This window comes from Nymphalis io, chromosome 28 (genome assembly GCF_905147045.1).
Source record: "Nymphalis io chromosome 28, ilAglIoxx1.1, whole genome shotgun sequence".
Lineage (NCBI taxonomy): Eukaryota > Metazoa > Arthropoda > Insecta > Lepidoptera > Nymphalidae > Nymphalis > Nymphalis io.
In genome coordinates, this window is record NC_065915.1 from 2,109,942 (window position 1) to 2,182,030 (window position 72,089).

The 72,089-nt window shown below is 34.1% G+C and overlaps 1 protein-coding gene across 1 annotated transcript; it reads left to right on the forward strand.

Moving 5' to 3' along the window:
- Window positions 1-30,490: 30,490 nt before the first annotated feature.
- Window positions 30,491-50,394, forward strand: LOC126779107 (segmentation polarity homeobox protein engrailed-like). Its single transcript, XM_050502949.1, has 3 exons — window positions 30,491-31,429; window positions 49,306-49,397; window positions 50,069-50,394. Exons 1-3 carry the CDS (start codon window positions 30,661-30,663, stop codon window positions 50,297-50,299), a joined length of 1,092 nt encoding a protein of 363 aa, XP_050358906.1. The 5' UTR covers window positions 30,491-30,660; the 3' UTR covers window positions 50,300-50,394.
- The last annotated feature ends 21,695 nt before the right edge of the window (window positions 50,395-72,089 follow it).

A 72,089-nucleotide genomic window follows, 5' to 3' on the forward strand; every position in this document is an offset into this window, starting at 1 on the left:
CAAAACCAATTGATACCATTAAATAATATAAACTTTGTCCTTTGTCCTTTCTAAATGCTGTTACACTGGTTTGCTCACCCTTCCGGAAACAATACTGAATATTGCTATTTGGTAGAACATCTGATAAGTGGGTGGTACCTACCGATCAAGACGGGCTTTCACAAAGTCCTACCACTATGTAGTACAGGACGGCTTAAAGACTGTTATATTTTAATGTCCACCTGTGGGTGAAGAGCTTTATGCATGCCCAGAAATCTATTAACACAGACGGTAGCAGCCGTCGAACATGACACTTTTGCCATATACATATGGTATTAAACCTCCTAATATCCTATAGGTTACCATTATTTATTAATTCATATAATATAATATAACGACAAAGTTCCCATATTTATTATTTATGGTTCAATAAGTTTTTTTTTATATTCGCCGGGAGGGCAAATGACTCTACTCCACCTGATGGTAAGTGGTAGTAGAGTCCAAACCTGACGACGGCCAGTGCAGTCGGGAAGAATGTTCTGCACTAGCCGCCTTCGCCTTGCCGGTCCGCAAGATGCCTCTTCACGCCTCGTTTGTAGGAACCCGGGTTGTAAGAGGAGGGGAACACATGAGCTGGTGAGGAATTCCATTTCTTGGAAGTGCGACAAAGAAAGGAGTTGCCAAATTTCTTTGTGCGCGATGGAATTGATGTCACAGTTAGGCGGTGACATCGAGAGCCAGCTCGCGTAGACTTATGAAGGAAGGGGGAAGCATGAATTAGAGAAATAATTCCTCAGAGCACTCGCCGTGATACAGTCGATTGAAAGCGCTCAGCGCTGCTATCTCTCGACGCAATTGTAAAGGTTCAAGGGTGTTTGTGACCTTTACGTCGCCAATAATGCGGACCGAACGTCGCTGCAACCGGTCCAAGGCCTCCAGTAGGTACTTAGCGGAGCTATCCCAAAGGTGCGAGCAATATTCCACGCAAGACCGTACCTGTGTTTTGTTTAACAGGCACAATTGTTATGGCGTGAAAAAACGCCGTACCTTGTTCAGAACTCCGAGTTTCCGTGAAGCTGTTTTTATAACAGCCTGATGTAATCCCTTGGACTACGGTCGAAGCGAACGTCAATCCCTAGCATGGCGATTTTGCTTTGTATCAGCAGCGGAGTACCACAGAGGGAGGGAAGAGGGGAAAATGTTGACTTTTTCGCTGTGAGAGCGCATACCTGTGTTTTCTTGGCATTAAACTCAACAAGATTATCAGAGCCCCATTTGGCGTTAAGTTCTAACGTCCTATCGAGTTCAATGACAAGATCCTTCCGCCTCTCCTCAATTTTCGCTCGCCCAGCCACTGCGCGTCCGTGGTATCCACCATGCACTGTACTATCGTCTGTATAGCAATGCATGTTCCCAAGAGAGAGCATATCATTGATAAAGTATTTTTTAAGATTAAGTATTTTATGCTTAAGGAAAAAAAAAATAAGATCATAAAACCTTAGAACGTAGGACCTACATGGTGCATCAAATTTTAACAAGAATATTGAAATAAAAAAAAAACCAAGTCACGATCGTATATCAACCTTTTACGAAAACGACAAAGCAATTTCATACTCACCACGAAGTAACCAAATATTTCCGAGATGAACACTAACAATACAACAAACACGCTAACGGTCACACTGCGAACCCACCTGATAATCAATTTGCCGCAAAAATTCAAACTAAAACCAAACAAAATTATATTTACATTAAAACAGGCAAAATTCAACCTTAAACATGGCAACATTTGTAAATTTTATTTTTCTTGAATGAATATTGTTTGACGAAATGTTCTAAGAACACGTTCAGTTTAAATCCGATTCATTAACTTCAAGCGTAGCATATTAGGCATCTGAGCATTTTCAAAATATATCCTTAATGCTTTAAAATATCGGCTTAAACCTTATTTCTACCCAAAAAGGTTGTTTTTTAAACAAATACCTTATACCTTAAAGTTACACCCACTGCGTCTCGAATCGCGCCAAAATATTGACATTAACTTTGACAGCTCGCAACAATATACACTTTTTTTAATGTCACCTGGGCATAGACAATGCCGTGTTTACGCCGTTGCAAATTGCCCTTTTTTGCTAAGGTGAGTTTCTTTTGTTCCTTTGTTTGTTTGTCTGTTTTCATTTCATTGTTAGTTTTACTCTACTGTTTTACGCGTGCCACGGATAATTTTATTGTCTTTGCCAATTGATGAAATTAAATCAAATGAAAAGAAAACTTTTATTAATAAGGCGTATTATTCAATAAAGTATTACATATATAGATAAATAATAATTTAGTTGTATTTAATTACATATATATATATAACTTGATTGTCGAAATATAATAAATATTGAGTTTCTTTCCGGGTTTTCTCGGTAGAATCTACTTTACTTTTTTACTTTAAATTTAATTTCATCTTGTAAAATGTCTAATCAAAAGTACTCACAAGAGCCTACATGAATAAGGTATATATATAATATTACTTATATTTGGTATTAACAAAAATACAGTTAATAAATTACCAAATAACGTCAGCGTTATTCTGTAAGAGCTCACTTTTTATCTCATTCGTGAAACGTTAAAAATCGATACGATGACACGCTATTTTGATCCGTGTATCATTTAAATGTTATAATCATAATAGTGAATGTCGTATATCACTTACTAATATTTTAAGACTGTGTGCTGCGATAAGTTACGGGGTGGATCTTAATACCTTTATTGATCAAGTAATTGATAATTGCGAGCATTTTAAAAATATGTATAATATTCTGTTGACAGCTAATTAGTTGAAATTATAAATTGTTGTAAAGTATTTTTAAGTGATTTTATTTATTTAACACAGATAATAAAATATCTAGATAATTTATGGGGTAAAACGGCTTTATCGAGATTTTAATAAAGTCTCATGAATTTTTAACTATTATTGTAAACTGAATTATTTCTACCCTTACCTACACAGTAACTGGACAAAATGAAAGATTCATTACAGGATAAACAAAAATTTAGCTTTTTTAAATCTACGCGTTCTATACCTGAGCCATTTCATAAGTAATTATTTAAAAAAAATGTGCAAGGCAAGTATCTATACATACAACTTCTTAATGCCTTTATAATATGAATAATAATACAAATTCTAATAATGAGTTTAATTAGCCAATCAACAAATACATAACCTCAAATGTGTAAAAACTATACAATTTCGCGCCATAAAACATAATTTATTTCTCAATTCCACGTTTAAAACCATTAATGTATAATAACACGTTCTTTAAAGGGTTATTTATATTCTTACTGTACTTCTTTATATCGCGACTATACTTGTGAACATTTTTAAATCCATTTTTATTTTAAACATCGTTAATTATTTTAGAATATTATAATTTTTAATTAATTTAATAGTACGTGAGAAATGTTTTTTTATTATTATTTTTAAATTTACTCGTACAATGTCAAATACATTATTAGAGGTGGATCAAATTTATTTTATGACAACCATTCCTTATAATACTTTTCCTAATCAAACATTTAAGTAATTATAAACAATTTTTTTATTGTATCGTTTATTAAAATCTTATCTATACTTGGCCATCTTGAATTTCTTATACTTGCTTATAACATTTTGAATCCATTTCTATTTCAGACATCATAAATTATTTTGGAATAGTTTGTTTATTAATCAATTTATTATTGTGTAAGACATTTTAATTAGTAATTATTTTGATTTGATGTGGCGCTGTTCAATTTGTAACACTTTCAAATATTGAGAAATCAAAATTGATTTCTTACAGGAAATAAGTTAATTACATTCGACTTTTAAAATTTAAAATTGTATAACACAATAGTAATCGTAATTTTGTTTAAATTTTAAACACCATTATCATAGTGAAATCTATCATTGTATATTATATACATTCTATATTTAAATTTACCTGACAGTATATAAAAATGTTTTGTATGGCTTTTCTGTGACTTTTTTTTCTTTATTTAATGCTTTTGATACTACGGTTTCAGCCCACAATGTAAATGCTTATCTGCTGTATACAGATAGGTAATTGACAACTACAAATGTCAATATATGTTTTTATAAGTTCTTTATGTAGTAATGAAGTCAAGTGTTATATTTATAAAAGTTTGTTAGTTATAACACCATTAAATATTTATAACGTATTGTGTGTGTAGACGACCTAAATAATATGTAAATAATATATTTAAAAAAGTTTTGTGTACGAATAATTTTTTCAATATTTTTTTTTTTTTCTGATATGATAATTAAAAACATGACTGTGGTCCAACTTGGAGGGTCTACGAGTCAGTGTCACAAGGGTTATAACGTCTTAGGCCTAAGTTGGTACATAGGCCTTGTATGATGAGTTCTATATTTACTTTCAATGCCTTTGTATATTTTCAAAGCTAATCTAGGAGCAGAGATAAGCATTACCGATGGCCGATATGTATCCGCTATCTTAATGTTATTTAAATAAAATCAGCTTCCCAACATAACTTCGTGCGGGTTAAATTCATATAAAGTTACCCCCACTACACCCCCTCTTAAAGTTTAAATTTCGAAAACCCCTATATCATGCTGTTGTTATAAAATAAACCTATATTCCAAATAACAGCTTTTTAGACTTACTAGTTTGACTGTGTTGATAGTAAGACAGGACAAAGGATTATATCAATATCAGTAACAGCCTGTTAATGTCCCACTGCTGGGCTAAGGCCTCCTCTCCCTTTTTGGGGAGAAGGTTTGGAGCTTATTCTACCACGCTGCTCCAATGCGGGTTGGTAGAGTACACAATTGGCAAAATTTCAATGAAATTAGACACATGCAGGTATCCTCACGATGTTTTCCTTCACCGTCAAGCACGAGATGAATTAATTATAAACAATTATAAACACAAATTAAGCACATAAAAATTCAGTGGTGCTTACCCGGGTTTGAACCCACAATCATTGGATAAGATTCACGTGTTCTAACGACTAGGCCATCTCGGCTTTTTAAGGATTATATATATTATTTTAAGGATTATATATATGTATATATAATGGTAAAGACAGTTGTAGCCTTATTTAATAATATATTCCTTTATGTAACAAACAAACATACAAGCATACCAATTACATATGAATAGACTTAAAAATACAATAAGGCTAACAATGTGCAGCTGTTTTAAAATGGCCGAACGAATTATTTACAATTATCACGGAATTCAACTCTGCACTTTTATAAGCTTGTTGGTTTTTTTTTTATATTTTAATGATAACGTTGATCGACTTGATATAATGACACAGACAAATATAATTTTAAAAATGTTCTAATTATAACGATCGTAAATATTTATTATTACATTTAATATTACAATTAATATTTATGTATTCAATATTCAAGTTATTATTTATCATAGCGTACTAATGAGTATTCGCTTTTTTTTTTAAATTATAAATGCGACTGCATGTCTCTTTATTATGCTTAATGTAGTGGCTTGATGTAAGGCCGCAGACCCGGAGGTCCTGGGTTCAATTCCCAGGTCGGACCAATAAAAAGTTATCGGGTTTTTCTGTTCTCAGTAGCAGCCCGGAGTCTGGAAGTTGGAAGTGTGTACACTCCGTGCCCCGGAAAGCACGTAAAGCCGTTGGTCCTGCGCCTGAACTCTTTCCGGTCGTGTCGGATTGCCGTCCCATCGAATTATGAGAGTTAGGGAATAGAGAGTGCACCCGTGTTTGCGCACACACTTGTGCACTATAATATCTCCTGCGCAGTTGACTAATCTCTCTTGAGATTTGCCGCCGTGGCCGAAATCGGTCTGGAGGACGTTATTAATGTATAAATAAAGAAATAACTATGACATTGAACTAACTTTTTTAATGCCACCGGACAATGTTCGAGACGGCGTGTTTTTGTACAAATTTGTAATGCTTATTTTTTTTTTTTTTATTTTACTTGACATTGGTCGAGATCTTAATAATCTGTAGCTCTTTGAATTTCTAAAAAATAATAATTTGTAATGTCGGTGATGTTGTTTTTGGCAATTTAGAAGTAATATTATATATATATATATTAATCAAGAACTGTTTATAGTGTAATACAGAAGAGCAAATCACATGGAATAATTAAACCCAAGGTTTGTTTGCCGTTACCGCTCTTACTATTCGAACTAGGTATACCAAACCATAGGTCACCACCGTCTTTGGACATTAGCGCTGTATGTAATATTAAACATCACCAATGCGCTACAAACCTTGGAAACTAAAATGTTATATCCTCTCAACCCTTAAACTGCAAATAAAACATCACTAAGGATTGCCGCTTGGTGGTAGAACATAATGAGTGGTACCACAAGGCCAAGAACCAAATGAATACGTACCGCTTTAATTAAAATATATTTAAAGTAACGACTCAAAATCGCTTGAGGCTACTTAAATGAAGTTGCCCTAACTGCCATACCGGAAAGCTGCACACTCCTGGGTTAATTTGGTTAATCCTTGAGTCAGGTCAATGTTTTTTTTTTTTTTTTTTATAGAATAGGAAGGTGGACGAGCATATGGGCCACCTGATGATAAGTGGTCACCAAACGCCCTTAGACATTGGCATTGTAAGAAATGTCAACCATCGCTTATAGCCAATGCGCCACCAACCTTGGGAACTAAGATTTTATGTCCCTTGTGCCTGTAATTACACTGGCTCACTCACCCTTCAAACCGGAACACAACAATATCAAGTATTGCTGTTTTGCGGTAGAATATCTGATGAGTGGGTGGTACCTACCCAGACGAGCTTGCACAAAGCCCTACCACCAGTAAATGTGAACAATCATTATAGTTTTTCTATAAAGAAATACCTATTCAGTATAATCTGGGTGTTTGGATGTAGTGTGTACATTCCCATGCCCCGGAAAGCATGTAGAGCTGTTAATCCTGCGCCTGAACTCGTCGTTCGTGTTGGGCTTGCAGTTCCATTAGATAAGGAGCCATGGACATATATCATTATCATTTAGATTTTCAAGAACATAAAAGGCATTAATTAATTTTAAATACCCCAAGAAATATTAAAATAACATTAGATTGTCAATTAAGATATCAAATATTTAATAAAAAAGCTATTAACTAATTAATTAATCTATAAAAGTCATAAACAAATACACTATTGATTTATATGCATGTATGTACCTAAACCTTTGCCTTATAATTATTAAAAAAAAAACCATAAAAAAATTGTTTATGGTATATTTTTGATGTTGTTTATAATAAGACGGGTTGTAATTTTTGAGGCTATCTCAGCTAGCTTACGATATAAGAATTTATAAATTTCTTCTTTATCGTAAATATAATTTCACATTTAAAACTGAAATGCATTTAATCGTATCAAAACAATAAAGTCTCAACTATTAAAACAATTCCTGAACGCAAAACAATCAATAATTTCTAATCTACGCAATAAAATTAAAACAAAACACAGTAATAAAAAGCATCCATAAAACCCCCAATAACCGTAGGTATTTAAACAGTACTAAAAATATCTTCAGGTATAAACGGGCCTGAAATATGGCCGCGGATACTGGCGAACAGTTTAATTACGGACCACACACGTAGTTCATTAAAACTGGATTCATACACAGGGCTTATAATTTCGCGCTCACCGAGAGAAAAAAAATTATTAAAACATAACCTTTTCTTATTAATCTGTCAACAACTCAATTTATGGCGGGAAGTCGACGGTGACGCCCTCTGCGACGCCACTATCGACCAATCGCATTCGTTTATCGGACCCTCTGGTATTGAAGCATGGAAATACACCTAGCTATCTCTGTTTAGTTCGTTTGTTATCATATTTCGCTTAGATATCTGTCTCCTTCTCTCGTTTATAAGAAAGTCCGCTTGTTATCTGGTGGGTGCGTAGCTAAATTGATTTAGTTAATTGGTTATTTTTAATTGCGTTGACATTTTTTTTGATTGCATTTTAATAAGACGTGCTTACACCATGGAAGGGCCGATATTGTCTTTATTAAATATTTATCAATCAATTTCTTGTAAGTATTTTTATCCAAACTATTAATATTATATATAATATTATTTATTGAGATTTTATTAATTGTTATGATTTGTCACTGAATAATATCTAAGATTACAAATACACAGAGCTGTAAGTAATATGTATCAGACATTTTTTTTAAATTTAAGTAATTATATAATATTTTGTTACATATTAAATAAATAAAGTATATTCTTATTAGTTACTTTTGATGTCAAGTCACAGAATTAAATCGCGTGTAAAGTTATCATCGGAATTTAGACTCTATTTATAAAAGCTCAATGACTATTTTTCAAAAACAAAACATAACTACTATTTCAAGCCTTTAACATATCGCATTTACATACTGCCTTGTTGATCTAGTGGCTGGATAAATTATATCCCGAGGTCCTTGGTTCAAATCCCAGGTCGGTCCGATAAAAAGTTATTGCGGTTTTATGTCTAAGATGTTGCAAAGTATGGAAGTTGGAAGAGTACACTGTGTCTTGAAAAGCACGTAAAGCCATTAGTCCTTATCCTGAACTCTTTCCGGTCATGTTGAATTGCCGTCCCATCGGATTATGAGAGTAAGAGAGAGAGAGAGTCCACCTTTTATGAGATACTTGGTGGTTTGTTTTCTTAGGATATACTTCGTGACTAATTTTGAGAGCTACGACCCCCTTCAGGAGACTAATTGCAATTTAATAGTGAAAAAGTGTGTGTGCAAACAAATGCACTCTATTCTCTCACTCTCATAATACAATGAGACAAACCGATAGGATAAGAGAGAATTGGTATAGGACTATCTTTATGAGCTTATCCAGGTTAAGCAGTGCACCTTAATCTTAGGGTTCTACTGTTCTGTTTGGCATAAACCTTCATTATCATCGCACCGAACCCGGGTCTTATCTGCAAAACCGGTTACCAACTACATCATCTTACTCATCCCCACGAAATCATCAGATATTTTGCCGCTAAATAGAAATATTCAGTAATGTTGTGCTCCAGTTTGAAGGTGAGACAGTTTAACTACAAGCATAAGGTTCCCAAGGTCGGAAACGAATTGGCGATCTAAGGAATTGTTGATATTTCTTACATGGCCAATGTCTATGGGTGGGGACCACATATCATCAGGTGGCCCATTTGCAAGTCCTATAACATAAAAATCAAGCTGCTGGGAAGGCTTACGTCTATCTGTTAATTACTTTATCGCGACAAAACCACTAAACGAATCGTTACTAATATTAAAATAGATCTGAGAACTGGATTATTTAACAGCAGTACTTAGTATTGTGCGGCGGTTTGAAGGGTGACAGCGTAAATACACGAGGGTCATCATAATTCCCAAGGTGAGTTGCGCATTGGAACATTCTCCAATTGGTTGTTAATATTTCTCACAGCGATATTGTCTATGAGCAATAGTTACCACATACCATCTGGTGACGTTTGCCAGTGTGCCTCGTTATTAATATGTTATATATAGGTATAATGTTGTCTTAAGAAGGGGTATAAGGCAACCAGTAATAATAATAAATCTTTATTTATAATAGAGATATTGAAGTAGTTATTACAAATTGTAAAATTGAATTACATTCAAGTGGGTGTAGTAATTTGTACTGCTCGATAAATTTCTTGTTATCATATATTTTTGCACAAGCAAATCCAGTTCAAAATTAAAAATGAAGTATTGTATGTATTACATTATATATTCAAAGATGGTGTCCAATCAAAGAAATAAATATATAATGATGATGTTCTAGATAGAACAAAAATCACGAAAGGTCTTCAAATCTTTACATTTCTTTGACCGAGACAAAAACTGGATAATTAATTATATTTAAAAACCTCAAAGGCCTCGGGATTTTTTAAAATCCTTTCGTTTTATTCATATAACAATAAAACGCTTTTGGCGCTTACTACATTTTCTTTTCGTGAAAAACATCTATCGCAATTCACCTATATTTCAAACATATATTTGTATCATTTATTGGTATTAGGGCTATATGCAAGTTCATCTGGGAAGCTACCACCCACTCATCAGAGATTCTACCGCAAAACAGCCGTACTTGCTATTGTTGCGTTTCGGTTTGAAGGGTATGTGAGCCAGTGTAATTACGGACATAAGATACATAACATCTTAGTTCCCAAAGTTGGTGGCACATTGGCGATGTAAGCGATGGTTTACATTTCTTACAATGTAAATGTCTAAAGGCGTTGGTGACCATTGAGCATCAGGTGGCCCATATGCTCGTCCGCCTACTTTGTTATTGTTTTTTAATTCTGAAAGATTGTGATGCTGCTTAGTACACATTCAGACACATTAACGCATTAATAGGGGGTAACCTCTCCTCCGTTGATATTTATTGAGCTATTTACCATAAATTTATCACTAAACACTTAAAGTTAACAAATTAATCATATACTTTTACGAAGTGATACCTACGTCTTTAAGGGTGTAAATTACATATACAGAAAAAAAAATATATAAGCCAAACTAACCTATCAATAATTGCTACTAATATATTATTATTATTTATGATATCCTACCGCATAACAGCAGTACTTGTTACTGTTCTGTTCCGGTTTGAAGGGTGAGTGAGCCAGTGTAATTACAGGCACAAGGGATATAACATCTTAGTTCCCAAGGTTGGTCGCGCATTGGCTATGTAAGCGATGGTTGACATTTCTTACAATGCCGTTGTCTAAGGGCGTTTGTCGACCACTTACCATCAGGTGGCCCATATGCTCGTCCGCCTTCCTATTCTATAATAAAACAAAATTAGTCAAACTGATTAATGACAGGGTCAAAATTTGATTAAATGTCATTATATCTATGATAAACAAATAGTAAGCTTAGTTTATGGTATTTTTAAAATCTCGAGAAATTCCTTAACATCAAATACTTTTAAACACCTCTCTATTAAACCTCACTCAAGGTATTAAAAAAACAAAACAACAACAGCTACCAGAGACAACCTCATTACTTTTTAAAAAGTTAAAACTTTTCAGAATCGATTTTAAATTTCCAAATCACTCCCATCCGTGCCTTTCCCGCCTTAACGTGTAATTATCGCGGTGAAAAAATGTAGCGGCCATTTTGTTCTGGCACGTTGGTTTCGTTTTAAAAACTTAATTTTATTCGTCGTTAGCGAAGATCATTATGGGATATAGTAATCAGAATTGACTAGTTGTTCCTCGTGTGTTTGTCTGCTTTATTTATAATGACATGATATTTTATTAGATATCTATATTGTATTTATCTTGTATGTCGTTTAAAATTAAATATTTGTTTAGAATTAGGTAATACTAAAATGTTGGAACGATAAAGTCGTTTTTAAAATAATAAACAGGTAAAAAACTAAAAACTATGCATAATTCAACAATTAAAAAAAAGTAGAATTCATTTCTTAAAAATTATAAATAATTAATTATATATTGAAACTAAAAAAGATGCCTAACGGGAAATGGCAAACGGGACGTGAGTTCAGAAATATGTTATTAAACCAAAAAGTTTTTATATTTAAAAAAAAAAAGTTATATACGAAGAACCCCACGATCCCTAAAATATAATTTACCTCAGCATAAACAACATATTCAACAAAATTACGACCCGATTAATACATTTATAATATACCTATCTCTTTCAAACACACGCATACAATTATCTATCCTCCTCTAATGTCATTTTGAAAATGGAACACTGCGTGAGTGCATGAAATTAGTCCCGCTTTTTCATCTCCAGCCGCGCCCGATTTGAATTTGGAAGCTTTTTATTTTTTATCGATGCCGAAGGACGTTGAAAGCGACGGCCATGTTGTCGGATTTTTTTTTTAATTATCAATGTTTCGAAGCGAACATACTTAATGCGGCTGCCTAATTTTTTTTTCTGAGAGAAATTTATATTTTTCGGTAGAATGTCATTTGGGTAAATTGCGTCTTCTGATGGGCTGGCTTATATACAGGCCGTTATTATATAGTAAATTATGTAAATGAATTTTTCCCATAATGACTGAAATTTTCGATACTTGCTATTATACATTATTATAAATAATTGATAAATATGAGTCTTATATATAACTTTGTAAAGATTTTTTTTTAATTTTAATAGGCCAGCGTTTAACCGTTGTCTTGCCTGATGTTAAGCATCGACACGGTCTAGGTTGTAGCACTCTTGTAGAACCTATTTACTCTGGATTTGAAGATTTAGCTAAACTAAGTTATTTAATAAAATATATTTGAAATGGTGTTTTCAGTTTTCAACGCTCCAAATCGGATGAAATAATTTGACTTTAATCCTTAAACAGCCATTCGTTGGCCGCCGATGACGTCATATTCGACCAATGAGCGCTCAGAGCTTTTTAATCAGCTTAATAAATATAACATTATTTATGATTTCAGAAATTACTACTTAATCGTACACCCATATATACGTACATTTTGCAACACTTTAAAGCTTTATAATGTTTTTTGAACACGCTGTATAATATATTTTGTGGTTAAGTCTCTCTTTTTATCTATCTCCGTTCAGATTATTACGTTTTGTTTATGTGGACTGACAGATGATTGTATTTATTATAATTTTGTACATAGTTATATGAAGTATATAAAAAATGCTATTCAGCTTAAATTTATAAAAAAAAAAAACAAATTTATATAAATATTATATATATATATGAGAGTTAGTTAAAAGTTAACATGTATATGCCTAAACTGATTCTGATAAAATTGTCATAAATAAAAGTGCGATTTCGATTTAGAAAACGATAATTAAAATAAAATGATTTTTACTAATAACTTACGGCCTTACTTATAAGCGTAAGCGGGTGATAAGTTAAACAATGCTGCGTCTTCTTCTTTCGAATGTCAAAACAATAATGACAAAAAGAGAGGAATCAGTGTTTAACTAAACAATCTCTAAGCAAAATTTATAATCCATCTATCCATTTTGCGAAGGTTGTCGATTCCCACCCAGGACAGGCATTTGTGTGCATGAACATGTCTGTTTGTCCCGAGTCTGGATGTAATTATCTATATAAGTATGTATTTAAAAAAGAAAAGTAGTATATGTAGTATATCAGTTGTCTGGTTTCCATAGTACGAGGTGTGCTTAGAGCGGGATCAGATGGCCGTGTGTGAATAATGTCCCAGGACATTATTATTATAATCAAGGCCGTTAGTTATTTTAACGTTATTATATAAAATAATTGTGTTAATTATTACCAGAGTTTTTTGTCTCATATTTTATGGATTCTACATTCCGAACCGTCGATAGTTAACGCCCTTATAAGTTACTTATAAGGGCTTAGCGGCTGTGTAGTTAAACAGTTAAATACAAAATTTCGCTGTTTCTCTCATTATTCATTCGACATTCAAAAGAAGGAGACACGACATTGTTTGACACGACTAATTACCCATGAAACAATGTTTTTAAATTTATTTTTTTGTACAATAGGTGGTCGGGCGAGCATTTGGTCTACCTGGTGGTAAGTGGTCACCAACGCCCATAGACATCGGCATTATAAGAAATGTTAACAATCGCTTACATCGCTTATGCGCCACCAACCTTGGGAATAAAGATGTTATGTCCCTTGTGCCTGTAATTACACTGGTTCACTCAATCCTCAAGCCGGAACACAACAATACCGAGTACTGCTGCTTCGCGGTAGAATATTTCATGAGTGGGTGGTACCTACCCAGACGAGCTTGCACAAAGCCCCACCAGTTAAGTAATAAGGCCGTATATGCTTAATTTAGTTATCAAAATTAATTGCAAGAAACCGCTCAACAATCACACTTCGTACTTTATTATAAATCGATTGTTATTAATAAAACAAAATTACTATAACAGTGTAATTGTAAAACTTGTATATTAAATATTAAACATAATATAAACCTTATAAACGATTGGGTAAAACAAGTAGGTAAGTAGATTTTAATTCGATTTTTAAACTATTTTTTTTACGTCTACGCTTCGCTATTTGAGCGCAAAATATTCTGCCAATGTCACGTATAAAACATATGACATATATGATATGAGATTCTTCGGTTTCAAATTTTGAATCGTTTAATGATGAGTTAAAAATAAATTATTCTACGGTAGATGTCTCGAAAAATATTACAATTAATTTGAAACTACTTTAGTATCATGGTTTGTTGTAATACAAAATGGCCGACGGCTGTTAAAATGTTGTAAAAAGGTTACCGTCCCTTATATAAATATGTATTTTTGAATAATATATAAATTTTATTGAAATAAATTATATAGTTCTCATAAAATAAAATCAATTAGTATTTTTAAACGAAATACGAGCAATTTTCTGATCATTACGTACTTATTCTTATGTAAATTAAATACAAAGTAAAAAAAAAATACTTACATACTATTTTGTTTTTTTTTTAAATATTGAGTTATTCGAAAGTGCGTGTAGACGCCTGAATTACTTTTTAATTGTAATTTCATTAAATAATTTAAATGTCAAGCTACCACCCTACCGGCTAACAATGTCGTTTAATCTAGCCACTACCGAGTTATATGTTATACTTTAACAAACAAATAAACATCAAATGTAACATTATGAAATGTTAGAAAAGTAGACGCTTACGGATAATGTAAACAGAGTATAAATAAAAGAGAGATACATAAAATCATATCTACTAAACGTTGCGTTACATTAGTCGGCCATTGTGATCACACCTGGCCTCTCCCAGGGTGGGGTGACCACGCGATATACACAATCATAAATTGATTATTTTAATCTAAATGATTTTCTACTTTTTTATCATATATTTATTCGGTGGTAGGGTTTTGTGCGAAGCCGTTTATGTACCATCCACTCATCATATATTAGTACGATAAACGACAACGGTGAGTGAGCCAGTGTGTACAGGCACGAGGTATATGACATATTCCTGTCCAACATTAAGATAGGTGTCCTATTATATATTTAGTTTATAGTGTCCTATTATATATGTAGAGAATGCATTGGCGACGAAGGGGGTTGTTAATATTTCAACATATTAAATACGTAATTCGTTTATCTTGCTCTCATTTTCTTATTGAGTCCTCTCAAATTAACCGCAATGATAGCAACAGATCTTAAAATTGACATATCGTGGAATGCCGTACGCATAGATATTATTACCCTGTTGCTGAAGGGCACAAAAACCACAAATATTCGTGTCGAATCTCAAATTCAAACATAAAAACAGAGATTGACCTCAAAACATTTCTAAAACGTATAACACCTCAAAGTATTGTCTCTGCTAATTGATTTTCGCTCAGAAAAACATAATAGCGATGTAGTTCCAACAGGAAGAGGCAGCTAGCAATTTCACCGACCATTTCACGTCCATTTAATTTTGATTTGTATACTTAAAGTCCTATGTAAATAAATCTAATATATAATAAGCAGCCCATTAACTATTAATTCCAGTGGGTTTCTATCATTGTATTAAATATATGTTTCCGCTAAACCCATGGTCACCCTATACGGAACCCTAAAACGAGCCAATCATCATATTTCATAAGCGAGCGAATATTTTTCTTAATTTATTTTAGGTGGGGCCCATTATGTACCTACAAGTTATTATATCATATATTTAACAAAACGATGCAATACACACGGCTTTGTGCGTTTGGATATGATGGCGTTTTTATTATTACTTGAGTAACTCCTTCAGGGTTTTCTGTGAAAGAAATTGAATATATAATTTAAGTATATTTGCATATAAAAGTTGAATTCGTTTTTTAATGGAAGATCGGGCAGACGAGCGCGGCTTACCTGATGGAAAGTGGCCACCATTGCCCGTTGACATCTACATCGGAGGGTGACGCACTCACAGGCTCTTTTCAGGTTCCTAAGTTCCTAAGTCCGCTTCGGAAAAATCGCCAGCGCAAGCTGGTTCCACAGTGGCTGTGTGAGATAGAAATCGTTGTAAATCGTTATAAAACCACTTTTCCATACACGTTGTCAAGGATACAGAAATGGGGAAACCCCCTACCACTAACTAGTAAGGTATGATTAGATTTTGATTATTTGATTTAAATTTCGAAAACCAAATAAATAAAATTAATATATTTTTTTAATTTCTCTATTCAAGCATTAACGAATCCGTCCGTCCGTTCATTTATTTAGTTTAAACAAAGAAACCATTAGAGCTATTGCGGTTCAAGAGTAACTCCATTGAAATTCGTAATGGTTGCTCTTTTTAAGTGCTTCAGTTTCTGGTTAGTAGGGTGACTGTAATTTCTAAGAAGTCCGGATAAGTCAATAGATTTCGAGATTTTATAATGTCAGTTAAGTTAAAGAAAACGGTTATCCGCGGGTGTTCTACCGTTATTATTATTTTATTACATAAAAACTTTGCTCTGAAACGTTAAACTCATAGAAATGTGGCAATCACACGTTACATAGAATGTAACTATTATAATATATATTACGTTAATAGAAACGTATTAATCAAACATTTAATAATATATTATTTAAAATAAAATTTGTTGTGATTTTTTTTTTAATATCCTGGGAAATTTTTCACACACGGCCATCTGTTCCCAAATTAAGCTTGTGCTATGGAAACCAGACAACTGACATACTACATATACTTCTTTTCTTTTGTAAATACATACTTATATAGATAATTACACCCAGACTCAGGACAAACAGATATGTTCATGCACACAAATGTCTGTCCTGTCGAACCCACAACCTTCGGCGTGAAAGGCAAGTATCTACCAACCACGCCAACCGGCTCGTCACTTTTACTCTCTTACTCACTCAAAATTAAGAGAGTACTCTTAGCGTAAAAAAATATCTTTGATGATATTATGAATGCGCCTTATCACTATAAGAGCAATCTCCTCGAAAAACCTTTAGATAGACAGAAGAAAAAATATAATCTTGATAATCTTGTTAATTTCTGCACCATGGTCTAAGTAAGAGAACAAAAATGGAGGTTAAATAGGAACTACTGTCATTTTTGGGAAAGATCATGGTATTAGTTGGAAGTACAAAAAACAGAATAAATTAAACAAAATATTTCAAATTAAGTCATAGACAATACAGTTTTATTAAAAAACTTACAGATTATATACAGTTCACTAACAGGAGAAATGTTTTTATTTGTACCTTGTATATTATGATACAAATACAATTTATATACATTCATATAATTAGAACATTTTATTTCTTTAAACTTATGAATCTTAACCGATGATCGTGGGTTCAAACCCGGGCAAGCACCACTGAATTTTCATGTGCTTAATTTGTGTTTATAATTCATCTCGTGCTTGACGGTGAAGGAAAACATCGTAAGGAAACTTGCATGTGTCTAATTTCATTGAAATTCTGCCACATGTGTATTCCACCAACCCACATTGGACCAGCGTGGTGGAATAAGCTTCAAAACTTTCTTCTCAAAAATTGAGAGGAGGCCTTAGCCCAGCAGTGGGACATTTACAGCCTCTCTGATCCTTATCTGATCCGAAGGCCACAATCACAGGTTGCTTAATATTATATTTAACTCGATTAGACTTTCACCCGGCTTATCGACTGACCCAAACTAAGCCGAGACAACTTAATAGTTGTTACAAATAGATTTCAGTCCAAGATTGCGAGTACCACTTAATTTTCAGTGCTTAATTTGGACTTATAATAGTATAATGTTCAGCAGAAACCTGCAGGTAGGCCTTTGTGGATATTCGTCTTGGTACACACTCATCAGATATTTTACCGTAAGACAGCTGTACTCAGTATTATCGTGTTCCTGTTTGAAGAGCGAGTCAGAGTAACTCCAAGGTTGATGGCGCATTGGCGGTGTAAGGGATGGTTAATATTTCTTACAGTGCCAATGTCCGCCTCCTTATTCGAATAACCTTAAAGCCTTCTCAAGATTAGCTCTTAGCCCAGCGAGGAAACATTTGCTAATACTACTAACTAATAACTTTCAAAATATAAAACCCTTATTCGTTACCGCTTATTAAAAATAACGTTATATTTAACCAACGTTAAATATTGTCATCCAAAAAACAAATTAATGGTTACAGTACACGATGCCTACGTAAAATTGTCCATTCATTGTTAAATATCTATTTAGGGTTGCCAATGCTATCGACAATTTTTATTAAGATACATATAAGATTTTTCTTTATTGTAATAGATAGGTAGGCAAGTAGGCTATTTGATGATGAGTGGCAACCAACGCCTATAGAATATACCTTACATCGTGCACCTGCGTGCAACCTCGAGAACTAATACTCACCCTTCATTCAGGTTGAAGATCAGCTGTTCTGCTGCTGGACAGCTATAGCCATGTTTCAATTAGTCTTTAGTGATCCAGTGCAATTTATATAGGGAACTGAAAATCACTAATCCTATGAAACATTGTTCTATAAACTACTTAATATCTATGACCTGAGGTATACTTAGTATAAATAAAAAAAAACAATGGTAAATGAAACTATAAATAAATCTATGTCAAATAATAAAATAGCTTTATATAAACAATTATTCAAGAAGTGATCAACCTTAGCATTTCCGTGTTTACAGAGAACGCCGTAATGGCCGCCACGCCCGCGGGAAATGAGACAGCTGTCAGAAATGGCGGTAAATTGATTGCGTTCAAAAACATTGATTATATGACTGATTTGTTGTTTGAATATGTTTTCCCTTTATTTTCATTTGTCAATGATATTTGATAATGTCTTTAATTTTTATTATTATTGTTTTTTTTTATTTGTAATGGTCAGGCAACTGTCAATGTCACTTGATGGTAAGTCAACACCGCGTATAGACCATAGCGCTCTGAGAAATAATATTCATTACATCACAAATGCCCAAGCGCCACTAGCCTTGGGAACTAAAATATTATGCCCCACCTACAAACCGGAACACAACAATACTAAGTATTGCTGTTGTGCGGTAGAAAATATGATGTGTGGGTGGTACCTAACCACACTTGCACAAAGCTCTACCGATATTGACATTACCGTAACCGTACCGTAACAGCCTGTGAATGTCCCACTGCTGGGCTAAAGGCCTCCTCTCCTCTTTTTGAGGAGAAGGTTTGGAGCTTATTCCACCACGCTGCTCCAATGCGGGTTGGTAGAATTCACATGCGGCAGAATTTCAGTGAAATTAGACACATGCGGGTTTCCTCACGATGTTTTCCTTCACCGTAAAGCACGAGATGAATTATAATCACAAATTAAGCACATGAAAATTCAGTGGTGCTTGCTAGGGTTTGAACCCACGATCATCGGTTAAGATTCACGCGTTCTTACCACAGGGCCATCTCGGCTTTTATTGACATTACACTGGTAACTAATACAATGAAGAATTAATGCACAACTCTTCATGTAGTACAAGTATCCACAGGAAAATGATAGATGCTCCACTAAACACAGAAAATTTGTTTGCACATCAACAAACACCTGTCTATACTATATTATAAAGAGGTAAAGTTTGCGAGGTTGTAGGGGGTAATCTCTGGGTCTACTGAACCAATTTTGAATATATATATATTAACCCGAAAAATGAAAGGACTTTCATGGCAGTCGGATTTGCAAAATAAGTCGGAGAAGTTGCATAGTTTAAGAGATAATTTAAAAATATCAAATACGCGAGACGATTCGATTAACGTTTGGCCAAAGCGACTTAGGGCAGTCAGGATATAAATAATAGCGCTCAGTACTAAGCGAACCGCAAACATAATTTCATCACAAGTAAAAATGTTTACCGCCCAACGAAGTGGGCACGGGTCAGCTAGTAGCTTATATTTAAACAGTGACTAATAATAAAAAAAAAGTCTTTTAATCACATTCTTTGTATTTTCTTTTAAGGCAAGTGCACTCCTCTTGCACGCACCTCGCAGCGCCCATCATTTTCACCAAGTACAACGACACATTTATGAATTTAAATTGTTATAAAATTGTTGCTAATTCGTCTAGAACAGACTAATAAGCTTGTCAAGAGCTTGCAAATATATCGTTTATCTATACTAGGCTTTTGTTAAATAAAACTGTAAGAATTGTATATACAATAATGTTTATTTATGCATAAAATATCATAACAACAATACCATACATTATTAAATACACAATAAGCATAATAAATAACATATATTCATGTTATATTGTAATTAGTAACGTCATAATATTAGTGTCAGCTTTCTAATGCATATTGCTGCCATGACAGTCCCTTTTATAAATAACATATATTCATGTTATATTGTAATTAGTAACGTCATAATATTAGTGTCAGCTTTCTAATGCATATTGCTGCCATGACAGTCCCTTTTTTAACGTTTGATATTCCAATTATTGTTAAAGGTGAAAGACTATACAGCCCTATGGTATGAACTTAAAAAGCGATAGGATAGAATCTTGTTAAATTATTCAAAAGTCCTTCTGAGAGATTAATTGAATTCAGAAGGTGTAAATTAGAGAATTGTAAACTGTTATATTATACGAAAATAAAAGCTGATTTTCTATTGCCGGTTGTTCTCGGTTCAGGCTTTTTTGTGGGTGCTAGTTTTTTTTTGACTATCAATAAGTACAAAATATACTTAATATACTTAAACATCTAAATATATTTAATTAAAGTAGGCATTTTCATGTCATTGTATGTTTTATTTATCTTATAGGTAGGCAGACGGGAAAATGGACCCACTGATGGTAAGTGTAACCATTCCTTACATCGCTAATGTGCCACCAACAATGGGAAGATGTTATGTGCCTTGTACCTTTAGTTAATCTGGCTCACTCACCTTTCAAACTAGAACTCAAAAATACTTAGTATTGCTAAAGAAAATAAATGAATAAATGAAAACAAGGTAAATCAAACTTTTGAACTCTTAATATACAAAAAGCAACAACAACATGGCCGCGTAGCTTAATAATTGAATCGAAATAAATAATTTGAATTCATATGTATTAGTCTTATAAGTAAAATGATTATGTTTTTTTTTTTATTTTGATAACGGTCAAAAATTGTTCAGCCTGGTTTTTTTTCGCGGCAATTTAAAGACCGCTTGACTTTTAATATATACAACATCCGGTTAACCCCGACCTTGTCCTACCACAAGTGTAAATACACGAATATTTTGACACTCACACTTATGCTAATCACACGTCGTCTGTGCGTTTGTAATTATCATTTCTTGTATACTCGTTACTGTATTTGTATTTGATACTACTGAGTTATTTATTAATAATTTTATCGTATAATGGATAATAAGTAAGAAGAAGAGTGTTAAATATTATGTCCTTTTCAGTGTTCGATCGATCGATGGTATCGATCGGTAAAGTAGTTACGGTGTTGAATCGTAACAAACAAAGATACTCACTTACACGTAAATATGCCCGGAAATATAAAAATATGCGTAATAATATAACACAAATATATAATGAATAAATACTTCATCGTTATCATCATCGAACCTTCGTCGTCCACTGCTGGATATAGGCTTCTCCAATGGCACGCAACTGAACTCGATCTTCAGCTCTCAGTCTCCATCTGCTGCCCGCCACTTTGCGTATATCGTCACTCCACCTAGCGGGAGGGCGCCCTACGTTTGCCAAGGCGTGGTCTCCACTCCAGAACACGTCTCCTCCAACAGTTGTCGGTTCTGCGACATATGTGTCCAGCCCACTATTGGTTGGACTATATCCTCGACATAGTTATCGAACTTAAAACACATATAAAAAAAAAACAAAGATAGGATTATCTATGACATAAATATGGCTAATTAATTAAAAAGTCAATCTTATATAAAATCTTTACAAAAAAAAAACAGTTGGTAAAACTTTGTACAAACTGTTTCATTCATAAACTTGATTTTATTATCAGCTAAAGTTTCACCTAATGGGTCACATTAATAGATCACTTCCTTATCATGAAAAAAGTATCAGTTTCATTCAAAACACTTAATTTTAACTTTGTAATCGTATAACATAAAAAAAGTATCGAACGCGGCGACATCAACCCAAATTCGATTTCGGCCTAGACAATGTTGATATGAATAAAAAAAAAGTACAAAGAAACATGGCGTCGCTAACAAGCCGACGGCTGTCACTCTGCTTTCCCGCCTAAATACCTGTCAAGTGTCAATCCGCGGGCGCCATTGTTGTGCATAATTGTTCAGTAATTTTGTTTATTTAGATCGCGCATTGTATTTCTGTTGAGTAATTTTGTTATAGGTTGTTATAGGTTGATGGGAAGATGTTTGCTCTTGACAGATACATGTTTTTAATTATTAGAATATCTTTTATCGCTTTATATTTAATCTATACAGATAATAAAAAAAGCGGTACAGTGTGTATTTTTTTTAATATTTGAACTACGACCTTCGTCTGAGATCCATGTCTTCTATCCATTGGGCCACCAGTAAGTGGCAATGAAACAAGATAATATAAATTATATTTTCAGGCGCGGTTCATGTGTGAGGAAGTTTGGACGTCGTGTGTGGTCCGGTCGGTTTATGAGCTAATGCGTACGTGTTAAGGGGAAGATCTGTTTAACCGACTTATAAAGTTGTGTCTTGAACATTTAAAAAAAAAATCTTTATTCGTAAAAAGAACCTTATGGTCTAAATTCGTTCATTATTTAATCGTTGATATTTAATTTTATTTTTTCATCGTATGAATTCGAATTTTAAATTTAGTGTTTAAACTTGGTCATTTCAATATCAATCAATCGATCAACAGTCAATCATTGTCCACTGCTGAATATAGGCCTCTCCCAAGGTGCGCCAAAGCTCCCTGTTCTCCGCCTTCCGCATCCAGTTGGTGCCCGCCACCTTCTTAAGGTCATCGGTCCACTTGGCTGGAGGGCGCCCTACGCTGCGCTTGCCGATTCGCGGTCTCCACTCTAGGACTCGTCTGCTCCAACGGCCATCGGTCCTACGACATACGTGACCAGCCCACTGCCACTTCAGCCTGCTAATTTTGCAAGCTATGTCGGTGACTTTTCCGGATAATCTCATTTCTGATCTTATCCTTCAAAGATATTCCGAGCATAGCTCGCTCCATAGCACGCTGAGCGACTTTGAATTTGTGGACTAGTCCCGCAGTTAGTCTCCACGTTTCGGCACCGTATGTCATGGCAGGTAAGACGCATTGGTTGAAGACTTTCGTCTTCAAACATTGCGGTATAGACGACTTGAGGACTTGACGAAGGTTGCCAAATGCTGCCCATCCCAAGCGAATTCTTCGACCGGCTTCCTTCTCGAAGTTGTTCCTACCGACTTGTATTATCTGTCCTAGGTAGGACTAATTTATAATTCACTAACAACTTCGAGAGGTTTCCCTCGACGTATATTTTAATTATACATTTCAATAACAAGGTTTAAATTTCGAACATACAATATCGCATCTGATTGGTTTCCGTATGGAGAACGCGAGCGAAGCCGCTGAGCCAGCAAGTCGGATAGCGGTTGAATTGATTTTAGAACGCCATTTATTATATATAATTCTGCTAATACACAACTGGGTTTTGTCATATGTATTTGTAAGTTTTATGTAAATATAAGTACGACGTATACTGTGTTGTCAAATTATTTATTTCAGTTGTATTATTATTCCATCCACACCACCTCGATGTCTGGCGCTCTACTCATCAAAAGACCGGCAACACACCAGCAAGTACTCCGATTTTGCAGATGTCAATAAGCGATGATAGTCACTTTCCATCAAGTGAAGCTCCTGCTGGTTTGCCCCTTTTCCACAAAAAAGTATACATACTCGCTTCAAGAACAACACATACACTAATGGTCTGGATTGCCACAATACTAACCAGCATCGTTGTCCAGGCGAAAATCGTTCTATTAGAAAACTATAACTGTTAAACATCGGTAGAACATCAGAGTGCTGTAATCCAGGTTACGATTCTGTGTGACGTCAAGGTGGACGAGCATATGGGCCACCTGATGGTAAGTGGTAACCAAACGCCCTTAGACATTGGCATTGTAAGAAATGTCAACCATCGCTTACAGCCAATGCGCCACCAACCTTGGGAACTAAGATTTTATGTCCCTTGTGCCTGTAATTACACTGGCTCACTCACCCTTCAAACCGGAACACAACAATATTAAGTATTGCTGTTTTGCGGTAGAATATCTGATGAGTGGGTGGTACCTACCCAGACGAGCTTGCACAAAGCCCTACCACCAGTAAGATTGTCCTCTAGACAGATTGTCCTTTGTATGTTATGATACATATATAATACACTGACTGAGCTGCAAATATTGTGAAAAAAAAAATTAATTGCTATATTCATAAATATACAGTAATCGCTTCGACTCGAATCGAAAGAATCAATCGCAAAACGTCGAAAATCGACTTACGGTATTACGCTATTTTGGTCTGTGTGTCCTTTAAATGTTGTAATAATTACTGCCAAAATCGCTTATCACTTCCTGTCATATCACGATCGTCTTGAATAAAAATACTAGTCGCCTTAAATGGTTTCGTGTATCGCGTAATTCTGTAAACATCACTCTTCCCTGTGGTTCCGTTCATTTTTTATTGCGATCAAAACTCGCTTCGCGTCTGTTTTATTGTGATTAACGTAACGTGAAAACATTCAGCCATGTTGAATTAAAAAAAAAATAAACATTTACTTTACAACATATTTAATTAGAGTCAACATTTAGTTGTAGATTTAAAGGATTTGACTGGAAATGTGAATTATTCTTGGACGAATAGTTTTAGGTACCTGTGAGATGGTGTTGCATGGTAGATACGGTGGTGGGGGCCTTTATATACCGTGACTGTATCAGTGGAAGGATATTTTTTTTTTTATAGAATAGGAAGGCGAACGAGCATATGGGCCACCTGATGGTAAGTGGTTACCAACGCCCATGGACATCGGCATTGAAAGAAATGTCAACCATCGTTTACATAGCCAATGCGCCACCAACCTTGGGAACTAAGATTTTATGTCCCTTGTGCCTTTAATTACGCTGGCTCACTCACCCTTCAAACCGGAACACAACAATATCAAGTATTGCTGTTTTGCGGTAGGATATCTGACGAGTAGGTGGTACCTACCCAGGCGAGCTTGCACAAAGCCACCAGTGAAAGTATTGATTGAATCATCGACAATAAACGTGAGAAGGAAAACTTATAACACCACTTTTCATTGGTAAGGCTTTGTACTAAACAGTTTCTTGCCAATTCTTCATTGTAGGATATACACTTTGGTAGCTTTAAATTTGATCATATATGCTCGTAAGTGTAGAAATGCGAAAGTGTGTTTGTTCACGTTTTAACTACTCAACCATAATGAAACTTACAGGCCTTGCCATAGTACGCCCCCCCCCCACCCCGCGAGGGCTAACTCGCGAGCAGAAACCGATAATATCATATTTCGACAGACAAAGTCGTATCTAAGAACTATACAAGATCAATAATTACTTCATTATTAAAGCTGATTCAAGTAATTATTTCGAACTCGAGTACCATTAGTGTTGAATACTAATGAAGTTACGACGAAATATATTAACGTGGTACTTGTTTGACTCGTGTAACGGTGTTGTATGTTTATATATTATATTGTTATATATGTTTGAGATTAATGTATTCAGATTTATGTATAATTTCTTGATTACCTTCCGCTCGCGACTACGCCCGTGTGAGGAGAAGTGCCTATTTGTTAATTTAGAGCATAAGCTATCTATATTTTAAATTTCATCCAAATCAGTTTAGTAATTTTTGCGTGAAAGAGTAACAAAGATCCACCCATACAAACGTGTAGGTATATTAGCTAGTTACTCGATATATATTACATACATACACTTTTCGGAAATCCGGCCGAAGGATCCTCTCTCGCATTGGTCTCTTCAGTCATGAACGCAAGTGCCTTCGCGATGCCGCTTAAATCATCTGTCAAAGATGCAGAGGCCTATATGATATTACATAAAAAATACACTTAGGCTTTAAGACACCACAGATACTTTCAATTGACTGCGTATATTTGTTAACATAAGATTAGTGAGATCACCTTAAACGTATTCACATATGTATTATAATTATTTAAGCAACAATGTCTTTGTAAAATTTTCTTAAACTATTGTACAAATCGTGACCGCGTGGATGGTGGCAAGGATGATAGCATTTCCCCTTTGAATCGCAATTCCGATTCTTTGGTCGAATAATGAACCACCATGTCACCAGTAGAGGCACGGACGAGATGTTATATTTTTAATAAAGTAAACATCCCTTACTCCAAAGTCGAAGTGTTTCAACAATGAGATAATTTGGAAAATTATTAAAATAATAATAAATTTTCTATATAGAAACATTATCTACGCCTGCTTATTGAAAGTAAAAAATCTACTTCCGGTTCGAAATCAACTGAGCTTGAGGAGAACCGGAGAAAAATTAACCTTGTAACGTTAGATACTATAATAATAGTTTTTTATGACAATTTGATTTATAAAAAAAAAAATATACGTTACTTGCTTACGCCCGCGGCTCCGCCCGTTCAAGGGAGGGGTGGACAGGTGTAAGATAGCTTATACAATACTAACTCAGTGGTAGAGGTAGATAGATGATTAAGTAAAATTTGATCATAATAATTTCCTTATTTAATAGGTTATTATTATCACATTTTAATGATGAAATCACTACATACATAGCTAAGGAATCGTTTCCATCTACGCAAAATTTGTTCTTATTGTGATAATAACAAACTGTTGTTGTGACTATAGGTCAGAACTCGTGCGGTAGTTTACGCAAGCGATCCCGTGACGTCCCCCGACAAGACGGAGTGGGTACCGCTGGTTTATTAGTGGGTACTCCGGCGCCATCAGCGCCGGCGAGTCCCACATACCCCCTCACCTCATGTGGGGGAAACACATAAATGTGTTTTTCCAGCGAGAAAAAAAAAATAGGTTAGAACGCGTGAATTTTAACCGACGATCGTGGGTTCAAACCCGGGCAAGCACCACTGAATTTTCATGTGCTTAATTTGTGACTATAATTCATCTCGTGCTATACGGACGTGCTAAACATCGTGAGGAAACCTGCATGTGTCTAATTCCACTGAAACTCTATCACATGTGTATTCCACCAATCCGCATTGGAGCAGCGTGGTGGAATAAGCTTCGTACCTTCTCCTCAAAAAGGGAGAGGAGGCCTTAGCCCAGCAATGGGACATTAACAGGCTGTTACTGTTGTAACTATTACGCTGTGATTACCTTGTGTTGTCAACAAAAATTGGTAACACAATCAGACATTGCGGTGTGATACACAGCCCATTTCAACTCCAAGGGGTCAAGACAGACAAACAGCTTTGACCTTGACTTAACGCGATATCATTGGTTCTGTGATATTCACTATTCGTGAAAAAATGGTGTTTTGAATGTCGGTGGTGTTGCTATCGGAACTTTCGAAGTGATATTAAAGACGATATATAATGTGTTAAGTGGAATAGTGTTGGATTATTATTATTTTTCAGCCTTGCACTACTGAACGAAAGCCCATAGAACGCCAGCCATTCTGATCTTGGGCGGTCCGCATCCATCCCGTACTTGCCGTCTTTTTTAAATGTAAGGGGAGGCGACTACCTAGGCTCCCTACCGTCAACCTCACCTGCTCGTGGTACATCCTGCTAATCAACGAACGAGGCTCTGGCGACCGAAATCGTGGCGGTATAACCACAAAATGCTAGAATCCGAAAATGCAAATCCTGATAGCGGGCAGCAGCGCTGTTAGTGAAAAAATTTCAGCCACTGCGGTCACCAACCCGCCTGCCAAGCGTGGTAACTACGGCAAATACCCCTCTATGAGCGACGACACAAATTCACGGTTGTATTATATATATGTGTAAGATATATCAAGAACTGTTTGTAAAGCTGTACAGCAGAACCAGTGTAGCTATCGTAGGGCCTGATGATGCAGTGCACCAGGTCCCCGGAGCTCAGTTGCTAGAGAGCTAACCTAACCTCAGCTTTGAAAAGGGAGAAGCAGAAAAGAAAAAAAGAAAAAAAAAGTTCTTGTGTGAACGGAGAATTATATTAAAAATCGTTTTTTCCCCTTTTTTCACCTCATCTCTATAATAAATATTCTGTATTGTCATGTGCGTCGTTGTCTTTTTGTTCCCATTTTCTTCTATTAAACACATAGATTCCACCCCTCATAGAGACGACGTATGGATATAGCCTACTAGGTATAAATTGAACTCACTGATTCCTACTCTTGTTCTTATCTATAAATTTGAAGGCCAATATAACTTATATGCAAGCTACGCGGAATCCCCTCCCTCTCATCCCCTCTGATGAGGGCCCGATTCTTTCCTTATGCACCGGGGCCCTTGTCCATCTAGCTACGCCACTGAGCAGAACTATTAGGAAATCGCATTGACTATACAAATCTGAGTTTTATTTATCGTTACCCCCTCTCTTTGACCAGCATTGTGATATTTCCTATTAGCTGTATTTACAGCAACCGTAACAGCCTGTGAATGTCCCACTGCTGAGCTAAGGCCTCTCCCTTTTTGAGGAGAAGATTTGGAGCTTATTCCACCACGCTGCTCCAATGCGGGTTCGTGGAATACACATGTGGCAGGATTTGGTGAAATTAGACACGTGCAGATTTCCTCGCGATATTTTCCTTCACCGTCAAGCACGAGATGAAATATAAACAGAAATTAAGCACATGAAAGCTGTATCTACTTACGCAATATTCTGAAAACAATATTTTTACGTACTACATTCAATATGTCTATTTATTATTATTTATATATATACTATATATATATATATATATATATATACTATACGTGTATGAAAAAAATCATAACGATCAGATGAGTTGTTAAGTCGTGAAATCGTAAAAAATAAACATACTTTTACATTTATAATATTACTCCTTTCTTTGTCGCACTTCCAAAAAATGGAATTCCTTACCAGCTCACGTGTTCCCCTCCTCTTACAACCCGGGTTCCTTCAAACGAGGCGTGAAGAGGCATCTTGCGGGCCGGCAAGGCGGGGGCGGCTAGTGCAGAACATTCTTCCGGACTGCACTAGCCGTCGTCGCGTTTGGACTCTACTACCACTTACCATCAGGTGGAGTAGTCATTTGCCATCCCAGAAATATAAAAAAAATCAATAAAAAAATTAGTAGTTACCACCATGCGATACTGATGCGTCCGACTAGAAATTAAGAGGGTACCCCTTATTTTTTGGTTTTCATATACACTTTTATCTAGGAGGGTGGGGGGGGGGGGTCGTTAGGTTCCGTATAAGCTTTTTCCGACGTAAAGAGAGGTATTTTAGTACTTACTTTATAATACAAATAGATCCAAAAAATCTTCAGAATTGGCGGCTTATTGATAGTGTAACGGACGCCAGTGTATTGACCACCTACACTAAGGTGGTCAGTGTCAGTGTCTTACTTAGATATGTAGAGTTATTTTCGCAAAACCAAAATGTAGGTAGATTTTTTCAGACAAAACTTCCATAGCCTGAAATTAGTAGATATTTCATTTAGTGTCAACCCTTCTTGGAGGGGGCTTCCTCCCCACCAATATCTTCATAAGAAATCTCAAAAAATTGCTCTTTTTTATTGAAAAAGTTGGCGGACGAGCATATGGGCCACTGATGGTAAGGTCACCAACGCCCATAGACATTGGCATTGTAAGAAATGTTAAACATCGCTTACATCGCCAATGCGCCACCAACCTTGGGAACTAAGATATAATGTCCCTTGTGCCTGTAATTACACTGGCACTCACCCTTCAAACCGGAACACAATAATACCGAGTACTGTTGTTTCGCGGTAGAACATCTGATGAGTGGGTGGTATTCAGACGAGCTTGCACAAAGCCCTACCACCAGTAAAACAAAAACATTGAAATTAACGTTGCAAGCTATATAACTGCTCTATATAAAAAATAACTCAATAAAGGGAAAACTGTTTTCAATCCAACGTCCACTTTAAAATATACTATCAATTATTTTTTATTAAGTTAAAATAACACGGTATTTAACTTAATAAAACAATTTTCAAAGTATCAAAACTAGTCCATTAACGACACACTATAAATTCACATATATACAACATAATTACACGCAATCGGGCAATTTGTAAAAAAATATACCTAAATATCAAATAATTTTAACACAAGATGGCGTCCTCTATCAATATAATAATTCTGTCAAACTTTAATTGAAATTCTGCGCCGCGTTCAAAGCGCCCGCAGTATTATTGATACATTACGATCCCGCGAACGAGCCATAGCAATTTACAACTAAATACACAATCAGGTTAAATCAATTGTCGTTATTCCCTCCCTCTCTAACCGCAGAACATTCGCAACCGAGCGAAAAAGATAGAACATGTTTTCCGTCGCGCAATGCAGCACGGTGACGCCTACAAATGCAATGTGGAAGGGATGGAAATCTTGTTTGTTCTAGGGCGTGTCTTTTGTGAGGCGCGTGGGGCGCAGTCGTCCGGTGGCCGCCGCCGCGAGCGCATTGTCGCGTCAAAATTTGACATTTCAATCTGACAGCGGCTGTCACGGTTCGAATTTTAAAAACAGTGCGATTAAGAAGTCATGATCCATTAATATTAATGCGATACAAACGCGTCTGACATTGCGTATCAATAACAATCGTTCCGTGATTTTGATATTGTGATGGCGTTTGAAGATCGTTGCAGTCCGAATCAGGCGAACAGCCCCGGTCCGGTTACTGGAAGAGTTCCGGCACCGCACGCCAACCCTGATAACATGAGCTATTGTTCACCGAGTCAGTACACCTGTACTACGATCGATTCGAGATTTGATAGATCGAACATGACTGTCGTCAAAGTCCAACCAAATTCACCGCCTCCGAGTCCAGATCATAATCAAAACGAGATGGAATACCAAAACTACTACAGACCTGATACGCCGGACGTCAAACCGGTTCTACCAGCTGACAGGTTCGATCCGGACAAACGAAACCGTCAACAGCCGCCAGCCTCGATAGCGTTTTCAATCAGCAACATCCTTCATCCCGAATTCGGTTTGAACGCGATTCGAAAAACTAACAAAATCGAGGGCCCGAAAGCCGTTGGACCGAATCACAGCATTCTCTACAAACCGTATGATCTATCGAAAGAGTATTCGAAATTCAATTTTGAATATTTGAAATCGAAGGATGATTTTGGCGCGCTGCCGCCGCTCGGCGGCTTACGTCAGACGGTTTCGAACATCGGCGAAATTCAAAAAGAGAAGGAGGTATCAAAGAGTATGGAGGTACAAAAGAGGCCAGACTCTGCTAGTTCTATGGTCTCGTCGACGTCTAGCGGTGCTTTGTCCACGTGTGGGAGTACAGATACAAACAGTCAGACGTCACAAGGAAACGCAAACTTATGGCCTGCCTGGGTGTACTGCACTAGATACAGCGATAGACCTAGTTCTGGTGAGTATTTTTGACATTTGTTTTTTTTTTATATAAATTAGAGCGTCAATGTGTCAATGTGTTGTTTTGTTTTTCTTTTTTCTTTGGCATAATGTTATTACGCCTTTAGTCACACTGTTTCTATTCTAATATGATCGTTATTTTGCTCTGATAGAAAAAATAAAAATAGCGTTGGTCCTGTTATGTTATTTATTTTGAGTAACACGCAACGTATGTACTGTACATACAATAATATATTAGGTACTGAGTACATACTAAACTTACAATTTCTATTAAAAGCTGCAGTTATTTTTATAATTGCTTAGTTTTTATTTTAAATATATCGATATTCATTTCAATTTTTATTAGAACGAGTTTCAACGAATACTAAAATATTATAATTGATTATAAAGTTTGATTTATCGCTTAATTTGTTAAAATAAAATCATTCATTTAAATTTTTATTAAATCAGCTAAATATATTCAATATAAATAACATCAGCTAAATATTTAAAAATATAAACATACTTATACAGTTTTATTCACCGTTATACATAACGAGTGAGCCAGTGTAATTCGTAATATCTCATATACTGGTGGTATATCTTACTGGTGGTAGGGCTTTGTGCAAGCTCGTCTGGGTAGGTACCACCCACTCATCAGATATTCTACCGCAAAACAGCAATACTTGATATTGTTGTGTTCCGGTTTGAAGGGTGAGTGAGCCAGTGTAATTACAGGCACAAGGGACATAAAATCTTAGTTCCCAAGGTTGGTGGCGCATTGGATATGTAAGCGATGGTTGACATTTCTTACAATGCCAATGTCTAAGAGCGTTGGTGACCACTTACCATCAGGTGGCCCATATGCTCGTCCGCCTTCCTATTCTATAAAAAAAAAAAATATATATATATATGTTTACAAATTATGAAAACCGGAAATTATTGATTCTTTAACATGAAATAGCCATGCCAATCACCTCCAAACAGCTGTAGATATTCTTATGGTGAGTGGGCTATTATACAGACTAATGAATAAAAAAATACAAATTTCCTAAACATTCACACTATGCGTAACACGGAGTCAAACCAGCGACCTTTGATCAATATTCTCAATCCACAACCCTGATAATTATGTATTTATTAAAGACTAATGAAGTTGTAGGTCTTATCTTGCATAATTGCCTGAGCAAATTACGATACAGTTTTTTCGTTCATAAATCATGTATATGAAATTGTACTTGTTCGCATATAGGGGGTAAAAAATGTTAGAAAAAATAAAAAACGAGTTATTTTCAAAGCGAGTCTTATTAGAATATTTTATGTTATTATTTGTTTCATTGGATTAAAACAAATCATATCAAATCAACAAAAATTATACTTTTTACAATAATAAACGTGAATAAAAAATATATCGTTTGTGTTTTTTCTACTTTTTAATAATTTATTAACAATTTGATACTAGAAATAAAAATAAAATAATCATTTCAAGCTTCCGTCGTAATAAACTTAATCAAACGTTTTCAGGGCTAGGTGTACGCAATTATAATAAAGTCCCGCAGTCTATACTTGAGTTGCCACTGTGCAGGCTTCGATTAGTTATAAAAAATAATCTTATTAGTAAAGCCTAATACTCTGTTTCTGAATATATATCTGACAAAAATGCGTGAATACAATGTTTGCTGGATTTTATATGGAATTTATACTTTCTATTTAAAAAAAAAGGGCGAAAAGTTACTTGCCGGTTCTTCTTGATAGAGTCCATATTTCAAAGCGGTGGTATCGCTTGAATATTCAAAAATCTATTTTAATAAAAACATTATTCAATTAAATTTACTTATTAGATAATTATTAATAATAAAATTATGTTTCATTGTTTCGTATTAAAACTATTATAAGTTATGATGGACAGTATTTGTTTTCAGTCTATTTTAAATATGCTAAAAGATAAGTTAACAATAATAGATTTTAACTTTCACTAAAATCAAATTAGAAAGTTAAGTAAACAAATGTAAGGTTTTTTTTAATGACACACTTTGGGAATAATAAGATGACGCCGTAGCACTGAAATTGAGACACAAAAAAAAAAAACAAGAAATCACGTAAAAAAACCCGCGAATTCGCTTCGCGGCTTTTTGAGCCTGTGGTTACTTTACCAAAGCTGTGGCTTACGATAATGATTATGATGGTACCGAAAATTATAATGTATAGTTTATTCGAAAAACAATAATTGAATTTGTCATTACATTTTTTTTAATATGCTTCTGTAAATATTAATACATCTTCTAAAACTTAATAAATATAACATATTATATATATTTTTGCTTTCATTCGATTTATTTATACAAGTTAATATAGTAAGTACATTGCTTTTCAACCTTTGCTTTTAAGCTGTAAGAGTGAAGCCGTCGGTTGTCATGACTCGTGAAAAAAAAAAACGTGTTTTATAACACAATTTAGCCAGATTTAAATCCGTGTTTTTAGTAATAATCCATATGATATAATAATAAATATAATTAGTATATCCACAAAACTATTTAGGAGGTATATTGATTGATTATACAAATATGTTATAGGAACATTTGACGGTATGGTAATTTAAATTGGCATTAGATATATCTGTAAGCTTGTCACCTGGGATGAGCGTACAGGAACTCTGAGAAAATGGCGCAAAAATGTCAATAGCTATTTCCTAGGATACACATAGCATTTTGATTTTTAATAATATGGTAATTATTATTTATATAACATAAAAAAAGCTCATGGATTACTTTTTGTCAGCGAGTCCATCGTCACAATAGTGCGTTTAGATCCTGTTGTTCGTTTTTTTTTGTTATTTTTTTCATATTGTGTTAACAAAGAAAGCATAGGTCAATAATTTTTATTATTTATTTTATTTTATGTTAACGCGATACTTTGTGAATATGTTTTTTTTTTATGTAATGTATGCTACCTTTTAATATGTATATTGTTAGTGTTCCTATTAAATAAATAAATAAACAAGAACTAAAATGCAATTTATGAAAAATGAAAGCGTTTACCAAAGGGCACTGAAGGCAATCTCTCTACCAAGGGCCAGAGCCCTTACATTGATATCACAAAATGGATTTAGTGACCTGTGATTGAGGTTATTTATCTAGTAAAAAAAAAACAATATTTCCCAAGTTAAGTTTGGCGCCACACATATCTCTGAATGTTTATTAACTGTGAAATAGATTCCTCCGATCATGATAAGCTTGCCATATGGTAGTTTGAACAGTCTGTTTGCGCACGCAAACCTCTACTATGTTTGCTGTGCAATTGGATACTGAAACTTATCTTTACCGCGGTGACAATTTTTTTTTTGTTATATTGTCTTGTGTCCACAAACGTCCTTCCGTTTGTGTCTTATAGTTCTTTGAATTCATGCAACATTAAAATCTATGTTTTTGGATTGCAAATTTATTATTTTGTCTACATCTTGTTTTGTGCCAGTTGAACTTAGTGGGGAACTATATGGTACCACCAAGTGGTACGCTTATAAATGTAAAGTTATCTCTTAGCTTAAAGTAAGGCTACCATATCGTGTTACTATCTTGTTTACCGTCTTCTCACAAATTTTGTAAATGATTCGTCTGATACTGGACATAGGTTTTTAATTTAGAAAAGGCTTGCAAATCGGTCACGCGATGGCAAGCGATCCCACCATAGACATTGGCATGTTACAAGTGTCACCGACATTGGGAACTGATATGTCCCTTATGCCTGTAGTTACTCTTCAAACACAACAATACAGTCCTTTGTGTGTTTTTTTTTTTCATTTCGCTCCCTTAATTGCATTGCTATCTGGCGGTAGAAAACTTGATCAGTGGACGGTACCTGCTTACCATGTAGCTAATCACAAACACTCGGACGTAATATGACGATGAATGTTAGGTGTTACCAGCTCAGAAAAAAGGTACAAAGCTTACCTAACTGTATCATTGCAACATAGTAAAATATATATTCAATAAAAACGATTTAATGTACGTATTATACATTGAATTATACAGGGGTTCAAGGCGTTTTAAATTATACGCGTGACGACAAAGTATCGGACCTGTTTAACTTATAAAATAATCTTTAATTCATATGAATAATTACATCTCAATACACTATGGCTGTGTCTGATCAGCTGTTTTAAGGTTTTCTTTTACTAGTTCGATATATAATATTATTTTCAGTTTAGAATGTTCTAGAAGCGTCCCGTTTAAGGTTTGTTCCTTTTTTTTTTTGAATGTGTGAAAGGTGCTTCTCTTACAGAGTTTCTTCTTAGTAATTATTAACTCTAGTTCCATATTTAAATTGTTTTTTTTTTGTGACAAATGTGTTTTATTCATAGCGTTCTGTTTTTAACGCTGGTTCTGTTTAAATTGATAGTCTTAAATTTTTTTTAAATTGTTGAAGTGATATTGCAGCATTTCTTCTTCATACTAAGTATATTTAAATCCGTTTTTTTTTTTATTTATGGAAGATGTAAGAATTGTAACGTTCCTCGTTAACATTTATTCTATGTTTGAATATATTTTTATGTGTGCTTTATTTGTAGTGCTTCTTATTGATACTAGGTCCATTTAAATGGTTAGGTTTTAATTTATTGTGCTGTATGAAAGGGTCTTTAGTGGTAGCGTGTGAGCTTTTTTGTAATTAAGTATTATATTTTAGAGTTCAATTAAGGGAGCGAAATTAAAAAAAAAACACACACAAAGGACTGTGGAGAATATAATGAATAATAAGAGAGCAATAATAATCGATTCTATAAAACTTCACCTTTCAAAATTTGTTGATTCAAGTTAAATTCAATTACGAAAGTATACCGCGTTAACTGGCATGTCGTTGATTGTTATCTATTATTTTGAACGCGACTATAAAATGTCAGCGAAAAAAAAAACAAAACGGACTGATAGCATCATTGATATTTCATATTCCGCCATCTTGGTTACAAAAGGTGTTTATCAATTTTAATTGAACCTTCAGAAAAATTTCATTCGAATTCGTTTTAATTTTGTGTAAACGATATTATATTGTATTAATTATTTTGCCAAGTTGTGAACGTTAATATTTTGATTAGCAATTGTCAAACGCATAATATGATAGATGACACTTCACATACAAATGTTTTTTTTTTTTAATTTATTTATTTAAAATAGGTAAACAGACAAGCTAATGATGACAAGTGACATTGACCAATCACCAATGCGCCGGCAACTTTGGAAACTAAGATGTTATGTCCTTTGCGCCTGTTATTACACTGACTCACTCACCCTTCAAACCGCCAAGTTTAAATAACAATTATTTTTTTGGCAGCATTAAAATCGACTTAAGCCACAATACCAAGAGGCATATAAAAAATATTTATCATCCAATTTAACATTCAATTCTAAGCAGAATCTTCTTCTATAAAGATTAAAAACTTTTAAGATTTTTATTATAATCAGACTCTTGTGTCTGTAAAAAGACTCACTAGACTTTTAAATAGGATAGTATATCTTGTCTGGATATTGTCCTAATACTATATTAGGAAAATATGTTAAAAAAAATGTTAAGCCTGTACTAATCCAAGATGGCGTTGGCGCCTTATTGACAGCTGTCAACTTGACAAGACATGACAAGTGAGAAAAACATTATGTATTAATAAAATATTATTTTTATTTCGTTTGAAGTACCGTTTGTATGTATTACGTATTATATTACCTTCCGTACATTATATATTAGTATGACATTTTATGCATCTGTCTATATATATTTTGGTATATTATTAAAACCTATTTAAGCGAATTATCTTCGAAAGAACATTCTTATTAGAATCTATATTTGTTGTATGTCTTATATCGCCCTTACATAGGAGCATATTCCACTATGCCATCTCAATATGAGTAGGCGTATGTATCTGTGGACATATAAGCAAGAATCCTTACGAATTTTTCTTTCACTGTGACTTCGTTCAAACGTCAGATGAATAACAAATTAAGTACATTAATATTCAGTTGTATCTAACTGGATTAAAAAAAAACCACTTATTTTATATATCCTGGGACATTATTCACACACGTCCATCTGATCCCAAACTAAGCAAAGCTTGTACTATGGAAAGCAGACAACTGATATACTACATATACTACTTTTTTTTTGTAAATACATACTTATATAGATAATTACCCCCAGACTCAGGACAAACAGACATGTTCATTCACACAAATGTCTGTCCTGGGTGGAAATAGAACCCACAACCGTCGGCGTGAAAGGCAAATGTCTATTAACCACGCCAACCGGCCCGTCAATTATTAATTAAAATCATTTTCTATATATAACAAATAACAACGGGGGCTAGCACCATGAAAATTAGCATACGGTTTTTTACACAGCAGGTTAAGTTACCTAAGTTAGTATATAAAGACGATGAAAGTTTGTATGTAAAACCTTCATTTTTAAGATACAGTTATGAAAATTGGTATTTAGCCAACATGTCACACATTCATAATTAAATTTTATATTTCAATAAAGTAATTTACTAGTTATTAATAAAAAATAACAAATAAAAAAACCTGTTCACGCTATCCATGAAAGTATAAGAAACTTTTTTAAATAAAACTCCTTGTGTAACTTTCGTTAATAAAAAGAATACTTCATTCATACTAACAGCCGCCTCCCACAGATGTCATATCGCAGATTAAAAAGATAACCAATGACAATATAATTACGTTTTATTCCGTTCCAATTTTAAATGATCACTTTCAAAACTCGTTCGCTAAAGACGAACAAGTTTTTTTATAAGGACTTTGCACACTTGTGTATGAAATGTTATGCTTATTAAAAATAAATTGTTAATTAATATGTAAATATTTACTAATAGTTTCCACAATTGCCACAGATAATTAAATATTAAAATATTTAAATAGCTTTAATGTTCTTCTATTCAATAATTTCTTAATTAACACACGAAAAGATTTATTGAACTTAAATTCTTGTTCAATTTATTTCGTGTTTTTTTTTAATATAGACAAAGATATTATTCATACGTCTAACTTAACAGATAATATAATAATCGTACGTTTGTTTGTTTTCAATTCAATTATAACGGTATTAAATTTATAATTACAGAGTAAACATGTTATTAGCCAAGTTTGTTAAAGCGATAAGTTGAGGAAGGCTTTGAACAGAAATAAATAACAGAAATGCCATCGTTCTATTAGCTTCGTAACTATTTTAATTCTTGTTAACATATTAAGATACCAGCTTTTATTCGTAACTATGTTGGTTATGACAGTGTTTTATCTGTAACCGTATGCCTAGATATAACGCCGCAGGTCCCGAAGTCCTGGGTTCGAGCCCCAGGTCAGACCGATAATTTTTTTTTGGGTTTTTCTGTCGAAGAATCTCAAGAGCCCGGAGCTTGTAAGTTGGAAGTCCCGCGCCTCGGAGTGCAACTGTGTTTGCGCACACCCTTGTGCATTATACTACTTACTGTACAGTTGGTTAGTCAAACTTGAGCTGGCTGCCGTGGACAAAATCGATCAGGACCTCGTCATATATGTAACCTGTATACTGAAAAGTTTTTTTTAAATTAATCGCTGTCTGGGTTATGTTATGATATATATTATAAAAACAGTTTCACCAATATCGATATAGTGGATTTTGGTTTTAAAACGTAACATATACACATAAAATAATATAATAAATACATATTGATATAGCTTATTAAGATATTACTTTATTGCGTTTTTGCTTTTAAACTTCAATATGTCAAGTTTTATTTTTATTTTTTATTAATAGACTGTGATGTAAATATGGTATGGTAAACTGTCCCCTTCCCATTGATATTAGCATTTAATGCGCTGGCAACAATGGGGTCTAAGATATGATCCTTGTACCTATAATTACACTGGCTCACTCACTATTCAAATGAGAATAGCAATATGACTGTTTTGTGGTAGGACATCCTTAGTCACTACTTCTTTTTTAAATATATCCAATAAGAATTTCGTTCTATATTAAATACTAATAATCTCAGTTCTCTCTTTCTGTCTTTATCGAGTTGACATTCGAAAGAAGAAGACAGCATTGTTTAACAAATCACCCCCTTAAAATTTATAGGTGAAGTATAATAAGATACAATCACACGTCCGTGTTGAGTTGTCATAAATTTGACATTAAATTTATTTACGTAGTCAGCCATCTTGTTCGTTGACACGCCCCGTGTTATTAAACGTAATTATTTTTTATCTGTGGTAATTGTATTTAAATTTTAATACGTAATTTTTACTTTAAGGTTGCTTAATATATGTATATATAAATGTACATATTTTATAATTTATATATGAAATTGGCTTTTATTTTAAATCTAAAACCTAACAAAATAATGTTGATTTGCTCGCAGTGAGCAGTTGGTGGGTTATTGGTGATGTATTGAATATTTCTCACGGTGCCAATGTCTGTTAATGGTGTTGTACACTTACCATCAGGCGGCCTATCTATAGTATAAAACCACCTACCTATTATAAAAAGACCCTTGCATACCAAATAATAATAACGATCAATTATAATAATTTTTTAAACTGTAATTAAATACTTTTTTAAATTAATTTCCACGTATTTTTTTTATGTTAAAACGTTTAAAGTTCTAATTGCTTATCGTAAGCTTGAAAACCATGGCATCGACGGAGCAGGTGTGACGATGTCACGGACGAGACAAAAAAACTTTAAGAGATGAAGACGTCAACAGATCACCCATTCCGTCTGTCCGAATACAGTCAGACGGACAAAATTTTATATATGTAAACAATGTAACAAATAAAACTTATAAACTCATATATTAATCGGTATAGCAACATTATTCTTAATGTCAAAAAAAAAAATGGTTCAAATACAAACATTAAATATTTATAGTAAGTAAAGGATTGGAATATTTTTTTATCTTTAAGTAGATGTTATCTGTATCTATCTATATTGATGGACAAATATCTGTGTGGGTGTATGTGCGTATGTGTGTGTACTACTCACTCAACAGTTATTTTACCGTTGGACAATAATACTAAGTACGATTGTGTATGTTTAAAGGGTGTGAGCTTAGGGTATAAGAGATCACCACCGCCGATAAACTTTAGCATCCATTTATTTCTCTAGGATGACATACGCCAACATGACATACATTAATAATTACAAACTAATAGGTCTAAGGGTAAAAGTTGCCATACTTAAGGTAACCGTGACATGCAAAAATGACATTAGCATTGTAAGAAATAAAACATCGCTTACATCGCCAATGCGCCACCAACCTTTGGAACCAAGATGTATGTCCCTTGTGCCTGTAGTTACACTTTCACGATTCACACATACAACAATAAAAAGTATTGGTCTTTGGAGGTAGAATATCTGAAGAGCGGGACCTACCCAAAATCTTGTGCCCTACCAAGTAAAAGCTTAACATATATCGAGTATTTTACATGGAAAATTAGTTAGACATAAAATTTGATTACTAAAACGATAAATTATATATAGACAAAATATAAAGATATTTAAAGATAGATAAAAAAGGAAAGTAAAACGTACTTAATTATGTTGATGCCGGCTATTAGAAGTCTTACTTATATGTAGTTATTATGTAATCATGCTATATTAAGAATTCGACGCCATTTTGTACTGACAGGAATAAACATTTCCCGATATTATCTTAACGGATTCGACGTTAATATAAAGTTTTTTGTTTATTTTTTATAATATAACTAACTGGTTACGTTTGAAATCGGTGTTGGATTTTTTTTTTAATATATAGGCAAGCGCTTGACTGTTATCACTCGTAATGGAAAGTGTAGATACTGACTAAGGTGGAGGGTGCCTGGATATTTATAGTTCAATGTCACTTATTATCTATATTTTTTTTAATTTTAAATTGGAATCGATACCATAAAATACCTACTTGTAATGTCTGTAAATAAACCTTTTCTGCTAACCGTACTCATATACAAGCATTTCGATGTATTTAATTGGTGTGATCATTTCTGGCTACTGTGACGACTGCTTTTGAGAAACGTAGGGACGGGATACGTATTGATTGAATTGTCGATAAAATTTAATACATAATTAATTTAAAATAATTATTGCACATATTTAAACGATGTGTTCACTACATACTGTGGTACTCGTAGCCATTTACAAACATAAGATTAAAACGCAATCACGATGTAGAGTTCTTGTTACATTTTTTTTTTTAATTTTCCAACCAATTAGCCGAGCGTAAATCAAATAAATCCGTATTGTAAAATCGGTTCACCGTAATCGACTAATTATACACTAATTACTATAATCAACACCAAATACGGCCGCGCCATTTGAATAGAATGCATGCAATGCGTTCGTTTGCTGAATTAAAGCAAAAATATAACATATTCCATGTATTAAGTATTCGAGTCTTGGGAATTTTACCTAATTAAACGTTTCCGTTGGGAATTATTGTAATAATTAGAAAATTCCTTGTTGTAACTGTATATACGTCACTAGTTTATCGAGTCGATAGAAGTGATGTTTTATGTTAAAAAAACTGATGAGCTTTTCTATTGCTTGTTGCTTGGCAAGTCTAGTTTTCGTCAGAGCATCACGGTAGCATGCGAAAGCGATCCCGTGGCGCTCCTACTTAAGACGGAAAGAGTACCGCTGATTTTTTAGTGGGTATTCCGATGTTCGGGGCGCACTCGGCGCCCTGGACACCGGTGAACCCCACATACCCCACCACTGTTCCCTTGGGGGAAACGTGTAACGCGTTTTTCCAGCGTCAAAAAGAAAAGTCTAGTTTTAATACAATTTGTATGATTTATTAGATATGAAATTAAGATGATCTAGATAAGTTTCAGCACACGGCTTCGCCCGCGTGTGACGGTGAGGGATAGGTGTTAGGTGCCCTGTGTAACTCTAACGTGTATGCAAAATCACGATGATCGGTTGAGTATTTAACACGTGAAAGCTTAACAAACAAACAGACTCATTTTCGCGTTTATAATATTAGTAAAGATTGGCATCTCATTGGCGAAACTCTTTCTATATAAATATCAGCCAGAAGTTATCATGTACAAAAAGTTAGCTTAAATCTTAACATACGTCAATTAATTATATACTTTATACTAAAGTATCTATGTTTTATATTATTTAACATAACTAGACTAAGCTTACTTAATTATATAATAATAATAATAAAATCATTTATTTCGAATAAACAGAGATAATAAATACAAGGCAATAAATAGTAAAAAGACAAAAATTACAATAATAATATTTTACATATTATAAATAATATTAAATTAATTCGAATTAAATTATAATACCAAATTAAAGTAAAATTAATTAAATCAAAATAAAAATTGAATTAAATCAAATCAATCAATAATGTAATTAAATCAATCATTAATCTTCCACCAACCTGCACTGGAGCAGCGTGGAATAAGCTCCAAACCCTTTCCTCAAAAAGAGAGAGGAGGCCTTCAGCCCAGCAGTGGGACATTCACAGACTGTTACAGTAATCAATAATGATTACTTTTCATTTGGGAGTGACTGGTGTTAGGTAAAAGAAGTAGTATATATAACCCTTTATAGGGGTTCAGGCAGTTCAGTGGCTTAACCGTAAAAGCGCAACAGAGTTGCTGTCGCATTTATAACATCAGTATACATTACTTACATATATAAAAAAACCTTAAGAATATTAAGAATTTGTTACATACCAAAGAATTATTTAAATAAATAATAATTTACTAAATTTTATATCAAACATATTTAAAAGCTAATTTCAATAAAGGCACGTTACTATCGATAAATGTAACGCAATCTATCGACAGAGCCCACCACTATCCCACCTACCGGGAACCGGCCACCAAGTTTTACGGTTTTTCTCTTAAAGCATTCGTTAATAACTTGATCTCAAACTGTCTTGCTATTTTTTTATAATCCAACATTCTATACTTTAATACGATCATTTCGTCTCTACGTGAGTAATAACGCTTAAATACTCAAATGTGTGTATATATATACTTTGTCCGTCTTTGTGTAATCTTTTTTTATTGAGATTGCTGAGAGTCACACTTTTCTATATCTAACAGCTTGCAACGTTTCATTATGTAACGATTTACTTTAAGACTTGCCAGTCTTCTTACCTATAAATAAAATTTAAAAAAAGATTGTGTTTTTTTTTTATCAATATCGTTTAAGAATTTGTTAACAGATAAAGTCGAGTAAGTAACGTTGTTTCGACAAAATCAACGTTAATAGCGCGGCATTGTTGCACATCACTAATGTTGAACCGATTTTGGTGAATGTAAATTTCCTTGATGCCATTTTAAGGATAATGGATATATAAATGTATATCTGTCTGTTCGTGACTTGATTACTCGTGATTAATTTACTTTTTCATTTTTATTTTTTTTTCATTTAATTATGTGAATTTTATGACCGTTTCTTTGTTTGGTATTATTAGTTTTATTTAATCTGTGATTTTTGGTAATAAGTATATTTATATACAAAATAATATTTTTTGTTTTTGATTAACCCTATAAGAATTAAATTTAAAACGATTATTTTCGATATTCGACGTATTTGAAATACTGTTTAAAAACAAAACAGTAATTTGCAATTTGGCTGAACAGTTTGGCTGAATAATCGGCTTTTTGGTCCTATACGAATATTCGTTGCAACATTTAAAAAAAATGGTTTCTAATCGTTAAAACATTATACTTGTATTTGAAATAAAAACCTACTGATTCTATTTTTAAATAAAAAAAAACTTGTAATAAAAACCACGAAAAAGCTTTTACACCTGTTTTTTTAATCTACAATATTGTGCCTATTACGTAACACACCCTATCATCATACCCCTGCTTTAAAGAAAAATCAATTTCATGGACTTAACCAGTTCAAAGGAAATACAGCTTTATCTTTAAAAGAATAGAGTCTATATTAGTATATTAATCTTTACCATATTAAACTGTTCTAAAATGTACAAAACTAAACCTTATAGCGCTGCCTTAAAGTGGATTTTTATTTGTTGATAGATATAAAATTAAGTCCTTAAATGTATTGAAAAGTGATTCTTAAAACAAAAGTACAAGTTTGAAAATAGAACGATTTTTCGTTTATTGAAAGCATGCTTAAGCAAGACTAAATCTTAAATCGTTCTGTTAAGGTCTATTTTGGAATGTGTGAAAACATTCGTAACACGCAGTGAATATGTAATAGAATTCATGGAGGTGTTAACGATGGATGCGGTATTTTATATTATTACACTTTTTTTAAATTATTACAAAAAAAGGCTTAAACTGTTTAAGATCGCATTTAAAATTCTTTAAACACATTAATTGTTGACAAAGTTCATAAAAATAAATGGAGTTGTAAGTCAGAAATATTTCATAATGTGAATTAAGGACAGTAATAATAATTAAAGTGTAGCAATGAAAAATTTACTTATTAGAAAAATGTATTTAAAAATAATAATAAGCTCTTTTATTAATAAAAATAATAATACCGTGTCCATTATTACCTCTGTATTTCCTAACTCCATAAAATCAATGTACTTCAATAGTTACAAATGCGTGAATGTTCAAAGATTTTTTTTTTATCCTAAGAACAGAGAAATTTATAGAATAGCTATGGTATAGAAGAATATTTTGTTCTTTTTTTTAATGATATTTATTTAAGTACTTAATAATAATCTTTAAATAACACTGTACACCGTATAGAAATTTACGAATTAAAATTAAATAGACATAAAAACACTTCACTTCAACATAAGATCATTCCATACATAATGCACTCCTTTTAAATATCTCTCCAAAATAAGACAAGATTTTTAACATATTTTAAGATTTTTCAAAATAACACCACCAAAGCTATGTGACTTGAATGTAATTTAACATTTATGTCTTACTTGGAATAACGCCATTTTGTTATTTAACGTCAAAATGGCGAACAATTATCGAGCCGAGAGAATGAATTATTTCAACGAATTGTGACGTCATAATCATTGCTATACAATGTGTTTAACCGTGTCTTTGTTCGCTTTTAAAATAAATAATTATTCTAGTATTTAATAAAATAAATTTGTTGTATGTAGATATTATACATGGGATATTATAAATACACAGCCATGTATAATGTATGTTTGCTCACAAACGCTTGCACTGAAATATCTCCAAGACTAGTAATTGTTTCCGTTAAAAATGGCCTTAATCTATAATGAGTAACACACAAACAAACTTTATAGTTTTATTATATGATTATGACAATTAACTATATTTAGTGAACTTTGTTGTTTAAATTCTTTCAAAATAATTAAATGTTTGCACGGAATATTGTTTTGTTTTGCACAGTTAAACGTAATTATAGTTTTATTAATAAATTTTTGCGTTGTTATATTATTAAATAGTTTATCGTCTCATTTATATCATTTAAATTATTAATATTCAACCTTAGACTAGACATTCCAGTATCGTTATATTTTTAATATGTTTCGTAGCTATTGAACTTTTGTGTTACCAATAAAAAAAATTGAAATAAAAGAAGACAGTAATCAACAAAATCACATATATAATTATTTTGTACATAAAAAATTTAAATAATTTTAAAAATTTCATTAAGTACCAGAGATACAAGAGTATTTCTCCATAATGTTGTCTATCACTGTGAAACGTTTCATCAAATCTGTTCAGTAATTTTCGTTTGCTTAAAAAAGTATTCTTATGTTCGCTTAATACGTTACTTGCTACCAAGTAAGCCCCAAGTGCAAGTCCGTATAGGCAAACAGTAATACTTGGTATTATTGTGTTCCGGTTTGAAGGGTGAGTGCCAATGTAATTACAGGCACAAGGGACATAACATCTTAGTTCCCAAGGTTGGTGGCGCATTCAGGATATAAGGACCTGTTTATAGTTCTTACAACGCCAATGTCTATGGGCGATGTTGACCATTTACCATCAGGGGGTCCACTTGCACGTCCGGCTATCTATTTTATAAAAAAAATTATAATGAACGGACACAACTGTGAAGGTTTTTTTATATATGTATATATATAGAAGAGTGGAATTTATTAAATACATCTGTTGTAAGTGGTAACAATAGTACGTTGAAAGATCGGTAGCTGGGTGTAATTATATACTTAATGACTTAATTACAACAATTACTTATTACATTTATAAAGAAAATTGAAATGTCAATTTTTTTATATAATACGTTTTTAATGACTTACGTGTAAATCTATTATTCCAAATAAATTAATGACTTTCATGTACCTATATATATAGTAAAAACATTTTTTTTTTTTTAATTTAGTTTGTTTGGCAAAGTTGAAAATCTGTTATTCTATAAAAATAAAATAATGACTGTGTAAAATTTTTCGCTTAAAATCGACAATAAATATAAAACAAACCAAATTTAAGGGGTTATAGGGTAACAACCACAAGGACATCCCTATAAATTGTCGCCATTACACTAACGAGCAGGGATGGTATGTTAATATGTAAACTTACACAATTTGTCAGTGCATTTTTATTTTTAACCACTAAGTGTTATTGCTTTAACTTAACAAAATGTAAAGTAGGGGGAATTTAATAACCTAGATAGTAATATAACCTACTTTTTAAAAACAAAAATAATATATTTTCTAACAGAAGGTCCATAGATTTTATAATAATTATAAACATAAAAAAAACTTTCAGAATATATTCTATTTCAATTTAAAATTTCGAATATTTTTTTACATGGTTAATTCTTATCAATGTATGTACAATTGTGAATTTAAAAATAGAACGTTTTAAAATAAAGTCAAAGGTATTTAAACGGTTAAAGAACGCTCGGAAAGCAATATTTTTCCGCGTCCAGAAACATTACGCCTCGTTACGGAAAATCCTTTATTTCAAGAGTTTGTTTAATTAAAAAGCCGAATAAAAAAACTAACTGCCCGCTTTTATCGGGTGATGAACGGCCCTGAAACATACACACGCTAACACACAAAAATAAACCTTATTTGAATGCGATAAAACTTAATTTCTATCATCGTTTATCACGCGCTCGTTCCATTTTTCAAACTCTAAAAGATTTGTGTTTACACCATTTCCTGTTCTATTCTTAAAGCAATAAAACTCAGAATTCATTAAATATACATCGTTTCCATTTCAAAAGATTTTCCCCAAGCGAATTTGAATCGTAAAACTGCGTAGTAAAATTCAGAAGCGTTAAATGTGTCGCTAATAAAATTGTTTAGTCTTAAAACGTAATAAGTCAAATCAATTTCACGGCAATTCGAGTCTTGATGTAATTAATGTAAAGGTCATTGTAGCATGTTAGGTAGATTCACTTCATAAAGTCAACGATACGTGTCAACCGAATGATGTGAAGAATTAAAAACATCACACAAATTGCAATTTTAAATTTGGAATAAAGGCAGTTCCATTTCAAATTAAATTTATCAATTCTATAGCAAAATAAAATCGATACCAGCGCATCTTCAATCTACCTTTATCTGACTGTACAGGAAAGCGCAAAAGTGTTTATAGCCTGTTCCTCCGCTGATAGGGGTTCCCGCGTAAAGATTTATTACGAGTACACTCGCACGCTAAACTGCGATCCTTCGCCGCAGATAAAATAAAATTTAGTGTTCAAATATAAGCTACTCCCACACGCATGGGACTATAACACTTACGTTAACGAAATGAGGTTGAATATATGTATTAATTATTAAAAAAAACTCTTTCATGCTACCGTATTTAAATTGTAACGTTTTGTGATTAAAATCATTTCAGTTTTATTACATTCGTGTAATGAAAATATCATATAATTTCATATAATTTTTCGTAATTTTTTTTTTAATTTTAAGCAATGGTTTAAGCTTGTAATAAAACGTAGTATTAAGTATATTGTTATAACAACTCAATTAAATTATGGTAATTAATTTGAAACGTAACCACTATTCGCGATAAGGATTTTTATTGTAAAACTTAATTAGTTTTTATATGTATATTTATAGCTAGCATTAACAGATTTAATCAAAAGCAAATCATTTATATTACATTTATTTGTATGTTATCTTTAAGAACTTAGCACTATGTTTGAAAAAAAAAAAACTAGTGCATTCTACTTTGGTATTAACAATTATCATAATTATACATAATTAAGCGGTTCTACGTGTAGGGCGGACTTAAACATGATATTTTATTATGACTTTAGTCAATAATCGTTTTAAAAAAGTACTTCTGATTGTAAAATGTTACAAAATATGTCAAGTTTCAAAATCTATGATCGAAAATGTATTTCTGTATAATATAAAATTATTTTATTCATTGGCAACACGAAATAATGTGTATTAAACAATGTTTTCCGTTATTTTATCGTAATTATACAACATAAATGGTTATTCTGTTTTCGGATAGACGCCATTTTGTAGTAGATAATGACCGCTAATTAAACATCGTTTATTTGACTTCCATTTTTAAATTTTAACGGAAATTTAATTTTTAAGTGGTTTGAGTTTGTTTTAATAAGCATTTCTTATATTTTCGTGTTTGATCGTGACTTTGTCGGCAAATATTTGTTTATTATTTTCTGGTACTCTATTTTATTTTGCAAGAAAATCTTCATGGCGAGTTTTACTAAAATGAGTACAGTAATATTAATGCGTTATTTGGCTTTTATTTCAAAAATGTCTCATATCTTTGATCTGATAAATAATCTTATGTATTATATTTTTATTATATATTTGTAATATATGTATTTAATTAGTAAAAACTAGTAACTACTTAAAATCTTGCCGGTTATATTCATTAGAATCTTAATTGCACCGGTGATAGGTTTACGTTTAATTGAATTAAATTAATTAAATTGTTAATATAAAAAATGTTTCATTGTCATCAGGTCCTAGAAGTAGAAGAGTAAAGAAGAAGACGCACCCAGAAGAGAAGAGACCGCGAACTGCGTTCAGTGCTGCACAGCTCGCTAGATTAAAGGTGAGTTCATTGACCTGAGTACGGATAACTCATTATATACATATCAGTCTAAACTTTGAGCCGGCGGTTGACATCGTAAAAATATCCTTTAAGCAGAAAATTGAGGAAGAACTATACTGAGTACCAAGATTCTTACTACATATTTAAAGAATATTATTTCTTTTTATATATATTTTAAACGTATATACAAGAAATGCAGTGAAAACTACAGAAGGTATTACTTACTAGCCCCCGTGTATGTAGAGTATCATCATCAAATTCCGACTTTTTTTTTTTTATAGAATAGGAAGGCTTACGAGCATATGGGCCACCTGATGGTAAGTGGTCACCAAACGCCCTTAGACATTGGCATTGTAAGAAATGTTAACCATCGCTTACATCACGAATGCGCCACCAACCTTGGGAACTAAGATTTTATGTCCCTTGTGCCTGTAATTACACTGGCTCACTCACCCTTCAAACCGGAACACAACAATACCAAATACTGCTGTTTTGCGGTAGAATAATTATATATTTAAAATTATTATTTTCTTAAGGGTTTTATTGGGCATTATATAAACTAACCTATATAGATATATAAAATTGTCTTATCGCATATTAGTCATATCCTCTTCAAGTCTTGACGTTTGTATAAATATAAAACTTCAGCTAATAGCATCTATTGTCCACAGCACGAGTTCGCTGAAAACCGCTACCTAACCGAGCGTCGGAGACAAGCCCTCGCTGGAGAACTTGGTCTCGCAGAGGCCCAGATCAAGATCTGGTTTCAGAACAAGCGAGCCAAGATTAAGAAGGCAACTGGACAAAGAAACCCGCTAGCCATGCAACTTATGGCCCAAGGGTTATATAACCACAGTACAGTGACGGAGAGTGATGAAGAAGAGGAAATCAGTGTGACGTAAACACGATAATTGTGACGTAGTGACGATTTCCTGGCTTGTTGTTAATATGAACTTGGCCGTTCCAGCTACTGTACAACCTGATTTGTTTTAAATGATTAAAAAATATGCTATTTGAATTTCGAATACTAGATTCTTTAAAGTATCTTTTTTTTTAAGAAGAATCTTGTTGTGTTTATTTTTATTGTTAAATTATTTTTGAAATAGAGTTATTGTGAAGTTTATAATGAAAATTAAACTAGTATTCATTATTATTGTATTTAAAATGAAAATATTAGTGACGGAATATAAAAAAAATACATAAACGATAACCGTCTCTTATAATACCTTGACTTAATTGTCAAAATAGAAAAAAACAAATCTGTCAAAAATGTAGTTGAATTTAATCTGTAATTAAAATTAAAAATAGAACACATTAGAATGTAACAAAATGGTTCCTGTAATATAGTTGTAGATTAAAATAATATTTATTACACAATAATTGATTGCGTTTGTAAATCATGTCTATATGCCGTCCTTTTCTCGCATATTAAAAATTGAGACAAAACATAAAAATAATGTTCAATATATGTAATAAAAATAAAAATATTGCAACTTTGTTTAAGCAATTTTGACAGACATGTTAAGTTTTAATAACAATATTGATAAAAAAGTAAATGTCCCATTGCTATATTATTTAGAGCGTAACCCATCACACCATATTTAATCCTGGTCAGATAAGACTATTCAAATAATTTGTAAAATTAGCTAATGCCGAGTATTATGTATTATTGTCAGGCCTCAATGGTGGTAGGGCTTTGTATAAGCCGTTCTGGGTACCACCCACTCGTGTATTCTACCTACAAGGGTTGGTTAATGGTCCATCATCATCCGTACCTACAATAACAAAAAGCTACTTATTTTTATATATCCACTGACAGGAGTAAAGGTAAATAAACAACTTCTACCTTGAAATGTCATGACGTCATTGGTAGAGGTCTAAAATAGTCTACGACATTAATTATGCATTCATGGCGTGAATATTTAATGTCAGCGAAATGATCGGAACTTCGGAAGTAAAATTAAATTGGATACAAGTAGTTAGGAACAGTTCTATATTATATATAAATATATATTAACCAAGAACTGTTTGTAGTGCATAATATAGGAGAGCTGTTAGAATATGTTAAAATAATATTTAAATATTTTTACTCATGTCATTGAAATCATAATATAAACGCGAAAGTTTTTGAGGATAGTTAAGTCTCACGTAAAAATTACTGAACGGATTTAGACGAGAAAAAGAGATAGCTTATACAACTTGCCCCCTCACACGCGGCCGAAAGCTAGTGCTATAATTGTCAACGTGAATGAGTAAAGCGTCAACATCACATGAACGATGATTGCAATAGTTAAGAACTAGCGCATATATGATGTAACCAATAAACCATTTTGTATATAATATATAAGGTTATAATATAAGACGCTTTGACATTTATACTTTTTAAACGCTAATGTATGTTTTGACGTTGACGTTACGCTCGAACGGTTTGACAGTTCAAATATATAATAGGCAAAGGACGAGGTTTATTAATCCCAAAAAAAAAATGCCATTCACCAAATCTTTCCATATAAATAGGAAAGCTTAAGTATATTACAAATGTCGTCCACATACTTATAACCCAAGGTCAGGATCGAACCTGCTATTTTCAAATCGGTACCGTTGAGCCATTGAGGCTAAATCATATGTAATCTATTTAATGTTCATATTGTAAATAAAGAGTCATATTTATAAAGTTTTTAAATTTAGTGACATTTCTTCCATGTTTTTTTTTGTAAATATATTACATGTTTAAGACATAGTATTATATAAATAAGAAATATATAAGAGGTTTTATCGAAATTGATTTATGTTGTTTTATTAAATCTATCCATATTATATTATAGGGGGGGGGGGGGGGGGGTATTTTCCTTATCACCACGCTTGGCAGGCGGGTTGGTGGCAGTGACTGGAATCTTTCACTAATAGCGCTGCTGCCCGCTATCAGGATTTGCATTTTCGGATTCCAGCATTTTTGTAGTTATACCGGCACGATTTCTGTCGCCAGAGCCTCGTTCGTTGATTAGCAGGCTGTACCACGAGCAGGTGAGGTTGATGGTAGGGAGCGTAGGTTATTGTCGCCTCCCCTTACATCGCTTTCTATACTACCTAGTCGTGTTGAGAAGCGAACTGCGCATGATATATAAAATTGTACATAAACTAGAGTTGCCGAAGTTTTTCTATAAAATATTATCAATAGAGAATACTCACAAAAACCACAAGAATATTTATTTTAATGATAACATTTTATACAATTATTTACATTAAAGTCTTAAATATACACAATAATGAGTTCGAACAATAAATCCATGGGAATTTTAGAAGATGCATTTTGGGTTTTTAGCTTGATTTCAGAGAATTACCAAAGGTAACTTAAACTATGAATAAAGCCTGGAAATGTTTCTGCTGGGCTAAGGCTTCCCTTTTGAGAAGGCTCATTTAGAGAAGTTCAGTGAAATTAGACAAATTTTAATTTCACCACGATGTATTTCTTCGCCGAACACGAGATGAATTATATTATAATATTTATATATTATATATTATGAAGTTACCTTTGGTAATTCTCTGAAATCAAGCTTAAAACCCTGTAATGCATTTTCTAAAATTTCCATGGATTTTTTGTTCGAACTCATTATTTTGTATATATTTAAGACTTTAATGTAAATAATTGTATAAAATGTTATCATTAAATTATAAATGTAGATTCAACTCTATAAGTTCTCTTCATCTAAACCCTCTTCAGTACCAAGTCATCGCTCCTGGTTGGAGGGTGTTGCGATGGTGCCATCAGTAGTCACCAGTAACCATCATCGGTGTCTTGACTGAGCCCACTGCTAAAAGTAGCAGTGGGCTCAGTCAAACTAAAGAGTTTGTTAATCATATATTAGTAACTGGTTAACAAATTAAGCACATGAAAATTCAGTGGTGATTGTCCAAGTTTAAACGAGCATTTAGGTTAGGATTAATGCGTTCTAACTCTTCTCCGCCTCTTTGTGGGACGTCACGGCATCGCTTACGCATACTACCGTGACGCCCCGACGGTTGACACGCCTCTGCGGGCCTCCATTTCCTATGGGCTCTCAGAGTACAGAGACCCCCTAGCCTCGACGACATTTATTGAGGGGGGAGAAGGTGCGCATAGCGCCATCGCCTTCTTCCCGGTCTTCTTCGGTGAAGCAAGTCAGCGGAGACTATTCTCAATGCGTTCTAACCACTGAGCCATCTCGGAACTATTATTATTTTAAATATAATTTGATATAATGTATTTGTATTATGTAATATATAAATTAAAGCTTTTTACACTTGTGGGTTTTTATTTACACCCAAAAACCTTCATATAATAGTAATAAAATACATTTATTTATTTAAAATGCCACTTATAAAGGAATAAAAAGGACTTTAATAACATTTTTTAGCTTAGCTTAGCTTTTAAGGTCATCTTTCAATATAAATACTATCCCCAAAATGTAGATTCAACTCTATAAGTTCTCTTCATCTAAACCCTCTTCAGTACCAAGTCATCGCTCCTGGTTGGAGGGTGTTGCGATGGTGCCATCAGTAGTCACCAGTAACCATCATCGGTGTCTTGACTGAGCCCACTGCTACTTTAGTTTGTTAATCATATATTAGTAACTCCGGATAACTTTATTTCTGTTTTCATTCTTCAGTATTATTGCATTATATGCACTCGTAATGAGTCAGTCAGTGAGTGGTATTTCACTTATTCATATGATTATAGTAAATGGTCGCCAACGCCCATAGACAATGGCATTGTAAGAAATGTTAACCGTCGCTTACATCACCAATGCGCCACCAACCTTGGGAACTAAGATGTTATGTCCCTTGTGCCTGTAATTACACTGGCTCACTCACCCTTCAAACCGGAACACAACAATACCAAGTACTGCTGTTTTGCGGTAGAACATCTGATGAGTGGGTGGTACCTACCCAGACGAGCTTGCACAAAGCTCTACCGTCAGTATATAAGAGATTTTGCTTATACATATTATATATATATATATATATATATAAGCGAAATACCACTCACTGACTGACTCATCCCGAGATCTACGAGACTCTACGCCCGATTGACTTGAAATTTTGCATCGTAAAGAACAGAACAGAATTTTTGGAAGTTTCAACTTCAAGGGGGAAAATAAGTGGGGGTGAATTTGTATGAATTTTACCATTACGAACGGATGGGTATCTAGTATATTATATACAAATAATTTCACTAATAATAAGTAAAGGGAGGCATAAAAGATCAATTTAGGTATAACAGGAAATTCAAAAATTGACACATAAGTCTTTGGAGAAAGAATTAAAAATATACTAATGAGTTTACGCCGAGATAACCTAGTGGTTAAAACTCGTGAATCTCAACCGATGATCGTGGGTTCAATCCCGGGCAAGCACCACTGAATTTTCATGTGCTTAATTTGTGTTTATAAATCATCTCGTGCTTGATGGTGAAGGAAAACATCGTGAGGAAACCTGCATGTGTCTAATTTCATTGAAATTATGCCACATGTGTGTTCTACCAAACCGCATTGGAGCAACGTGGTAGAATAAGCTCCAAACCTTCTCCTCAAAAGGGACAAGAGGCCTTAGCCCAGCAGTGGGACATTAACAGGCTGTTACTAATGAGTAGTTTATTTAGTGATGCCTAACTAAAAAAAACTACTAGACCAATATACATAAAACTTATACCAGAAGATTGAGCGAGTTTTGGAGAATGTTTTAGTATATAATATTATTATATAAGTTAAGTATTTTTATTTAGCTTAGACTAATGACGTGACAAGGTGAATTTGATGTTCTTGTTTAATTAAAAATACAATGTTATATATAATACGTTCAATATTATTAGATATATAAATACTATTTATTATATACAAAATTCTGATATTCTGCCACATGTGTATTCTACCAACCCGCATTGGAGCAGCGTGGTGGAATAAGCTCGAAAACCTTCTCCTAAAAAAGGGAGAGAAGGCCTAAGCCCAGTATATTTAGCCCAGTATATGCCCAGGGATATTTACAGACTATTACTGTACTGTATATATAAAATAAATATAAATATGAATTCATCTTGATGTTAAGATAAAAGATATAAAAAAAGATAGAAATAAATGTGAAAATTCAATGATCCAGAATAGATCAAATGAATTAAAAGCTTTGAACAATTAGTCCGGGTTCGATTCTGAGTAGCGCACAGTTAAATCATTACACGAGTATGATTAACAGCGCTTGCATGATTTATTTCGACGCGCATCAGTTATTTATTAGTTGCATCGAAAATAGTTCAAACTATTTTAAGGATATGCAAGTTCATTGGTGTTTATTTGTTTTGTGAAAATATTTGGGTTTTTTTTGGAAAACTGGCTTAATCCGGTTCTTAGAAACATTTGAGAAATATTCGTCAAACGTGCTTACCTATTGTTGGAAGTATTTCTATACCAGTGATATTAAAACGCTAACAATTTGGCGTAGGCGAAATGTTTTCGCTTTAGAAATGTTTGAAATATTTATATAGTAAATAGACGAGTCGGTTGACGTGGTTGGTGGATGCTTGCCTTTCACGCCGAACGTTATGGGTTCGATTCCCACATAGGACAGATATTTGTGTGCATGAACATGTCTGTTTGTCCTGAGTCTGAGTGTAATTATCTATATAAGTATGTATTTACAAAAGAAAAATAGTATATGTGGTATATCAGTTGTCTGGTTTCCATAGTACGAGCTCTGTACAAGCTTAATTTGGGATCAGATGGCCGTGTGTGAAAACATGTCCCAGGATATTATTATACATATTATTATTATTATATATGTAAATAAACAATTCTAATTAGTATAACAGAACGGTACGGACCATTTGAAGTTTGTTGAAGTCAGTTTAGGAGTTAAACGGTGATATATCGTCTGACGCATGCTAATTGGGGGCCAATTACATATGTCGCGGTTTTGAGATATGAGGTTTATACAGCGTGTTCACGAAAGTTCATTCTGAGCTTTTTAATAGCGACTAAAGAGCTTCCAGTGTATTGCTATGGCATTCCGTTATACACCCAGCACGGTTCACTCACCATCGGGATATTTATGTCATCTGCTCTCTTAATATCAGAAAAATAACATTAACCGTTATAAGGTCACGATTATGCGCTTAAAACAAAATTTTGTAAAAATACTAAATTTATGTATTCTAAGGCCTCGTACACACGGGAGTTTAAACAAGCGTTGTGTAAAAAACGCTAACCTTTTTTTATACAATTACTACTGCTTAAAACTTTGTTGAACTACGCTTGATACGGGTACGCACAAGACCTCTGTGCTAAGATAGCCAAGTCCTAATCCAAGTCCTAACTTATGGCCTTTAAAGCGCTCGCGTGAACGACCACCATCGATTACCTCCATTGCATTTATTGGGTGAACCTATACAGTCGTGTATTCATTCATTAGATTCTCGCATAATTTACTAACCGTCTTTTAATAATTCCTTTCCCTTTTTGAGGAGAAGGTTTGGAGCTTATTCCACCACGCTGCTCCAATGCGGGTTGGTGGAATACACATGTGGCAGAATTTAAGTGAAACTAGACACATGCAGGTTTCCTCACGATGTTTTCCTTCACCGTAAAGCACGAGATGAATTATAATCACAAATTAAGCTTATGAAAATTCAGTGGTGCTTGCCCGGGTTTGAACTCACGATCATCGGTTAAGATTCACGCGTTCTTATCACTGGGCCATCTCGGCTTAAGCTAATCGTGTTACCGTATTTTGTATCTAGTTACATGTCAAAAAATATATATAATAATAAGATATGTTGACTGATTACATAATAAATAATGTAAGCGTTAAAAAAAACGCCCGTGTGTACTGTGCCCGGTGATTGTTATAGCGGACACGTACGTGTTCAGTTTGCGTGTCTATCTTAATGCTATTGCTAGATCTTGATCTCGATATTTTAAAAACGATTTCATGAATTCACCTCATTTTTTATATATTTAAGTTAATTATATTATAATATTAAAATTTATATATAAGAAATAATAATAATAATAATGTCCTCCAGACCGATTTCGGCCACGGCGGCCAATCTCAAGAGAGATTAGTCAACTACGCAGGAGATATTATAGTGCACAAGTGTGTGCGCAAACACAGGTGCACTCTCTATTCTCTAACTCTCATAATCCGATGGGACGGCAATCCGACACGACCGGAAAGAGTTCAGGCGCAGGACCAACGGCTTTACGTGCTTTCCGAGGCACGAGAGTGTACACTCCCGTACAAGTAAAAGGCTTGGCTAAGATCGAACTTGCAACATCGCTAGCTTTAATCATTGAGTTATAGGCACTTTATATATACTTAAAGGTATAAAGTATAAATCCAAGGAAAACCACGAAACTTAACTAGTAATATTATAAGCACCCTGTATATAGAACACACTGTATAAATCAAAGCAAGTGAATCGTGTGACAGGGGCATGTTTTGGCATCGCAACAGCCACAGCTACATATAATATATATATACTATATTGAGTCTATTTAACTGCGATTATTTGTCCATAGTAGGGATGTACCGAATAGTGTTGTACGTATATAGCATGGTGGTTTTGGTGGCTCCCAATGTTATTTAGTATGTTGTTATAGGTTTAAATTAGGCGTCCAAAATACCTCTGTTAATATATTTCATTGATAAAAGAAATATATTATGTGAAGTTATTTGGTGGTAGGGCTTTTTGCAAGTCCGTCTGGGTAGGTACCACCCACTCATCGTATATTCTACTGCAAAACAGCAGTACTTGGTATTGTTGTGTTCCGGTTTGAAGAGTGATTGACTACAGGCACATCTTAGTTTCCAAGGTTGGTGGCGTATTGGTGATGTAAGGGAGTGTTAACATTTGTTTCGGCACCAATGTCTATGGGTTTTGGCGACTACGTACCATCAGGTGGTCCATATACCTATCAGCCTACATATAAAGACGAGCCGGTTGGCGTGGTTGGTGGATGCTTGCCTTTCACGCCGAAGGTTGTGATTCGATTCCCACACAGGACAGATATTTGTGTATATGAACATGTCTGTTCGTCCTGAGTCTGGGTGTAATTATCTATATAAGTATGTATTTACAAAAGAAAAATAGTATATGTGGTGTTAGGAATGTCTTCCGACGGGGCGTGACCTAGCGGCGCGACTTGATCACGTGATGATTATCATGGTGGGGACTGGCCCTGCCGAGCTCATCAGCATCGGCCAGCCAGGCTGACTTTACGACACTTCTGCTTGGACCCTCGGTTGAGGCGGATAAATATTTCAGTTGCTCAGTTTTGATTCCTTTATTCTATTTTTGTGTCTAAATTGTACGTGTCGATCTACGTGTACTTTATTGTTGTATAGTTGTTTTGACTTATCTCTTTAAAAAACCTATTCCCATCTTGATTCCTAAAAGTAGTATATCAGTTGTCTGGTTTCCATAACACAAGATGTGTACAAGCTTATTTTGGGATCAGATGGCCGTGTGTGAAAAATGTCCTAGGATATATTACAAAAAAAATTAAGATATGAGTTTTTGTATAACTTGGAATAAACACGGCATTCCATTTTTTTAAATACAAAAATTGCCCAATTGTGGGAAACATGTTTCGGTCTGTTTGATGTCCTTATTTTAAAAGATTATCTTCTTATTGTATAAATTTAGACTTTTAAAATTACCAATACCAAGTAAGAGGTTAAAAATAATCGAACCCACGACCCCCATTTTACAATCAATTAAAGAATCCTTCCAGTTAATATCTGGTGATGAAATATTGAAATATATTGTTTATATTTTAAATATTATTAATTACATACCGACAAGTTCTGTCGTTAAGGGAGTAAAGAGGATTGGGAGCTAATAATAAATCAGTTGAGTTTTAACCGACGTCGCATGAATGAGAAGTTATGCATTGTGTAGAAGATACTGTAAGATGAGACGGCCCAGTGGACACTCTTAACCCGAGATCTTAATTAAAACCCGGAGAGCATTGAGTTTTCATTTGCTTAATTTCTCTACATAGTTAGTATCGCGGTCGTGAGAATTTCAGTCACATATATATCCTCCAATCCGTATAGGAGCAACGTGGTGGAATATGCTCTAACTTCTCACACGGAGAGTTCTTACACCAGGAGGTTAACATTTACAGACTGCGACTTTTTCGAAGGTTATAAAAGCGTTGTTATAAGGTTAACGTGTATTTGTGTGTATGTCTGTGGCGTTGTAGCTCCTAAACGAATGGACCGATTTTGATTCGGTTTTTCCAGTTTGAAAGTTGATGTGATCGAGATAGTTTTTAGTTATGATGAAGTGTTCAGGCGTTTGAAGATCATCAGCTCAATTCCTACATGCAAAAGGTTCTTTCATATGTCCAATTGATTTGAAATTGCTCACCCCCGACACGACGCTTGTGTTAAAATATTACTTCGTTCGTATAATAAAGATAAACAATTGCATTGGATTTTTTTTTCTTGTTAATTTTTAGAGGATTTTTTGTGTGGAAGGTTTTTTTTTTTTTAATTTTTATGAATGTTAAAAATATTGTGATATATAGTAGAAAATCTGTAGATATTAATATAACAGAACGGGAACACTATTATACACTTGAAATTAAGTGACACTTATTATATATATATTTACTATATAATATATAAGGGTCAACGGTAAACAACCAGAGGTAAATGTTTTCTATTGATATAATACATATAAATCTAATGTCACGCGGCACACACCGGTATAGCTCTCAATCGGCATGATATTTTACGACATCTTTAACAGACATAAACATCTTTCATCTTTAACATACATAAAAGTCGAGATGGCCCAGTGGTAAGAACGCGTGAATCTTAACCGATGATCGTGGGTTCAAACCCGGGCGAGCACCTCTGAATTTACATGTGCTTAATTTCTGTTTATAATTAATCTCGTGCTTTTCGGTGAAGGAAAACATCGTGAGGAAACCTGCATGTGTCTAATTTCATCGAAATTCTGCCACATGTGTACCATTGTACCAACCCGCATTGGAGCAGCGTGGTGGAATAAGCTCCAAACCTTCTCCTCAAAAAAGGGAGAGGAGGCCTTAGCCCAGCAGTGGGACATTTACAGGCTGTTACTGTACTGTAACAGACATCGTCATATATTCTACCGCCAAACAGCAGTACTTGATATTGTCGTGTTCCGGTTTAAAGGGTGAGTGGGACAGTGTAATTACAGGCACAAGGGACATGACGTCTTAGTTCCCAAGGTTGGTGGCGCATTGGCGATGTAAGCGATGGATAACATTTCTTACATTGCCAATGTTTACGGGCATTGGTAACCACTTATCCTTGGCCCATATGCTCGTCCGCCTACCCAGACGGGCTTGCACAAAGCCCTGCCACCTAGTTATATGTACATAGAATATTTAATCAAAATCAGTTCTTTATAATACTTAAATAAGTTATGCATGCGCGTCGTTCGTACACCTTTTTCGAAGTCGGTTAGAAATCATTCAAATAAAAACACACACATTGTTTCTCCAAACAGCTAATGTTAAAACGTTATGAACACATCAATATTGGTACAGCATTCATTGTTGATGATCGGAAGCGTTGTCCAAACAGGTGAAGCAGATAATTGGTGCTAATGGACAAACTGTATCAGATTTGGTTTAGCAATTATTATGTACTAATGTACTTCAGAATGCGAGCTCTTATGAATTGTGGAATTGTGTTATTAGAACAATTAGGTCAAATACAGGGTGCTCAGTAATATGTAATGTAAACTTTTACTGTGTTCACGACCAAACCGCTGAACCGATTTTGATTAAATTTGCCTTTATAGCACTTTAAGAAATAGTACTGCCTGTTTCGACTTCCCACGCGTTGTTTATTTTTGTTCTAAAATATTTCTGGAATCCTATCACAGCACCATCTATTGGATCCAATCTAAACCATGCACTCTAACACACAAAAAAATCATCAAAATTGGCTCAGCCGTGGAGGAGAAGTTCATACATACATGTGCGTAATAATTATATATTTTTGAATTTCGAGCATCACTTCGCATCACCCCATGGGAGCTTAATCGTACAATTTACTTTTTCAGAAAAACTTGAAAACTGGTGATTATCATCGAAAATCTTAATTCATTCAAGTCCATCACCGACTTCGTCATAACGCCATATTCCTATGGACCATGACAGCGTCTGCTGACCCCCAAGCTATCTACCTGACCTTTGAATTGACGTGACATGTATTGGTCGAGGTCTGTGGTATTTTTACATTCGTGAATCAATGAATGAATTGAATGTCGGTAAAGTTGTTATCAAAACTTTGGAAGTAAAATTAAAGTGTATATAAGTAGTTAAATGTCGTATATATTTTACTGGTGGTAGAGCTTTGTGCAAGCTCGTCTGGATAGGTATCACCCATTAGATATATTACCGCAAAACAGCAGTACTTGGTATTGTTGTGTTCCGTTTTGAAGAGTGAGTGTGTCAGTGTAATTACAGGCACAAGGGACATAACATATTAGTTCACAAGGATGGTGGCGCATTGGCTATGTAAGCGATTGTCAACATTTCTTACAATGCCAATGTTTAAGGGCGTTGGTGACCACTAACCATCAGGTGGCCCTTATGCTCGTCCGCCTTCCTATTCGATAAAAAAAAAAAATTATTTACTAGAATAATGTGTGTTGTGAATATTAGTTCTTTTTTCACGCTTTGTTACAACTACGATACGACATCATTAATATATATTGACCTTTTTATCTAAATAAATTTTCTTTTGGCGCGGGCCAAGCCCTAGATGTGAATAAAGATATATATAGAAAATTTTATTTACAATTAAACAATAATAACCCTTTTGTAACTAACAGTTGCAACACGCAACTGTTATACTATATATATGACGTATATTACTGAAACAGATTAAAATTCAATCAATACATCAATTTTTTTTTATTAAGTTATGTTATCAAATTTATAAAACAATTACTTATCAAACAAACATTATAATTTATACATACATATAACTTTACAATATAATGGTTCGAAATAACGAAAACACAATACTTTGTGCGCGCGCGCAGCTAAAGACCACACACGAAGCGGACGAACGAGTTGCATGGACATTACACTAATTATATTACTTTATATATTTTTTATGATGAGTTAATATTTTTCTGTTAACGAATGTTCAAATCTTCATTATGTTTCCAATTAATAGGTATTAATTTGAATAAATATAATTAAAAAAAATACGCATTACAAATTTATAGAAAAACACGCCGTCTAAAAGATTGTCCTATGGCAATGTACCCAAGACGCTGGCACTATTGCCTATCTACAACGTAAGACTCAGCCTTTGGGCTAAATAAGCACCAGCTCTTGGGTCACCAGATGTGTGGACCAGTTTCTTAGAGAGATCATTTATATATTTTTTTATATCAGAGTATCGTTGGATAAAAGTGATTACGGCGCTTGAGTATGTGAGCAGCTTCAGCGGCTGCTCTGGCTTTACGAGACGCATTCTTAATATGAGATTCTTAATTTTAATAATAATTAAAGGAAACGATTTATTACCTTGTTGGTTGGTAGATGGTCCATCTGATGGTAAGTGGTCACTATCACTTATAGATATTAATGGCGTAAGAATTATTAATCATTCTTCAATAATGCCATTATTTATTATATATCTATTATATATATATATGCATGTATATATTAAACTTGATATACTTTAATCGGAGAAATTCTTTATCTATAACAAGAAGTCAATTTTTTTTAAAACGTTCCTTAAGTTTCTCCATTATTTTATCTATCACCGCGTTGACTTTTATCAAAGTCGATCCAGTTTCCAAATGTCACTTTTACAAAAATAATATATTTTAAAATATCATTTCGCGTCATTTATATAATACATATATATTATCTAGATTTTATTTTATAGAATAGGAAGGCAGACGAGCATATGGGCCATCTGATGGTAAGTGGTCACCAACGCCCATAGATAGCCCATTGTAAGAAATGTCAATGCGGCACCAACCTTGGGAACTAAGATGTTATGTCCCTTGTGCCTGTAATTACACTGGCTCACTCACCCTTCAAACCAAGTCAGTATTAAGTGTATATTTCCAAGTACTGCTGTTTTGCGGTAGAATATCTGATGAGTGAAACACGACTAGTACAGTCATAGAAACTGCTGATGTTGAGCTAATCGCAGAATTGAACCCTGTACTGGTTTTATAAATGAGATATTATTTGTCATTCTTTCACATACTACATAACGTAGCGACGGACAGACGTGATTTTCTACATATATAGTTATTATTTAGATCGAAGATATTATTTTCACAATGTACAACTGAAAATCCCACAATATAATTGTAACTCCATCCAGCTTGTAACTTTGAATATATTGGGTTGTTTAGAGATATTCTCAAACCGGAGTGGGAGTATTGTTAACACACGGTCCTCGGAGAGCACGTAAAGTCGTTGGTCCTGCGCCACTTGATTGAAAGCTATCACCACCAAACAGACATGACTGTTACGCTGTTACAGTAACTTTCCACCACCAACTTGGGCTCCTGGGAACTAAGGGGCCTGTACACACTGTAAGTCAAACTAAGTCACACTGTAAGTAAAACGCTGCCATTCAAATGCACAAGCACTTTATTGCAATGTCTATAAGAACTCACTTCATTACTCACTTGTGAGATGCTTACAACCGACTTATGTTGATTTTGACGAGCCGGTTGGCGTGGTTGGTGGATGCTTGCCTTTCACGCCGACCGTTGTGGGCTCGATTCCCACCCAGGACAGATATTTGTGTGCATGAACATGTCTGTTTGTCCTGAGTCTGGGTGTAATTAACTATATAAGTATGTATTTACAAAACAAAACTAGTAGTACAAAAGAAAAATAGTATATGTAGTATATCGGTTGTCTGGTTTCCATAGTGCAAGCTCTGTACAAGCTTATTTTGGGATCAGATGGCCGTGTGTGAAAAAATGTCCCGGGATATACTATTTTAATGCGTTTATTCTTGAAATGTTATAATTATAATGGTCAATGTCGCATATCACTTTCTGACATTTCACGACCGTTTTCTGCTGTGAGTAAGAGTTTGTTCTTTTAGAATAGTAACTTACCCTATTGTGAACTTTTATTCATTTATTTAAAACCAGTTTTCACCCGCAGAATTGCTCGCGTGATAAGAGAGGGGGAGGGGGAGCAATAAGTGTAAAAAAGTAGCCTATGTCCTTCCTTAGATTTCAAGCTTGATTTATACGAAATTATAAAGCCGAGATGGCCCAGTGGTAAGAACGCGTGAATCTTAACCGATGATCGTGGGTTCAAACCCGGGCAAGCACCACTGAATTTTCATGTGCTTAATTTGTGATTATAATTCATCTCGTGCTTTACGGTGAAGGAAAAAATCGTGAGGAAACCTGCATGTGTCTAATTTCACTGAAATTCTGCCACATGTGAATTCTACCAACCCGCATTGGAGCAGCGTGGTGGAATAAGCTCCAAACCTTCTCCTCAAAAAGAGGAGAGGAGGCCTTTAGCCCAGCAGTGGGAAATTCACAGGCTGTTACGGATTATACGAAATTTTATCAAATCGGTTCAGCGGTTTAGCCGTGAAAGCGTATCACAAAGCGTTACTTTCGCATAAATAATATTAGTATACATTTTAAATGAATCGTATCCCTATATTGTTCAGGAGTTATTAACAACACAAATGGACTGACCGATCCGTAATATACACTTAATATTAACTTAACGGATTGTCTGTTTGTTTCTGTTGATTTTCGGCGAGTATAATGACTTTTTTATGAATTAATTCATGATGACGTACTTGAATATAAATATTGGTTTTTGATTACATTTATTTTTAATAGTGGGCGCATAATTGCAATTGAAATTTCAACTAGTAGAGCTAAAAGGCAGCGTTCTCCAGGTATAAAGATGGCAGGATCACTGGATGTGGAAGAAAAAATCGGAAGCTGGAGAGTTTTATGTCCAGCAGCGAGTGACGATTGGCTGACGACGACGAACGCGCTCGTAATTGCAAAATGTCAGAAGGTGGTATGCGACATTGATTATAATAATAATAAAATTAAATAATCGAGATGGCCCAGTGGTAAGAACGAGCGAATCTTAAACGATGATCGTGGGTTCAAACCCGGGCAAGCACCACTGAATTTTCATGTGCTTAATTTGTGGTTATAATTCATCTCGTGCTATACGGTGAAGGAAAATTTCAATGAAATTCTGTCACATGTGTATTCCACCAACCCGCATTGGAGCAGCGTGGTGGAATAAGCTCCTTACCTTCTCCTTTAAAGGGGGAGGAATCCTTAGCCCAGCAGTGGCACATTACAGGCTGCTACTGTAATAATAAAATTTAAAGTGTATACGGATCAAAATAGCGTATCAGCTATTCATGTATGATATACAATAAGTTCAAGCAAAATAATAAATACTAAAATGTTTGCTTGTTACGGCGTAACTACTTAACATATTAATATATTTTTTCGCGTATACGTTGTAACCAGTAACAGCCTGCTAATGTCCCACTGCTGGGCTAAGGCCTCCTCTCCCTTTTTGGGGAGAAGGTTCGGAGCTTATTCCACCACGCTGCTCCAATGCGGGTTGGTGGAATACACATGTGGCAGAATTTCGATGAAATTAGACACATGCAGGTTTCCTCGCGATGTTTTCCTTCACCGAAAAGCACGAGATGAATTATACAGTTATAATTAACAGAAATTAAGCACATGAAAATTCAGAGGTACTTGCCCGGGTTTGAACCCACGTTCGTCGGTTAAGATTCACGCGTTCTTACCACTGGGCCACCTCGGCATATACGTTGTAAGAGGTGCAGAAATGGACATAACTATTATATATGTACAACTTAGATTCGGATATTCATAAAGAGATCAAGAAGAGTATTTAATGTACTGTTTTTATTCACATAAGAATTATTTGAATGCCTTATATATATACTACTCACCATGTGAAATGGTGACAAGAATCCTATCAGTATTTCCCGTTGAATCGCTATTCCGGCTAATGAACCGGCCTGTTACCAACTGGGTACAATATTATGTAGATTCTTGCCGGTTCTACATTCCGAAGCAGTGGTCGCTTGAAGCTTTTAAAGTGACTGTTAGATGTTTCTTAAATTGAGTAAGAGTAATGTCCCACGGCTAGACCGAAACCTTATAGGAGAAGTTTTGAAGATTATTCCATCAAGCTTCTCTAATGCCTCCGATTTTCGTCACATAAATTTCACAATGTCTTCCAACAAGCACGAGTTGACTTATAAACAAAGAATAATTTATTTATTTATTTCATCGAGTTATGACGTCATGGCTAATATCTCTATACTGATGTATGTTTTTTTTTATAACGCATATCTGAAAAAATTACTAAACCAATATACATAAAACTTATATCAGGTTTTAGTATATAATATTAATATATAAGTAAATTCGTTATTGACGAGACAAGCTTGATTTTCATGTTACTGCTGTTTTACTGGCGGTAGGGCTTTATGCAAGCTCGTTTGGGTAGGTACCACCCACTCATCAGATAATCCACCGCAAAACAGGTATTGTTGTGTTCCGGTTTGAAGGATGAGTGAGCTAGTGTAATTACAGGCACAAGGGACATAACATCTTAGTTCCCAAGGTTGGTGGCGCATTGGTGATGTAAGCGATGGTTAACATCTCTTACAATGCCAATGTCTATGGGCGTTGGTGACATACCAACAGGTGGCCCATATGCTCGCCTGCCTACCTATTCAATAAAAAAATGTATTTCCTTTCACGTTATTATCTATATCTATTCTAAATAAATGCGAAATTAATTTTGTATCACCTTTTAAAATAACTGAACCGATTTTGATGAAATTTATGTATGGAACAAGCTGCAACCCTGAGGAAGAACATACCCTTACCCTAAAATAGGTGAAGACGCAGGAATACTAGACATATAATTCCTAATTTTTAATATATATATTTATTGTAATGTCAAACACAGGTGCATCTCTATTCCCTAACTCTCATAATCCGATGGGACGGCAATCCGACGCGACCGGAAGGAGTTCAGGCGCAACCAACGGCTTTACGTGCTTTCCGAGGCACGGGAGTGTACACATCCAACTTCCAGACTAGGGGCTGCTACTGAATAACTTTTTACCTGACCCGCGATTCGACCGCGGGACCTCGGGATCCTAAACCCTTATATACGAGGTAGCCAATATTTCCAAATAATGAGCGGAACTCGAATAATATTTCCCAAATCAACAATAATATTATTAACATTTTTTATTATATATATATAAATAGTGTCCGTCCGTTTGTCCGCTTTATTTCGGTAATCAAAGCAATACTTGATCAGACATACGATGATTATCCATAGTGAGGCGTTAAACTAACAGTGGAAACGTACGGACTTGTAACACGGGCGTTACTGCTGCGGTTTCGCGTGAAAAACGTTGGTAGGGCTTTGTGCAATGTCTGATTGGATACCTATTCCACCGCCGAAGAGCGATACTTAGTATTGTTGTGTTCCGGCTTACAGTGGTAGAGTAACTACAGGCACGAGGGATATAACACCTTAGTTACCAAGGTTGGTGATGCATGTAAGCGATGGTTAATATTTCTTACATCGCCAATGTCTATGGACGCTGGCGATTGTTTAGCATCAGTCTGTTTCGTCAGTACGCCTTAATCTTACATAAATATAAATAATAATAAATGTTTAACGACAGACGAAACTGTTTCGCGTCGCGTATACAGAGGCGCTTTCAATTCGTGTTTGCGAACATTCAATTTTATATTTTTTTTTTTTTTTTTTAATAGTTAACTCTTATTTTATTTCGCAATAATTTTTGAGGACAGAATTGAAATATCAATTGAAAAGAATTAATTAATCAAAAAATAACGCCTCAAGACAATTATATGAAAAATTCTTAATTTTATTTCATTATATTTACTGAAATTGACTTTCAATTGTTACGTCATATTTAAAAAGTAATAAAATATAAATAATAATGAAATCATTTCATAGTAATCAGTAATACGACAGCGTTCCTAATCACATTTCTCTCGCGTATGTTTTCAAATCCCTAGTAAGGCAAGTACAATCGAATCAAAAAATGTATTGCTCCACTATTACCGGCTGTGTAGCGCGACGCGCGACTTAGATACTCGAGTGCTGAGTGATCTTGAGACTTGGTTAACTACATATTTATTTATGGTTTTTTTAATAAGAATAATTCGAAATTGGAACTTTCATATTTATATTTTGGTGTTGCAACTTCCAATAATAATTTTATTTACAATACATTATCATTTAATAGATGTTTGTTTGATTACAGTTAAAATAAGATCGGTAATTATAATTATTAAAAATATGTCTAAGAATCAAAGACAAAATAAAAAAAAAACAAAGCAACATCATAAATAATGTAAATATAAGCGAAATCATTAAGTAATCAAGTTAAATCGAAAATTTAAATATCGAGAACCTAGACCAGCGTTCTAAATTCGAATTTAAAAAAAAAATCGCGAAAAAAAAAACAACTATCAAGACTAACTAAGCTCTATCAAAGAACACGAATACCGCGTCGACTTGGGTGGTCCAACAGTATCGGGAGCCGCTATCTCTTTCTATCCCATTGATATTACAACAGCCCGTCTCGCTTGCACGCGATGTTCGTTTGTCAAAGAATACATTAAGTTAAGACAATCTACGTAACAGCTAATTTAAATATTTCAAAAACTGTTTGAAATAAATTTTATATTTACTTGAATTTAATATAAGTAAATTTATTCTACCTATTTTATATATTATACTTATATTATAATAAATATGTACTTGAGTTTTAAAGTTAAATACGTTTATGTAAAGTAAGTTTAACGGGATTACTTGAAGCGATAGGGTCGTGGGATCGAATTTATGTTTATCTTATATAACTAAGACTTGGTTCAATGGCTTATGAGGCTGATTCCGAGTCCTGGGTTCAAACCCCGGGTCGTCGTATTAAAAAAGTCCCACGAATATTTTTCTTAATTTATTTTATTATTTTATAAAGCAATCAAGCTGGTGGTAGGGCTCTGTGCAAGCTCGTCTGGGTAGGTACCACCCACTCATCAGATATTCTACCGCAAAACAGCAATACCTGATATTGTTGTGTTCCGGTTTGAAGGGTGAGTGAGCCAGTGTAATTACAGGCACAAGGGACATAAAATCTTAGTTCCCAAGGTCGGTGGCGCATTGGCTGTAAGCGATGGTTGACATTTCTTACAATGCCAATGTCTAGGGGCGTTTGGTGACCACTTACCATCAGGTGGCCCATATGCTCGTCCGCCTTCCTATTCTATAAAAAAAAAGCTTATAATATATAGCATACGCGACAAGGGAGCAGAGCGGCGGAGCGGGCATGACGACATAGTAGTGTCATGCCGCTTACAATCACGACATACGATTCGGTATTAATGATTATTATTGACTACTTTCTACCTGCGGCTTCGCTCTCGTGATAGTGATAGCAATAGGTATCCTATGTCCTAGATAAACATATGCAAAATTTCATAATCATCGATGTATAGTTAAGAGATGACAGCGTAACAAACAAATAAACTTACATTCGTTTTTATAAATTCGCTTTCAACTAAAGGAAGTATATTTATAGATTAAGGAATTTGTCGCGTCTATATTATTAATCTTTGAATTTCACCTTATATCGTTAGCCTTTTTCGATACGTCCGTCTTATTCGCGTACACGAATCCTGTATCTCCCGTCCCCCTCGCACGCTTGCACTTGTGACCTCTCGGGGTGATCACCCATCCCTTTCGCGCGTATAGAGAAAGTTCTCCGTCCCTGTCTCCGTATCATAAGGAATGTAATTTTTTATTTCTTAATTTAAGCTCATTACGAACTGATAAAATGCGATTGATTTTTTTAAAGCCCTTTGTAATTTTTTTTATCTGTATTTTCGTGAAACGTTAAAAGTTTTATCATAATATGATCGTGATTAGTTTGACGAATTTGACTTACTAACTCAAAAAAAGACAAACTCAAACTATATGTAATTACAACAATACATTATACACATATTAAGAACTTTAATAGAATTTTTGTAGCTACAGGCACAAGGGACGTAACATCTTAGCTCCCAAGGTTTTTTGAGGGGGGTTTTCATCCACCACGTGCAGGTTCCCTGGCGATGTTTTTCTTCATCCGAGCACGAGATGAATTAAAAACACAAATTAAGCACATGAAAATACAATGCTTGCCCGGGTTTGAACTCTGCATCATAAATAACGTCTTCTACCAACTTGATCATCACGGCTTGACATTTCTTACTGCGCTAATATCTTAGTGGTAAACAATTACCGTCATGCGACCTATTTGCCGCCTACCAATAGAATAAAAAACATTCTAGTGATTTTCTAAAACCATTTTAAAATTTTTATTTTTAATAATAATGCAATGTAAGAAATAATGCAAGAAGCTTAAGTTTATATATGTATGTATTAAGTATGTATTGCGTTTGATAGTTATATAAATAAATAAACATTATTATGAATTTCCGAATGTTTTATTTCAACTCTAATTCAATTATTTTGTTAAAACTAAAGCTATTGAACTACGAAAAAAATAAAAATTGGTTATGTTTTTGCCTAATTATATAAATATATTGGTACATACATAATTATGTGTATTTATAAATGCTTACGGATATACGTTTCAATAGCAAAATGTTGCGTTCTTGCAACATTTGTTTTTGTAATTTTATATTTATATATATTATTATTTTAATATTTATGCTTACAATTTATTTATACTCTTCACCTTTATGTATTAATTAAGTAACAGTAACAGCTTGTAAATGTCCCACTGCTGGGCTAAGGCCTCCTCTCCCTTTTTGAGGAGAAGGTTTGGAGCTTATTCCACCACGCTGCTCCAATGCGGGTTGGTGGAATACACATGTGGCAAAATTTCGATGAAATTAGACACATGCAGGTTTCCTCGCGATGTTTTCCTTCACCGAAAAGCACGAGATGAATTATAACAGAAATTAAGCACATGAAAATTCAGAGGTGCTTGCCCGGGTTTGAACCCACGTCCATCGGTTAAGATTCACGCGTTCTTACCACTGGGCCATCTCGACTTATTATTAAGTGCTTTAACGTAAATATATCTTAAGCTACATGTTCTAACATTAAACTTATTTTAATTTCAATTTACAATAAATGCTCAGTCGATGCTTACGTTAAATATATATTCCAAAATTCATCTTTCCAGACTCGTTTTTGGCTGTACGTTGATAATCAGACGGTACAAGTGACTTTATTGGTATATATGTAAAGAAAAAACAAAAATCAAAATACTCTTTTCAAAATGGAAGCATTCTGCATTACGCTTACTTATTGGTAGTCAAACTAGAAACTACCACCGGTTCGGAAAAGAAATAGCCAGTCTTGAGAAGAACCGGCGAAAGAATTTCAGTTTTTTTTTTATATCATGTTTCGTTTACAAATTTTCAGTGTAAAAAAATTGCCAGGAGAAGATCGGTTTATTGCCAAGGTATGCTTACCAAGGCGTTCTTACTGGTGGTAGAGCTTTGTGCAAGCTCGTTTGGGTAGGTACCTCCCACTCATCAGATATTCTACCGCAAAA

Excerpts from the sequence above, each read along its gene's own strand:
- LOC126779107 (XM_050502949.1), top strand. The coding sequence starts at position 30,661 with ATGGCGTTTGAAGATCGTTGCAGTCCGAATCAGGCGAACAGCCCCGGT. Across the intron at positions 31,430-49,305 it reads CAGCGATAGACCTAGTTCTG|GTCCTAGAAGTAGAAGAGTA; the intron begins GTGAGTATTTTT and ends CATTGTCATCAG. Across the intron at positions 49,398-50,068 it reads CACAGCTCGCTAGATTAAAG|CACGAGTTCGCTGAAAACCG; the intron begins GTGAGTTCATTG and ends TATTGTCCACAG.